Source organism: Medicago sativa, chromosome 3 (assembly GCF_051527215.1).
Source record: "Medicago sativa cultivar Bolivia chromosome 3, Bolivia_mono, whole genome shotgun sequence".
NCBI classification, from domain to species: domain Eukaryota; kingdom Viridiplantae; phylum Streptophyta; class Magnoliopsida; order Fabales; family Fabaceae; genus Medicago; species Medicago sativa.
In genome coordinates, this window is record NC_140751.1 from 14,262,044 (window position 1) to 14,324,817 (window position 62,774).

General features: G+C 35.3%; 4 protein-coding genes across 4 annotated transcripts; 1 reads left to right on the plus strand and 3 right to left on the minus strand.

Moving 5' to 3' along the window:
- Positions 1–39,592: 39,592 nt before the first annotated feature.
- LOC146935961 (protein trichome birefringence-like 39) lies at positions 39,593–41,987 on the plus strand. The gene is made up of 5 exons (XM_085750975.1): positions 39,593–39,755; positions 40,329–40,503; positions 40,607–40,782; positions 41,266–41,424; positions 41,532–41,987. The coding sequence occupies exons 2-5, from the start codon at positions 40,375–40,377 to the stop codon at positions 41,821–41,823; spliced, it is 756 nt and encodes a 251-aa protein (XP_085607101.1). The 5' UTR covers positions 39,593–39,755; positions 40,329–40,374; the 3' UTR covers positions 41,824–41,987.
- Positions 41,988–42,518: 531 nt separating this feature from the next.
- Positions 42,519–48,179, minus strand: LOC146935962 (putative disease resistance RPP13-like protein 1). The gene is made up of 3 exons (XM_085750974.1): positions 48,117–48,179; positions 44,125–47,644; positions 42,519–43,024 (listed from the first exon to the last, which is right to left on the minus strand). The coding sequence occupies exon 2, from the start codon at positions 47,556–47,558 to the stop codon at positions 44,157–44,159; it is 3,402 nt and encodes a 1,133-aa protein (XP_085607100.1). The 5' UTR covers positions 47,559–47,644; positions 48,117–48,179; the 3' UTR covers positions 42,519–43,024; positions 44,125–44,156.
- A 1,464-nt stretch (positions 48,180–49,643) lies between these two features.
- On the minus strand, positions 49,644–53,637 carry LOC146935963 (ASI1-immunoprecipitated protein 1-like). Its single transcript, XM_085750976.1, has 3 exons — positions 53,357–53,637; positions 51,332–51,798; positions 49,644–50,027 (listed from the first exon to the last, which is right to left on the minus strand). The coding sequence occupies exons 2-3, from the start codon at positions 51,773–51,775 to the stop codon at positions 49,875–49,877; spliced, it is 597 nt and encodes a 198-aa protein (XP_085607102.1). The 5' UTR covers positions 51,776–51,798; positions 53,357–53,637; the 3' UTR covers positions 49,644–49,874.
- Positions 53,638–55,996: 2,359 nt separating this feature from the next.
- Positions 55,997–60,205, minus strand: LOC146935964 (isoliquiritigenin 2'-O-methyltransferase-like). Its single transcript, XM_085750965.1, has 4 exons — positions 59,747–60,205; positions 58,124–58,437; positions 56,613–56,677; positions 55,997–56,492 (listed from the first exon to the last, which is right to left on the minus strand). The coding sequence occupies exons 1-4, from the start codon at positions 60,187–60,189 to the stop codon at positions 56,199–56,201; spliced, it is 1,116 nt and encodes a 371-aa protein (XP_085607091.1). The 5' UTR covers positions 60,190–60,205; the 3' UTR covers positions 55,997–56,198.
- Positions 60,206–62,774: the final 2,569 nt, after the last annotated feature.

Consider the following 62,774-nt stretch of genomic DNA (forward strand, 5'->3'; position numbering starts at 1 on the left):
CATGTCATTTGCTTTAACACAATTTTTTTTATTCAACATAAAGTTCCTTCACATTTGATCTTTGGTGGGACGTGACAATGAAAAATGCAGATGTCTTATGTTGAGTTGACAAAATACATGTTTATTATACATTTTAAAATGATGTGACATTTTTTAAATTTAGTCTAACTTTTTGGTAAAATAATTACCCAAAAATCTTTAAATCCTTCAACAAACTCATATCTCCTCACAAACAACACAAACAAATATTTTTCCCATGTCGTTTCTCTCAGTTTCAAATATCTTTTTCGTATTTTTTTTTCTTTTTAATTTTCTCTCTCTTATCATGAAAAAAATAAACATAAACCTCATTTCATTAAACCGCTTCTAACCCACCTTTTCGAATATGTTGTTCCTTCGTTACACTTCGTTTGCGTATGTCACATAATTACAGACACAGATGATCACACTTATTAAACGATGTTAATGTGTCAAGTGTGAGTTGACGTGCTACATTGGATGAAAGAGTAGATTGCAGTGATGCCTTAATTTTTTTTTTTGACGTTATGATGCCTTAATGTTTTGTGTAAAAATGTGATGTTAATCTAACTTGTATGGTTGATATTGTCTTAATATGATGATTCAGCCCGGTGTAGGCTCACCCGGAAGTCCCAAAATTATGATAAATTTTTTTTATTAGTTTTTTTATGTCATTTGTTTAAATTTTTCATCTCAAATTTCAGTTATTGGATGTCATTTTCTTTCATGCTATATGTTTTATTCAACCTCTATTATTTCAAATTTCTTCACTTTTGTGCTTTGGTGGCAATGGAAAATTGTTGTTGAATTGACAAAATACATGCCTATTAGAGTTTTTTTTTAAACAATCTGCTTTTTTTTAAGCCTAATTTTTTGGTAAAATATTTACCCAAATATCTCCAACTCCTTCAACAAACTCATAAATTACCAGCAGCACACTCTATTCTCTATACTCTCGCAGACAAAGCACATACTCCTTTTTTCTTTATCATTTCTATCATGTTCAAATTTCTTTTTTGTCTTCTTTCTTCTTCTAATTTACTTTATCTCTTCTCATGAAAGAAAGGAACAAAACCCTTCATCCATTAAATTACCACCAACCCACCTTTATTTAACCATGTTATGCCTTCTCTTTTATTTGGCTACGTTAGCTAATCACAAATGGAGAGAGTCTCACATTTAAGGGAAATATCTTAATATGTCATATGTGAGTTAAAGTTTCACATTAGATGCAAAAATAGATCGTGAGAAACATATAAATGAGATGACTCATATAAATAATGTCTCAAGGATTTAGAAAAAAGATGTGGTGTCGATCTCACTTTTGTAGTTCCTCTTAGCCTAATGTGATTATCCAACCCAGTTTAAGCACCCACGGGAGTCCCAACATTATGATGATATTTTTTTTTAATGTCATTTGCTTAATTCTTTTATCTTAAATTTTAGTTTTTATATGTCATTCACTTTGATGCTATTTTTTTTTATTTTTATGTCATTATTTCAAATTCCTTCATTTCGGGTCTTTGGTGAGATTTACAATTGTAAACTTTAGACGTGTTATGTCGAGTTAACAAAATACATGATTATTAGACATTATAAGTAAAAATATGGTATCAATCTCATTTGTGTTTTTTTTAGTGTGACTATTTTTAGTGTCGGCTCCTCGCAAAGTCTCAACATTTTGATGAACTATTTTGTTAGTGATTGAATGTCATTAGTTTAATTTTTTATCTTAAAATTTAGTCTTTGTATGTCATTCGCTTTCATGCTATGTCACTTAGTGTTTGTATGTCATGCTATGTTGACATTATAAAACAATGAAAACAATTCATTATTTTGATGAACTTTTGAGCAACCACACAAGTGAGATTGATACCACATATTCAACCAAAACCTTAAGATTTAGGTATATAGGTCATATCATTTATATGTTGCTCAACATCTAATTTTGCATTCAGTGTATAACTTTAACTCGCACTTGACACAATAACATATCTCCCCTAAGTGTCGGAGTCTATGTGTCTATGATATCGAGTTATAGCCAAATAAGGCCAGATGAAGGAACAACATGCTAGAAATGGTGGGTTTGTGGTGGTTTCATGCAACGATATTTTTGTTTATTTCTTTCGTGAAAAGAGAAAAATGAAATTAGAAAAAGAAAAAGATGAAAAAGGTATTTGAACTTGATATAAATAATAAGGGTAAAAATTAAATTATGTGTGGTTTGTTCGTAAGAGTATAGTGAATAGAGTGAGTTGCTGTAATTTTTATGGATTTGTTGAAGGAGTTAGAGATTTTGGGTAATTATTTTACCAAAAATTAAACTCAATTAAAAACGTCACATCATTTTAAAATGTCTAAATTACACTCAATTAAAAACGTCACATCATTTTAAAATGTCTAATAAACATATTTTTTTCGTAAGCTCGTCATAACACATGCATTTTTCAATTGTCACATTCAACCAATTGAAATCAAGGATTGGAGCTTGATTAAAATACGATCTATTAAATTCCATTCCTAAAACTTTTTTCCGGTCTTTTATCGGCACCGTGATGTTTACGGACGTTTTTAAGTTTAAAATAGCTCCGGCGTTTTGTTTCATCCCCCATTAATTAAAATGCTATCAAGTCAAAAAAGGAAAATAATTCACTGCACACTGTTTCTATTAAATTTATATGTTTGAACGTTGAGACCATTGAATTAATTAGATTAAACGGTTCAGATTTGGTGTAAGTCTTACATCTGATGTCAACGGATCTTGACTATATTATATCATTAACTACTATAAACAGACAAAAAAAAAAGAATTGAATATGTTTTTCTACCCTATAAAATTAACAACTTTTCACCAACAATGCATTGGTCAAAGTGGCAAGGGATATGGACCCTTTAAGCAGGGTTTCGATTCATGACTCATACATATTGAAAAATGTTGGAATGAGAGAACCCACCTTATGTGCCCCAAAAATTTCCCAACGAAGATCAATCACTTCTAAGTGGTGGTGGAAATTTCATACAAAAAATTCGCTTTTTCCCAATTAAAAAGTTTAATCCCTGTTTTTTAAGAAACTCAATATTTGCTCGATATTTCTTATCTTTTTTATGATACGTATGTTAGAGCATCTGCAATAAAGCACCTCTACTTGGATTAGGCATGGCAATGGGGCGGGGTGGGGACGGGTTTTACCTTCCCCGTCCCCATACCCGATTCTCATATACTTACCCGTTACCCTACCCATACCCAACGGGGATGAGAAATTGAATCCCATCCCCGTCCTCGACGGGTTCGGGTATCCCCGCCCCATCCCCATCCCCGCATTGAATAACTTTTTTTATTAAAAAATAGAAGTTTTTTGGCATCCCCAAGAGCAATGTTGTAATACATTATCCAACAATGCGCTCACTTTAACATTTATTAGACGGGATGATTTAGTTGATCTTTAAATATCAATGGTAGTTTTTATTAACATGACAATTATCAAACAAAATAACATGACATATCAACATAAAGTAATTTTTTACATTTGGGACGGGTTTGGGTATGGGTTCGGGGTGGGTACCTATATACCCGTTACCCATCCCATACCCGTGTTTTGAAATCGGGGAAAACCCATACCCATACCCAAACCCAGTCAAAACGGGGAAAACCCGTCAAATTGGGTTTGGTTCGGGCGGGTAATCGCGGGTATGGGTTTTGTTGCCATGCCTAATTTGGATGAATAAATGAGTCTCACATGTCAACACCTAATAATCACTCACTTCATTCAACGTAGCACTTCAAAAAAAAATTATTGATTAGGTCTCACAAAGAACTATATATCATTATATTTCAAAAACATTTATTTATTTTAAAACAATTTATTAAGCATGATCCACGAAAAAATAAAGAGAGAGGATTTATCAACAGACACTCATCTCTATAAGCACCCAACAATTGTACTATACAATAGGGGGTGCCTATTTAGCTCAGTGTTAAATAGGTAAAACATCCACCATTGTAAAAGGTCTTAGAAACCTGTGATTTCAAAATTAAGTTCATGATTGCTAGTTAATATTGGCGATAGATGTGCTAGGATATTGTGATTTCGAAATTAAGATTGTGATTTCGAATCAATATTGTGTATTTTGAATATTAGTACTTCCTCCGTTTCAAAATACATGTCCAATTTTTTCAATGTGCACTATTCACTTGACTTACTTTGACCATACTTTTTAACTAATGTACAAATACAAATATTAGCATGTAAGATGTTGTTTGATTTGTCTCGACAAATATTTTTAAAATATTAATTTTTATAATTTTTTACTTTAGATAATTAAAGATATTAACGATCAAAATTGTGTATTGGCATATGTGAAGTGGTTGACTTGGACATGTATTTTGAAACGGAGGGAGTATATGTGATCCCATATGGGGGTTGCCTAACTGATATTTGCCCACGGAACAATTTAATTTAAAACGTATAAGTTGACTCAATATTAAAATGGAATGGGGTTTATGGTACATAAATGTTATTAACTTGCACTTCCTCTTTTAAATTAGAATATTTTTGTGGTACAAAAAAAAATTATGCCCTATTATGGTGTACTTTTTTTTTTTGGTAGAATCTATTAATGTGTACTTAATATAAGAAAAAAATAATATGATTTACAAATTTTGGTAGAATAAGGTAATAACTACCACATTAAAATTGCTCTTAAAATAATTACTACTTTACAATTGTCAAACAAAAAAATTAAATATTGAACTTTTTTTTGATGTAAATAACTGTTGAAAATTATTTTCATAAAAAGATAGTATAATAACTATAAAAAAAAGTACCTCTTTTTATTTCATTATGGAAGGAAAAAAAAAGGTGGTCGGTGTTGAAAATGTTTTTAATTAAATGTAATCTGTAATTCGTTTTATTTTACATACATATACATCAAAAAATAAATAAAAGTATTGGAGCGATTAATATAGACGTGGTCCAAAGGTCGACCTCCCTGTAATCTGTAATCTGTAATTAAATGTAATCTGTAATTCGTTTTATCTTAAATTTTTTTTATAAAAAAATGGCAATGGTCTACCTTAGACCTCTGGTTAGGATAGAAGAATTTTTATTCATATCATCTATGTGTTCCTCGGCAGAACAAAATGGATATGCCATAAAAGGAATAAACTATTTTTATTTTTAATTATGATTCCATTTTAACCAAAACGGAAAAATGTCTACAATTAATGTGTTTGATTCTACCCATTTTGAAGGCCATATTCATATCTTTCTTGCCCAAGAACATAATGGTGCACTAATCTTACTTGTTTAACGTATAAAGGATATATTTATTTACTGGGATTAGTCTTTCCACGTATCAATTTGCTAAGTAATACTCCATCAACATAAAGTATCAGTTAGAAAACTTTGTCTTGACTCTGAATTATATTGATCAAGTTGAAAGCCTTGGAAGTCATATAATGCAGACTCATGCTCTCCAATAAAACCCTAAAAAAGTAGCATTAACAATAAGACACAATATGCATTATTTATTGATGGAAGAGGCAGGTGAAAATAATTAAAAAAGAGTTGTGTTTGTGTGTGTGTGTAAAATCATGTATTAATTTACAATTGGATAATGATTCATTTTGATTGGTTAGTGAAAAAAAAAATAAGTGACATTCCATCTTTTTATTGACTAAAATCTTTAAATGAGTCATTACCCATTTTTATTGATGATAAAATGATAAAATTAGAATTTTGAATGATAAAAAGATAAATTTAGAATTTTGATTGGATGTACATTTGATTTGCAAGCCAAATGTTTATTATAAAGATAAAATTTGAATTTTGCATGAAAATCCCACGAAAAAATGATATGCACAATATTGTATATTATTAACCCTTTTAACTGAAGTATTCTTCATCTAAAGAAATATAGACAAATCAAACCCTAATTCACTTTCTATTTCGTAAATTCAGAATAAGTATCTCGGCAAAAAAAATCAAAAGAAATTTTCATCCAAATGAAGATAGGCCAAGAAAAAGGGTGAGACCAAATTAACTTTATAACCTTAAATTTTATCGATCGAAATTCAAAAAACAAAAAAAATAGGTTAAAATAGATAAGTTCAATTAAAGAAACAAAAATAAGGAACGAATAAATTTGTAGAAGAAAGTTTGATATAGTGTAACAAATGTTGACAATGGAAGCAACATTTATAGCAAAAAACTTAAATGCAGATGAAATCAAATAACTGAAATTGTGTAATTTGTTTGAATTATGCAACAAAAAGTTGAAACCGAACAAATTAAGTTTGTAAGAAAAAATTATAAAAAAATAAAATAAAATACGGAGTATTTTTGTAGCAGTTTTTTTTAAAGTACATATTTTTGAAACAGTTATATTTTTGATTTGTTGATGAATATGAAATTATTATTAACAGATAAGAAATAATAATTTCCTCCAAAAAAATAAGATACGAAATAATAATTTTCAAATAAATATTAGATGCTATGTAAACATATAAGACCAAAATATTTGAAGACTATGGACAATCCTTAGTAGCAATGAAAATAGACCAATCAAATATATGTAGCACAACAATAATTGTTAGGTTGAATATCTAATATCGCGATCCGAGAATGAATTTAGGATCTCTTATTTTGTGTGTCTTAATAGTGGAGTTTATCCCTTCGTCTATAGACCCAAAAAATCAAAATAAGTATCACATCAAACAAATCAAAAGAAATTGTCATCCAAATAATGACCAAAGCCAAGAAAAAGGGTAAAAAAAAACAAAATTAACTCAATAACCTTTAGATTTTATCAAAATTCAAAACACAAAAAAATTAAGTTAAAATCAAAAAAGTTAAACAAAGAAACAAAAAATAAGAAACAAATGAATTTGTAGAAGAAAGATTGATATGTTGTAACAAAGTTTGACAGGTTAAAATCAAAAAAGTTAATCAAAGAAACAAAAAATAAGAAAGAAATGAATTTGTAGAAGAAAGATCGATATGTTGTAACAAATTTTCACAATGAAAGCAATATTTATAGCAAAAAAAAAACTTAAAATGCAAAGGAAATCAAATAACTGAAATTGTGTGAATTGTTTTAATTACATTAAATACATTAAACACAACAAAAAGTTGAAACCGAACCAATTAAGTTTGCATGCAAAAAAAAAATGTAGTATTTTTTTAGCAGTTATACATTTTTTGGCAAAATTTAGAAGTTATACATATATTTTTGATTAGTTGATGAATATGGAATTATTATTGAGCATATACAAAGTAATAATTTGCAAATAAAAAACACCTAAACCAAAAATTGGGTGAATTTGGCATGAAATTATATGTTATGTCAAAAAACAAAATTAACTCAATAACCTTTCAATTTTATCTAAATTCAAAAAACAAAAAAATCAGGTTAAAATAAAAAAAAGTTGCAACATGATTGGTTTAAAAGAATGACATTGACACATGTCAATGTAATATTGGACGAATATTTACAAATGACACAAATGACATGAATTAATTTTAATAATTTTTGTGTAACATTTACAAATGACACGAATGATATGTAAAATTAGGAAATAAGCACTATATGCATAACATACTCCTATAAAATTATGTTAAGGAAATAACAATAATCCTCTTTTTTCATTATTTTCGTAAAATTCTGATCGCTTTTGATTGAAATCAAGTGCATTAAATACTCTTATAAAATAGAGATAACATTTTAGGATAATTCATCAAATTATGATTGTTGTTTCTATTATAACTTTTTTCATATTTATTGTGTAGATAAAAGAAAACATTGGTGCATTAAACAACAATTTCAAATTCTGACTTTTTGCACAACATTTTCGGTTACCTAATTTGGATTCCAATTTTGTTTGTTTTTTTCCTATTATAAACTCCATCATATCTTGTGTGTAGATGAGAAAAACATTAAATGAGCCTTTAACTTATAGGTTGCCACGTGTACTTTAAAAAAAAAATAGTGCAAATATATATAATAGAGATAAAGATTTGTACCAAAAAAAAAAAAAACTTCTTTATTAATTGCATTTTGTTCATGTAAATGTGCATATGATTAAAAATGTTTACAGTTTATTATTAATTTTTTTCATCACGAATGCATACACACAATATGGAAAATGCATATACAACATGGAAAACGTCCATATATATGTATAGAAGCCATGATTAATGCACTTTTTTTTTTACCAAGAAAAAACATTACTTAAATTTGGAGTGTTTTTTCTTCTTAAAGAAACTTTTTTTTATATAGAGTAAAAGCAATTAAAAATAGAAAATTAATAGCATTCAATACGAATAAGCTTTAGAGTAAAAATAAAAAGGGTCCTGCTAACCGGTGCCTCCCGGGACACTGGTTAAGCATATACCATAAAAGGGAATTATTACCATAAAAGAAAACTGTTTTTGACTTTATTATAATTTCCTTTTTCATATCCTTAACCAGTGCCATGGGGGCAACGGTTAGCATTTCCCCAACAAAAATTATGAGTTCATTCATATGTCACGCATACAATTGTAATTGTTGCTAATCAAATGTAAATGGTTGAAAACATTTAATGCATAATATGTGTGTCACGTGTACTTTGCAACTTTTGTAAGCCAAATGTTTATAATAGAGATAGTGATTATCCTTATAGATTTTATTTAAGGTGCGTTTGTTTTCACTTCAGAAAAAATGATTTAGATTTTTCTAAGATATTCAAAAAAGAAAAATTTAATTTCATAAAGAAAAAAATAAGCTTTTACATTTAAGTTGCTTGTTTTTAGAAAAATAAAATAAAATTTTAAAAAAGTTACGAGGAATAACTTTTTATTTGAAGGTAAAAAATAATTTTTTTAACAAAATAATTAAAAAAAAAAAAGAAGTGTACCCTATTAAAATAAAAAAAAAGTTATTTTTTTAGTCAAAAAAATCATAAACAAACAAGCCCTTTTTTTTTTTTAAGCAAACAGAAGTAATATATAAAATAAAAAAGGCGTTACAGAGATTGGGGGGACATTAAACCTGACCCAAATACGTGGTAAAACAAACCAAGGCGAACCCACCCTAATCAAACCTAATCAAACCAACACTCCTCACAAGCGTAACCCAGCGAACCCGCGTACGGGCGCGGAACCAAATTACAAAAAAAAAACATGAAGAGTGTACATTTGTAGAGACCGATAAGGGTTTGAATTGGCGAATGGGTCGACCGTCAACACGGTGAAACGATCCACGTACCAGCAACCTCCTGAGCAGAGCAGCAGGCTTAAAGCTGTTTCCAGCATAACGTTACCAGATTAGCGGTAGACCTGACACATTAATACCTGCAGATCTCAACAAACCTGGAATCATCAGAGAATCATGCACAGGAAAACCAATTAAACTAGTTTCAGCGCATTAACCCAGATCGAGGGATGAATCAATGCGTAAGTAACCACAAACCCTTTCGGGTTAATAAAACCATACCCTTTCTGGTTTACAAAACCAAACCAACGTAAAAAGGTCGCGACTGTAACCACCCAATCCCTAAACAAAAACAGAAAGAAAAGCAAAACAACAAACAGTACAAAAAAAATACAGAGACAAAAACGCCACAAAGACTGGTCCAAGCATCGACAAAGCAACCCAAAGGAGCAGCAACGGCGAGCAACCAAGGAGACAGCACAAGAACGGCGGATCTGGTCACAAAAAGAAAGAGAACATCCACCAAAACAAGAGGAGGTTCAAAACCAGACAAACCCCAAACTCCGGCGAGCCTAAGACTACGAACCCAAGCTGAGGAGAAATTGTCAACGACGAGATCTGACGCTCGACGACGAACCACCCAAAGCCCATGGCTCCAAAGCCAACCACTCAACAGGATCAGGAGAAAGGAGGTGCAGAAAACCAACGTTCCCGTCGCACCTCCGCAACCGGGATCTACATCTTGGAAGAGAGGAGATTGGATTTTGGGGAAAGAAGGCGGTGGGGTGTTTGCTGCTAGAGAGAGGGCAGAGAGGAAGAAGTTAGAAAGAGAAAGTGTCGGTCACCAAATCAAATTGATTAAGCTTCTATTCAAACAAGCCCTTTTAATGGTGTAATAAAGGGATAAATCCAATTATTTCATATCAATTCTGATCAGCTATGACAAGATATATACTTCTCCAAACATATCAACATTCATTCACACACATAAAAATCTCAAAGAAAAAAAGAGAGTAAGATGGGTGTTGAAATGAGGGTATATGGTTGGATTGCAATTGTAATTTCTATGGCAATTTGTCTCAGTTTGGGAGAAACTAATGGACGGAGTTGCTACAAGATGGACTCTCCTTTCTCTCTCTAACCTTTGCTCTCACTTCTCTCTAAGAACACCTTTTTTCTTCTGCTTAGCTTTTCTCCTTTCTAATCCAAAGCTGTTCCTACAAGATGTAGATCTAACGCCGGTGATGGTGTGCTCAGCCTTACGGCGGCATCACCATCAATCTCCAGCTCGTGGTTGTCGTCGTCGCTGTTTTTAGCACTGTTTGTTGGAACAAAATGTGTTTAACAATGAACCTTAAAGAGTTTTGATGATAACAAGATATTAAAAATTGTAAATTGGACTAGCTAATATTTGTTCAAGTGTACAGGACCATAATTAAAAGTTACATCATTTATTGGTTCTGAATGAGCAAATAAAGAGAAAAAGGAATCAACAAAATTGAAGCTTAGACGCTCCTGAAGGCAACTCGCTCCTGAAGAGAAAAAGCACTCCTGAAGTAAAGCCGCTCCTGAAGAAAGTAAAGTGCTCCTGAAGAATAGTGCTCCTGAAGACAATAGGTCCAGAAGCCACATCATCAGAAGTTGAGTTATCAGAAGCTGCATCATCAGAAGCTGCGTTATCAGAAGCTGCCTCATCAGAAGCCATTTCACCAGAAGCTGAAGATCAACCGAATTTGAGAAATTCAAGGATTCAAGAGTTGTGTCATGGATTGAAATTCATCAAAGGACAACAAAAGATCAGTGGAATTTTGCAACGGTCATTTCAAAGGTGTTTGAAGGCATGTGCTTGCAATTTTGGATGAAAAGCGTTGACATTGTACTTTGTACGAACTATACAACCACCTTCTCCACTACTCTGTTTTGTGTCCACGCTACAAGACAAGAAAACAGCTCCAGAATACGGCTTCGCCTGCATAGATGTTCCTTTAGATAAGGAATGGATTTCAAATTGGTTCTTCATAGGACAACAACCAAATCAGACAAAAGATCATTGGTGAAAGATCAAGCTTCAACAACGACTCTTTTGATGTGCTGGCAATTTCACAACGTCTCTTTCACACCTCTATATAAAAGAGTGAAGACTCAGAGTTTGATATACGACTCAAATACATTTTACAAGCGCCAAACCTCTGCTGAAATTGTTCTGCTTTCAAAGATACTTAGAATTTCTATTTTCACGTTCATATCTTAGAAATTCTTAAGTCATTGAGTATGTATCTGATTTGTATTGTGAGCACCTCTGATTATATATCAAGTGTTCAACCTTAAACAATTTTCTGTGTAATTTTGTTTAGAAGTCTCTTGCTTGTGTGCTTTGTTTTATCTTGGTTTTCGGGTGTCAAACATTGATTACGTTTGAACCTTTTAAACCGGTGATATCTTATTTTTTCTTGGGAAGGGAAAAAGTAAGCAAAACCCTTGAGAATCGAGGTCCGGGAGTTGTTTTCGCTACGGGAAGGTGTTAGGCACCCATAACGACTATAGTAACCTATAGGAACCGTCTTTAATTTCTACGCGCGCGCTTTATTTTTAAATGCTATTTTGAAAATGTTATTTACACCTAAGAGTTGCTAAATGAAGAATTGGAGGGAGAAGAATGTTTTTGGATTTTTATTTTATTTGAATTGAAGGAATTTTGTTCCTTGCCTACGTACCCGTTTAAGGGATCAAATCCACCGTAGTTCTCTCTCAAAAATGTTTTTTTGTTTTTGTTGGTTGATTTTAAGTTTGAAAATTGGAGTTTGAAGAATAGAAAGAGGCCTCAAGGGCATGGGATTAGAAAATAGTGAGGTTGAATTAGTGAATTGCAAAAGAAGTCAAAGTTTGATTATTTTCATTGAAATTTGATTAGGAAAATGGAAAAGAAAATACAATGGGATATTGGATCCCAAGGTTTGTTTGGAAAAGCTTTGAGTGAAGTTGTTCACATTTGGTTGGAAAATTGGTTTTTTCTAAGTTTAAAGCCCTAGGCATTCATCTAAACATACAATCCTAAACATACATCTAAACATGCATATTCTAGCTATATAGTGGTGTGTGTGCGTGTGTCGGTGCTTGTGTCGGTGTACATCATTAGAGTCCATTGTCCTTTACATCATACCCTAGATACATTCTATGGCCTCTTTGCCAAGAAATTAAAAACATGAAAGAATATTACAAAATTTCCTAAGTATTTACATTCTAACTTTTGGTACAAATCAAGTTGCAAGAAAGAAAATAGAAATGAAAATGGGATGTAATGATGATGCTTATGGTGAATATGAAATATGAAAGGAAAATAGTTAGTAGCATAAGGCAATATCAAAGAAAATAGCAAGAGAAACATTAGAATATAGAGGATAGAAAATAAAGGCAAAAAAATGGGTGCAAATATGTCTAAAATTTATTCATAGAATACAAGAACCACATGACCAATAATTCTCACATTCCAATGCATTTTAAAAAATTAGGGAACAAGTCTTGGAATGGGAATTAAGGCGACGTGAGTTACTTGGCATTTTAGAGCAAATTTTAGATATATTTACATTATTTAACTATTCAATGACTTGTAAGCTAAGCAATTAGCTAAATTTCACACTCAAATACCAAAATCATGCTCAAACAGTGGTTAAGGAGTTATAGGAACACATATCATGCATCACAAGTGTATATCAAGAATTAGAAACAAAAATTGAAACAATTTTCACCACTTTTTAACATGAAATTCAAGAAATGACACTAAGATTGCCTATATATATTTTTTTATCAAAATTTCCAGTGTAAAAACATCAAAGAAACACCAAAAAATATCAAGAAATCAAGGAAAATATTTTGGAATTTTTTGTAAAAAAAAATGATGCACAGGAGGTGCCAGAAGCAGAGTCCAGGGGTGTACATAGCAAGAAAATCAAGGTACAACGAAAAACTGCAAGGAACCAAGGTCCAGGCCCATACCCTAACAGACTTGGATCACAGGGAGAGACCGCAGCCGTTGGATTGATCCAATTGGATCAAGCCTTAGATCTAACGGCTAAGATGCAAATCAAACGAACCAGGACTGAACCAGACCGGTTCAGTGGTTTATAAAAAGGATTGGGGACCGGTTCGCTTCATTTGCTTCTTCGTTTCTCTCTCTAATCTACGAGCTCTCTCCCTTCTCTCTAGGTTCCGTCGTCTTCTCCGGCGGGCTTCACCGCCGCCGGAGACCTAACCACCACTCAAACTCACCAAAATCCTTCGATCTAAGGCTTTTCACCGTTTATTTTCTATCCTAAGCACGAATCAAGCATCACAAATGGCAAATAAGACTTGGATCTATGTAGATCGAAACTCAAACTTTACGTTTTTTCAGATTTTTCAAAACTCTTCACACTTTTTGAAACGAGGCTTTAATCTACGTTGTTTTCTCTGCTGATGATGAATTTGGACTTGATTTTGTAAAAACGAACGGTGAATTTCGCAGATCTGTGTTTTAGGGTTTCATTTCGAATCTTTTTTAAAATTTTTTGAATATGATGAGACGAAACCCTAAACTGAAGTATTTTATTTACTTATGATGATTTCAAGCCTCGTTTCAAGGAATAAACGGTGAATCCTTGAAGATTCACATCTTTTAGGGTTTTACTTCAAAATCCTTCGAATTTTTCGAAGCTTTTCTTCAATTCACCGTTTATTCGTGTTCGTTGAGCTTCGTTGAGCTTCTAGCAATGAAAAACGAAGGAGTTTGGGGAGTTACCTGAGTTTGTTTCGGAGATTCGAACAAGAAAGATCCACGTAGTAGTTGATGCTGCTGGTAAGCTTCGAAACCGAAAATAAATCGGTGTTTTGATCTCCTTCTTCTTCGAGCTGTGATCTTGCTTCAATTCTTCTTCTTCTTGCTTCTCTCAAATCCTCTGTGATCGTACCAAAAGATTTGGTGCTGGAATTGCAGAGGTCGTGGTTCAATGATGAAGATTCGTCCTCGAATCTCTGAGAACTACGAAGCAATTGCTTCAATTTTGACTTGATTCTGATTCTGGAAAACTAGGGTTCTTCATTGTGTTCTTTGTGTTCTTGAGTTTTGAGATTTTGATCGTAACAGAATAGAGAGAGAAAATGATGAATTGTTTCTGTGATTTTCTGATGAGTTGGCGTTGAATGATTGATCCTTTTACTGTATTGGGTGATGTGGCCTATTTATAGGCTGCCGAGTGTGATGTTGGACCAATAAATTGTTGACATGTGGACTTTTGGCTTAGCTGGCCTCGGCCTTGCTGTATTTTTGACAAAGGACCTTTCTGCAAAAATTGAAAATTCATGGACTATTCTTGTAATTTGAAAAAAAGGACTGGACTGCAAAAAAGGACTTAGTTGCAATTGACCAAAAGAATTAAGAAGTTTGACCTAAAAAAATTCGAATCAAAAAAAGGACTTAAAAGAAAATAAAGTGACTCAAGGGACTAAAATGCAATTTTAGGAATTTTAGGACTAAAAAATAAAAATAAAATTGGTAATTGGAAAATAACGTAAAGTGAAACAAATAAAATTGACAAAACGGACTAAAACGAACCAATGGCTTAAATGAGGTACTTTAAAGTACCTCTCTGCCGAAATTTCGTGTGAAATGACCAAAATGCCTCTGGGGCTGAAAACGACTAAAAAATGACTCAGATACGAATTTTAAAATGGATTTTTAACAAGGAATTGAATCAAAGACTCATACAAGCAACATTAAAAGACTCAGAGACAATTTTCAGGATTTAAACAGTGACTTGACACTTGAAATGACCAAAATGCCCCTAGGGCAAAACTGACTCAAAATGGCTTCAAATGCAAATTTTGAAATGGATTTTGACATAGAATGAAACAGGGACTTATCCTAACCCAATGGAAAGACTTACACAAATTTTTACAAGACTGAAAGACACTTGACATAGGAAATGACTAAAATGCCCCTGCATGTGAATTTTGCAAATAAAATTGAAATAAAATGCAGAGAAAGATGCAACTGATCAGAGATAGTTCAAATAGCTTGTAATGCAAGAAAAGGAGAAATTGATTAGTATTTTTAGGTCCAAAATTAGGGTATAACAGCTGCCCCTATTTAAGTTTCTTTGTCCGGAGAGTCAAGAGACGAAGTCTTAGAGTTGACGGGACGAAGATACTTAAATATTAACATTTGCACTGCTTTTGGACATAAAAATACGTTTTCAGACTTTCAAAAACATGAATGTTATGCAATACTTGATTATGAATGCAAGACGAACGGCTGGAGTCTATGGAACCTGTGATGTCACTGGGGATTCAGGCGGACATTGACAGGGTAGACAAACCAGGGAGTAGAAAATAAGGTGCAAGTTGTTCTTTGGGTCGAACTAGTCACTTGACCAAGGAATACAAAACAAGAGATAGGTGCAAGCTGTTCTTGGGATTGAACTTGGCACTTGACCGGAAACATAGACATATAGGCAGATACAAGTGGTTCTTTGGATCGAACTTGACACTTGGTTGAAGATACAAACAGATAGGCAGACACAAACTGTTCTTTTGGATTGAACTGGCTGTTTGGCTGGGGACATAGACAAAAGGGTTGATACAAGCTGTTTCTTTGGATCGAACTTGCTTGTTGGATTATCACCACGTCATGTGGGAGAGTGCAGACTGTTCTCTTAGATCGAACTTGTCGTTTGACCGATAACAAAGCATAAGCTGGGTACAAACTGTTCTTCAGATTGAACTTGCCGTCCGACTGATAACAAAGCATAAGCTGGGTACAAACTGTTCTATCGAACTTGCCGTTTGACCGGTAACAAAGCATAAGCTGGGTACAAACTGTTCTATCGAACTTGCCGTTTGACCGGTAACAAAGCATAAGCTGGGTACAAACTGTTCTATCGAACTTGCCGTTTGTCCGGAGGCATAGGTATATAAGCAGGTACAAGTGGTTCTTTTTTGGATCGAACCTGGCACTTGACCAGTAACAAGATACCAATTGAAAGTCTGGTTTAACAAGATACCAGTTGAGGGTAAATTGTCATTGACTTGATCTGAGAATAGACATGACCATTTTTGTTGGCCCAAGAGTAAATTGAGAGTAAATTGACATTGATTTGAATTGAAAATTGACATTGAAAGTTGAAATTGACATTGACATTGACATTGACATTGACATTGGCTTGGAAATTGAAATTGACATTGAAATTGGATTTGAAATTGGAAATTGACATTGGAAGTTGGATTTGAAATTGGAAATTGACATTGGAATTGGATTGAAAATTGACATTGGAATTGGATTGAAAATTGACATTGACATTGGAATTTGACATTTGACATTGATATTTGACATTTGACATTGAATTGAAATTGGAAATTGACATTGAAATTGACATTGGAATTGGGATTGGAGATTGACATTGACATTGTCATTGGATGTCAACATTGGAATTGGAGATTGACATTGACATTGTCATTGGATGTCAATATTGGAATTGTTATTGAAGTTGAGATTGCTTCGAATTTGACAGTTTGACATTGAATTGGATTTGACAGTTGGAATTGAAATTGGAATTGACATTGAGTTTGACAGTTGAAATTTGGATTGGATTTTGACAGTTGAGAGTTGGATATGCAACATGTATGCATGATATAGCAAGATCATTGGATGTATGAGCACATAAAATGCATGATTATGCATGTATGAATGCTTGAAATGCATGATTGATTGACAGTTTGGCAGAGAAGTTTCACAAAGGCAGACGAAATATTGGAAGATTGGGCACGTAGTGGCTCGTGCTGCAACATATTCACAGGGGAAAAACCTCTTTGGAGAGACCGTCGTTGAAAGACGTATCAAAACCATGGCTGAGGGCAATAAAACTTGTAAAGGAGGACCCTTGGAAGGTTCTTGGATACAGGTCGCCGTTGCTAGGCGTGTCAGTGCTGGGTGAACATTGGATGTTCGCATCTGTGGTCAATGCTTTTCAATATTCTTTTCATTTTTCATTTTCAAACCCCATTTTTGCCTGAACCGCCCTTTCGGGTTTTCGATTCACCGGGGAGTAAAGATTCTTTTCATTGCCCCATTTTTGCCTGAATTGCCTTCATAGGTTGTCAATCAGCGGGGTGCTCATTTTTGCCTAAGCCGCCCTTTCGGGTTTTCAACTTAGCGAGCTTTTCATTTTCATCATCATCATTTTTTTTTTATTTTTTCCATTTCATTCTGTTTTTTCATTCTTGCCATTGACCACAGATCATCCTGGGGAGTAACCTGCTTGTAACTTGTATTGAAATAGACATTGACATTCATTCATTCATGCATGTTTCATTGAAATGTACCTTATTGCTCAGGTTTGCTTTCAAAATAGACAGAAAAAGATTTTTTTTCAATTTTCAAAAGATGTTTGTTTCAGACATTGACATTATCAGATAGAACAGAAATATTTTGTATATAGCATTGAAAGTAGAAAGGAAAATGGAGTTTCAAACAGTAGAAAGGCTCAAATTGATGTATAAGAGTGAAAGTCAGCCAAGGGCATGACTTCACGGATTTACAAAGCTTGGAAAATGGTAATTTTATTGGTTGGTGATACATTGAACACGATGACCGCTACATTTCATAGAAATTTTGAATTCACAAGTACAGAAGCCTCGGATGAAGACGATCATTGACAGTTGCAGATGCCCCAAGGGGTGATGGTGATTTGCCAGATATAGTTACTTGTCTTTTATTGTCAACCTCATTTTTGCATGAACCGCCCTTTCGGGTTTTCGGCTCATCGAGGCGCTCATTCTTGCCTGAGTTGCGTACAATCTCAGCGAGCTTTTTCATATTCATTTTTTTTGTCCCTAACTTTTGCCTGGATCGCCCTTTCGGGTTTTCGATCCACCGGGAAGCGCATTTTTGCCTAGGCCGCCCTTTCGGGTTTTCGACCTACCACGCTGTTCTTTTCTTTCTAGACAAAGTATTTCTTGACTATATCGGCATTAACAGGATTTGGAAGCTCAACACCATCCATGTGTGTAAGAATCAAAGCACCACCAGAGAAAGCCTTCTTGACAACATAAGGACCTTCATAGTTAGGTGTCCACTTGCCCCTTGGGTCGGGTTGCTGACTTATTCTTCTTTTCAATACAAGTTCGCCTTCCTTGAATTCTCGAGGTCGGACTTTCTTGTCAAAAGCATTTTTCATCCGCACTTGATACAACTGTCCATGAGTCATAGCATCCATACGTTTCTCTTCAATCAGATTCAATTGATCATACCGACTTTGACACCATTCAGCCTCAGTTAACTTTGCTTCCATGATTACTCGAAGAGATGGAATCTCCACTTCCAAAGGGAGAACTGCTTCCATACCATATACCAGAGAGAAGGGAGTTGCCCCGGTTGAACTGCGCACCGTAGTACGGTAACCGTGCAAGGCAAAAGGTAGCATCTCATGCCAGTCTTTGTAAGTAGTGACCATCTTCTGAACAATCTTCTTGATGTTCTTGTTAGAGGCCTCAACTGCACCATTCATCTGAGGTCTATAAGGAGAAGAGTTGTGATGTTCAATTTTGAATTCTTCACATAAAGCTTGCATCATGCTATTGTTCAGATTGGAACCATTGTCAGTGATGATTTTGTTGGGAACACCATATCGACAGATGATGTTATTCTTGATGAACTTGACAACCACTTGCTTGGTCACATTTGCATAGGAAGCAGCTTCAACCCACTTGGTGAAATAGTCAATTGCCACTAGAATGAAACGATGTCCATTGGAAGCTTTTGGTTCAATTCTTCCGATCATGTCAATGCCCCACATAGAGAAAGGCCATGGGGAAGATATAACATTGAGAGCATGTGGAGGCACATGAATCTTATCAGCATAAATTTGACATTTGTGGCATCTTTTAGCATGTTTGTGGCAATCACGCTCCATAGTTATCCAGTAATAGCCGGCTCTTAACAATTTCCTTGACATAGTGTGGCCCGAAGCATGGGTCCCAAAGGTACCGTCATGTACATCATGCATCAACTTCTCAGCTTCTTGCTTATCAACACACCTTAACAAGACCATGTCATAATTCCTTTTGTATAGGATTTCTCCGTCCAGAAGGAATCTGCTAGCCCATCGTCTCAAGGTCTTTTTATCCCTATTGGAAGCACCAGGTGGATATTCACGATTCTGCAAGAATTGTTTGATGTTGTAATACCAAGGCTTTTTATCATTCACATCTTCATCAGCCTTATCTGGCACATTTTCAATAGTAAACACATGAGCGGGTCTGTCAAGACGTTGTACTTTGATTACAGGCACGTCATTCCAGTGATTGACACGAAACATGGAAGACAGAGTAGCAAGAGCGTCAGCCATTTGATTTTCATCCCGAGGGATGTGGTGCAGCTCAACCTTGGTAAAGTATGTCAATAGACGTCTTGCATAGTCACGGTATGGGATCAGCTTCTCATGATGAGTCTCCCATTCACCCTTTATCTGATTAATAACAAGTGCAGAGTCTCCATAGATGTCAAGGTGCTTAATCCTCAGGTCAAGGGCTTCTTCAATGCCCAAGATGCATGCTTCATATTCAGCTATGTTGTTTGTGCATTCAAAAGTTATTCGAGAAGTGAAAGGAATGTGATGCCCCCGCGGAGTTACAATGATGGCTCCAATTCCTTTACCATAAGCATTAACAGCACCATCAAACACCAATCCCCACTTGCTATTGGGATCCGGCCCTTCATTGATCAGCGGCTCTTCACAGTCTTTTGCTTTCAAATACATGATCTCTTCATCAGGGAAATCAAACTTAATTGGCTGGTAATCATCAAGAGGTTGACAAGCAAGATGCTCAGCAAGGATGCTTCCTTTGATTGCTTTCTGAGCTTTGTACACAATATCATATTCAGACAACAACATTTGCCAACGTGCAATCTTTCCAGTAACAGCAGGTTTTTCAAAGATGTACTTGATTGGATCCATTCGGGATATCAACCAAGTTGTATGATTCACCATATAATGACGCAGGCGTTTGGCAGCCCAGGCTAAAGCATAACATGTCTTTTCAAGCATTGTATACCGAGTCTCGCAGTCGGTGAACTTCTTGCTCAAATAGTAGATAGCGTGCTCTTTCTTACCAGTCTCATCTTGTTGACCGAGAACGCAGCCCACAGAATCACCTAACACTGACAGATACATAATCAAGGGCCTTCCTTCCACTGGCGGGACAAGGATAGGTGGCTCTAACAGGTATTCTTTAATGCTATCAAAAGCTTCCTGACATTCGTCATTCCATACAACAGGGTGATTCTTTCTGAGCAATTTGACAATTGGTCCACAGGTAGTAGTCATGTGAGATATGAATCTTGAAATATAGTTTAGACGTCCGAGGAAACCTCTGACTTGCTTCTCAGTTTGAGGGGCCGGCATCTCTCTGATGGCTCGGACTTTGTCAGGATCAACTTCAATGCCTTTTTGGCTGACAATGAAGCCTAGCAATTTTCCAGATCGTACACCAAATGTGCACTTGTTAGGATTCAACCGCAGCTTGTACTTTCTCAGTCTTTCAAACATCTTTTTCAAATACACAACATGCTGCTCTTCATCACTTGACTTCACAATCATATCATCAACATATACTTCAATCTCTTTGTGAATCATATCATGAAACAGAGTTGTCATACCTCTTTGATAGGTAGCACCAGCATTTATCAAGCCAAACGGCATCACTTTATAACAGAATGTTCCCCATGGAGTGATGAAGGACGTCTTTTCTCTATCTTCAGGTGACATCCGGATCTGGTTGTAACCAGAGAAACCATCCATAAAGGAGAACACTTTGGATTGAGCAGTACTGTCAACAAGCACATCAATATGAGGCAATGGGAAGTTATCTTTTGGACTGGCTTTATTCAAATCTCTGTAATCAACACACATTCGAACTTTCCCATCTTTCTTTGGTACTGGTACAATGTTGGCAATCCACTCAGGGTATTCAGCTGTCATGAGGAAACCCGCATCAATTTGCTTTTGTACTTCAGCCTTGATCTTAAGTGACATGTCTGGACGAGACCTTCTCAATTTCTGTTTGGCAGGAGGACATTCAGGTCTTGTCGGTATCCGGTGTTCCACAATCTTGGGATCTAGACCCGGCATATCTTCATAGGACCATGCAAAGACATCTGGATAATCATGGAGAAGCTGAATGATCTTCTTTTTCACTTCTGGCTCAAGTGCAGCACCGATCTTGATCTCTCGCTTATTCTCTTCAGTACCCAGGTTGATAAGCTCAATTTCTTCCTGGTGAGGCTGAATGGCTCTTCTTTCTTGCTCAAGCAGTCGAGTGATCTCATACGGTATCTCTTCATAATCATCATCCTCATCTTCAGCTTCATATACAGGGAATTCAAAATTTGGAGGAACCATAGGGTCACTGTGTTCAACGGGTTTATTATGGTTCAATCTGCATAATATGATTGGGATGATTTTTAGAAAAAGTTTTTCTATGCAGATTTTTGAAATTAATAAGAAAATAACAAATGTTTTGGTTTTTTCTGGCATTACCATTATTTCCAAGAAAAAGGCACTAAAAAGTAAAAAACAAAGAGTCGTGAGAAAGACGACAACTTTTTATTGATTAACGGCAATGCCGAAACAAACACGCCCTTACAAAGATATCACTTTCGCCTTGGGCAGAGCGAAAGGATTGTTATTTTGAAAACAAGAAACATGAGCAACAAAACACATTACATGGAAGCATGCATGACTAAAGGAACCTCAATGGCCTCCCAATTTCTCACAATGCCTCCTGGTATAACAAATGTAGGCACGTGACTACTTTCAGCAGCATCTTCAGCAATAACATTGATGAACCCAGCACTGTAAAAGGTTCCCTTTGAAACAGCGGATGCCGGGGAGAATCCAAGGCCTTCTTTACGCTTGTTTTCCAGAATCTGAATCACTTTGCCCCAGCCAGCAGCTTGCCCTGCCTGGACAGCCTTCTGGGCATCCTTTAGTGAGGCCATGCTAGCACCAGCCCTCCGGGGCTCTGCACCCTCGACATTCAAGCCTTGAAACGACGTTCCTTCAGCGGACCCTGCTTCAACACAAGAGAATGATGATACCTGGCTAACTAGATATGCTTCCTCACCATGCACAGTGACAATCTTACCATTCCTCATGAACTTGAGCTTCTGATGCAAAGTGGAAGTTACCGCTCCAGCGTCATGGATCCATGGTCTTCCGAGGAGACAACTGTAAGAGGCATTGATATCCATGACTTGGAAAGTTATTTGAAATGTCTCGGGACCGACGGTGATTGGCAAGTCCACTTCCCCGAGAACATCCTTGCGGGATCCATCAAAAGCTTTAACCAGATAACTGCTACCTCTCAGAGAAATTCCGTGATGACTCAACAGCCTTAGTGTAGATTCAGGCATTACATTCAAGGATGACCCAGTGTCCACCATCACGTTGGATATCATGTCAGACTTGCAGTGCACTGAGATATGCAGGGCCAAGTTGTGGTGTTTCCCTGCTTCGGGGAGCTCATCATCACCAAACCCCAAGTTATTGCAAGCAGTAATGTTACCCACTATTCCATTGAACTGATCCACAGAGGCTTCATGATCCACATAGGCCTGCTCAAGTATCTTCATCAACACTTTCCTGTGAGCTTCTGAGCTCAAGAGCAGAGACAAGATGGATATTTTTGACGGAGTTTGCAGCAGTTGGTCAACAATCTCATAATCACTACTTTTGATAAGCCTCAGAATTTCGTCCATATTAGACTCGTCAATGGGCTGGCCCGAGGGGCTGGCATTCTCTTCCTCGAGGTTAGCCATGTTTCTTCTCTTGTACAATCTTGTCTGATGAATTCTAGCCGGTTGGTAAACCTTGCGAGCACGAGCCACTTTTCAGACTGCGGCAGAAGAACCAGGAGACCATGAGCACGGGAAGCCATTTGTGACCGATGAATGATGCATATGATGCATGATATGCAAATGCAAAAAGACTCTTTTTTTTGTCAGAGGACTTGTCAAAGTGGTTGTGAACATCACGGAGAAACACGGTTTTATTTGAAGATCTTGAGCAAAACTAGAAGTTTAGTTGAGATGGTATCACTTGGTGTTCACACCCGTGATGTTCAAAAGATGACTTGTCTAAGTCCTCCGATAAATGCATGGAAAAAAGTTTATGCATGTATGCATGAATGCATGATTATGTTCAAGTACGGAGAAAACATGGTGGGTTTGAAGTTCAAAGTCAAGGAGTCATGGGTGGACACGGTGTCCGGTGAAACTATGGTTTTAGGATAATAGTAACCGGGTTCTAAAAAGGTTCCCAAGTTGCAACCTCTCCGACGTATCTCATGGTGCCACGAGACAACACCCGCGCCATGATTATACATGGAAGGTCTAGCTTGAGTGTAGTATCGCGTGACGACTAAAACTCGAGACGACACTCGGTTTAGCCTCCGCACTACGTCCTAAAAAATGGCCATGGATGGGTTTGGTTATCTACGGTTCATAGCGTCATAGAACAATTAGAAGTAAAGTGCCTAAACGCGACAACCCGCGCCGACAACATCACCTCCAAAATGCCTCAGCTATGTGGGATTGATCGCATAATCCAAAACACGAGGCAACCCCCGGAATGAATTGTCGATTATATCCCTCCTAAATCCTAAGTTCACTCAGCCCGGGTGCAGGACTTTTGATATTCTCACCCCACACGTTTGCAAGAATTTAAACATTTATTCACATAGGAAAGCAAGTAAAAGAAGCAAGTAAAAATACAAGCGCAAGCGTGGAAATAAAGACTAGGCGTAACTCTCGAATCTCCCCAGTGAAGTCGCCAGCTGTTTTATCTTGGTTTTCGGGTGTCAAACATTGATTACGTTTGAACCTTTTAAACCGGTGATATCTTATTTTTTCTTGGGAAGGGAAAAAGTAAGCAAAACCCTTGAGAATCGAGGTCCGGGAGTTGTTTTCGCTACGGGAAGGTGTTAGGCACCCATAACGACTATAGTAACCTATAGGAACCGTCTTTAATTTCTACGCGCGCGCTTTATTTTTAAATGCTATTTTGAAAATGTTATTTACACCTAAGAGTTGCTAAATGAAGAATTGGAGGGAGAAGAATGTTTTTGGATTTTTATTTTATTTGAATTGAAGGAATTTTGTTCCTTGCCTACGTACCCGTTTAAGGGATCAAATCCACCGTAGTTCTCTCTCAAAAATGTTTTTTTGTTTTTGTTGGTTGATTTTAAGTTTGAAAATTGGAGTTTGAAGAATAGAAAGAGGCCTCAAGGGCATGGGATTAGAAAATAGTGAGGTTGAATTAGTGAATTGCAAAAGAAGTCAAAGTTTGATTATTTTCATTGAAATTTGATTAGGAAAATGGAAAAGAAAATACAATGGGATATTGGATCCCAAGGTTTGTTTGGAAAAGCTTTGAGTGAAGTTGTTCACATTTGTTTGGAAAATTGGTTTTTTCTAAGTTTAAAGCCCTAGGCATTCATCTAAACATACAATCCTAAACATACATCTAAACATGCATATTCTAGCTATATAGTGGTGTGTGTGCGTGTGTCGGTGCTTGTGTCGGTGTACATCATTAGAGTCCATTGTCCTTTACATCATACCCTAGATACATTCTATGGCCTCTTTGCCAAGAAATTAAAAACATGAAAGAATATTACAAAATTTCCTAAGTATTTACATTCTAACTTTTGGTACAAATCAAGTTGCAAGAAAGAAAATAGAAATGAAAATGGGATGTAATGATGATGCTTATGGTGAATATGAAATATGAAAGGAAAATAGTTAGTAGCATAAGGCAATATCAAAGAAAATAGCAAGAGAAACATTAGAATATAGAGGATAGAAAATAAAGGCAAAAAAATGGGTGCAAATATGTCTAAAATTTATTCATAGAATACAAGAACCACATGACCAATAATTCTCACATTCCAATGCATTTTAAAAAATTAGGGAACAAGTCTTGGAATGGGAATTAAGGCGACGTGAGTTACTTGGCATTTTAGAGCAAATTTTAGATATATTTACATTATTTAACTATTCAATGACTTGTAAGCTAAGCAATTAGCTAAATTTCACACTCAAATACCAAAATCATGCTCAAACAGTGGTTAAGGAGTTATAGGAACACATATCATGCATCACAAGTGTATATCAAGAATTAGAAACAAAAATTGAAACAATTTTCACCACTTTTTAACATGAAATTCAAGAAATGACACTAAGATTGCCTATATATATTTTTTTATCAAAATTTCCAGTGTAAAAACATCAAAGAAACACCAAAAAATATCAAGAAATCAAGGAAAATATTTTGGAATTTTTTGTAAAAAAAAATGATGCACAGGAGGTGCCAGAAGCAGAGTCCAGGGGTGTACATAGCAAGAAAATCAAGGTACAACGAAAAACTGCAAGGAACCAAGGTCCAGGCCCATACCCTAACAGACTTGGATCACAGGGAGAGACCGCAGCCGTTGGATTGATCCAATTGGATCAAGCCTTAGATCTAACGGCTAAGATGCAAATCAAACGAACCAGGACTGAACCAGACCGGTTCAGTGGTTTATAAAAAGGATTGGGGACCGGTTCGCTTCATTTGCTTCTTCGTTTCTCTCTCTAATCTACGAGCTCTCTCCCTTCTCTCTAGGTTCCGTCGTCTTCTCCGGCGGGCTTCACCGCCGCCGGAGACCTAACCACCACTCAAACTCACCAAAATCCTTCGATCTAAGGCTTTTCACCGTTTATTTTCTATCCTAAGCACGAATCAAGCATCACAAATGGCAAATAAGACTTGGATCTATGTAGATCGAAACTCAAACTTTACGTTTTTTCAGATTTTTCAAAACTCTTCACACTTTTTGAAACGAGGCTTTAATCTACGTTGTTTTCTCTGCTGATGATGAATTTGGACTTGATTTTGTAAAAACGAACGGTGAATTTCGCAGATCTGTGTTTTAGGGTTTCATTTCGAATCTTTTTTAAAAATTTTTGAATATGATGAGACGAAACCCTAAACTGAAGTATTTTATTTACTTATGATGATTTCAAGCCTCGTTTCAAGGAATAAACAGTGAATCCTTGAAGATTCACATCTTTTAGGGTTTTACTTCAAAATCCTTCGAATTTTTCGAAGCTTTTCTTCAATTCACCGTTTATTCGTGTTCGTTGAGCTTCGTTGAGCTTCTAGCAATGAAAAACGAAGGAGTTTGGGGAGTTACCTGAGTTTGTTTCGGAGATTCGAACAAGAAAGATCCACGTAGTAGTTGATGCTGCTGGTAAGCTTCGAAACCGAAAACAAATCGGTGTTTTGATCTCCTTCTTCTTCGAGCTGTGATCTTGCTTCAATTCTTCTTCTTCTTGCTTCTCTCAAATCCTCTGTGATCGTACCAAAAGATTTGGTGCTGGAATTGCAGAGGTCGTGGTTCAATGATGAAGATTCGTCCTCGAATCTCTGAGAACTACGAAGCAATTGCTTCAATTTTGACTTGATTCTGATTCTGGAAAACTAGGGTTCTTCATTGTGTTCTTTGTGTTCTTGAGTTTTGAGATTTTGATCGTAACAGAATAGAGAGAGAAAATGATGAATTGTTTCTGTGATTTTCTGATGAGTTGGCGTTGAATGATTGATCCTTTTACTGTATTGGGTGATGTGGCCTATTTATAGGCTGCCGAGTGTGATGTTGGACCAATAAATTGTTGACATGTGGACTTTTGGCTTAGCTGGCCTCGGCCTTGCTGTATTTTTGACAAAGGACCTTTCTGCAAAAATTGAAAATTCATGGACTATTCTTGTAATTTGAAAAAAAGGACTGGACTGCAAAAAAGGACTTAGTTGCAATTGACCAAAAGAATTAAGAAGTTTGACCTAAAAAAATTCGAATCAAAAAAAGGACTTAAAAGAAAATAAAGTGACTCAAGGGACTAAAATGCAATTTTAGGAATTTTAGGACTAAAAAATAAAAATAAAATTGGTAATTGGAAAATAACGTAAAGTGAAACAAATAAAATTGACAAAACGGACTAAAACGAACCAATGGCTTAAATGAGGTACTTTAAAGTACCTCTCTGCCGAAATTTCGTGTGAAATGACCAAAATGCCCCTGGGGCTGAAAACGACTAAAAAATGACTCAGATACGAATTTTAAAATGGATTTTTAACAAGGAATTGAATCAAAGACTCATACAAGCAACATTAAAAGACTCAGAGACAATTTTCAGGATTTAAACAGTGACTTGACACTTGAAATGACCAAAATGCCCCTAGGGCAAAACTGACTCAAAATGGCTTCAAATGCAAATTTTGAAATGGATTTTGACATAGAATGAAACAGGGACTTATCGTAACCCAATGGAAAGACTTACACAAATTTTTACAAGACTGAAAGACACTTGACATAGGAAATGACTAAAATGCCCCTGCATGTGAATTTTGCAAATAAAATTGAAATAAAATGCAGAGAAAGATGCAACTGATCAGAGATAGTTCAAATAGCTTGTAATGCAAGAAAAGGAGAAATTGATTAGTATTTTTAGGTCCAAAATTAGGGTATAACATGCTTGAGCATAGAAGTCTCATGCAGTTGTGCTTAAGCAAAGGAAGTCTCTTGATTGTGTTCTTGAGCATAGGAAGACTCTTGCAAAGTGTGCTTGAGCAAAGGAAGTCTCTTGCTTGTGTGCTTGAGCAATTGTAATCAGATATTACATTCTAGTGAAATCTCCTTGGAAGTGCAAGGGGACTGGACTACTTCCGGATTGTGGAAGGAACCAGTATAATTGCTTTGTGTCGTTCTTCTTCTCTCTCTGTTTTATTTCGTTGTGTTCAGATTCTGATTATCACTTCAGAAGCTGTTTCACTTAGCTTCTGATCAGTGTGTTCAGTTTTAGGAGAAACGAAGAATTTTTCAAAACACAATTCAACCCCCCTTCTTGTGTTTTTCTCACCTTCAATTGGTATCTAGAGCCTTGGTGTGTTGTTTAACACTTAACCGTGCAACAGTAAAAGATCTGAGAAAAACATGTCTGGCCTTATTCCTACTCCTATTCCTAGTGAAACTAGCTATAATAATGTCTCACATGAATATAGTGATAGTAAGAGATCCAGTGTTGGAAAAGTTCCAAAGTTCAATGGAGATGCTGAAGAATTTTCTTGGTGGAAAACCAACTTTTATAGTTATATCATGAGCTTAGATGAAGAACTATGGGATATACTAGAAGATGGTGTTGGTGACTTGGTTCTTGATGAAGAAGGAGCTGCTGTGGATAGAAAGAAACATACTCCTGAGCTGAAGAAACTCTACAAAAAGCATCATATTATCAGAGGAGCTCTTGTCACTGCTATTCCTAAAGCAGAGTACATGAAGATGAGTGACAAATCCACTGCTAAAGCTATGTTTGCTTCTCTCTGTTCAAACTACGAAGGCAGCAAGAAGGTCAAAGAAGCAAAGGCTCTCATGCTTGTATATCAGTATGAGTTATTAAAGATGAAGGATGATGAAACTATTGAGGAGATGTACTCAAGGTTTCAAACCTTAGTCTCTGGGCTACAAATCCTGAAGAAGAGTTATGTCGCTTATGACCATGTGAGCAAGATACTCAGAAGCTTGCCTGCCAGATGGAGACCAAAGGTGACTGCCATTGAGGAAGCTAAAGATTTAAACACTTTAAGTGTCGAAGATCTTGTTAGTTCGCTCAAAATTCATGAGTTAAGTTTTAATGAACATGAGTCTACTAAGAAGAGTAAATCAATAGCTCTTCCATCCAAAGGCAAGTCATCCAAAGCTCTCAAAGTGGTTGAATCTGAAGAAGAAGAACAATCAAGTTCAGATTCTGAATCAGATGCTACTGAGATGGCTATGCTCTCCAACAGACTTCAGTATCTGGCCAAGAAGAACAGGAAGTTTCTAGCTAGAAGAGGTAACTCCAGAAGCTCAAGGAAAGAAGATCAGAAGGGATGCTTCAACTGTAAGAAGCCTGGACACTTCATTGCTGAATGCCCTGATCTTCAGAAGGAGAAATCAAAGGACAAGTCAAAGAAGTCAACATTCAAACCAAGCAAATACAAGAAGCAGATTAAGCAGAGTTTAATGGCAACCTGGGATGATTTAGGAAGTGAATCTGGATCTGATAAAGAGGAAGCTGATGAAGACGCAAAGGTAGCTGTTGGGTTAGTGGCTACAACAACTTCAGAAGCAGGATCAGATTCAGACTCAGAAGATGAAAATGAGGTATATTCTAAGATTCCCAGAGATGAACTTGTTGAGTCACTTAAAGAACTTCTTACACATTTTGAAGTAAGAACCAATGAGTTGAAGGATTTAAAAGAAAAATATGCTGATTTGGTAAAACAGCAAAAATCAACTCTGTTGGATCTGAAAGCTTCTGAACAAGGACTTAGGGGCTTTGACTTCATGTATAAAACATATGAAGATCAGCTAAGGTTCTTATGTCAGAAGCTACAAGAAAAGTGTAATGAATAACCTTTAAGTAACCATGAAATTGCTCTTGAAGATTTTATCATATCTGGCATTGACAGAAGCAGAGTGACTTCTATGATTTATAGCATTTACAAGAACAATGGCAGAGGAATTGGTTTTCCAGAAGTGAAACTTGAGAAAACCAATCTAAAATCTTGTTGTGAATGCATCAAGGAAGGTCTGAAAATCTTCTTTGTACCTGAAGGTGCTGAGTTGGAAACTGTCGTTCAATCAGAACCTGAAGCTTCTAGTTCTAAGGCTAAGATGACTTCAAAGCCAAAGAACTCTAAGTCAAAGGCTATGATCAAATCTGATTCCAAGACTTCAAAGGTTAGGATTCTGAAAAGATCAGAACCTATTCCTCATGGTCTGGTGAAACCAAAATCTGAGGTTCTGAAGTCTAAGTTTCAAAAGAAGACAGTTACTGCTTCTGAAGTACCAAAACCTAAGGTAATGGTTAATCAGAAGCAACCCAACTCACAACACAAGGTACAGGAAGTGAAGAGGAAAGCCTTAAGTACTAATCTTCCAGGACTCATAGGACAATGGGTACCTAAATCCAAAAAATGTCAATAATGCAGGTATGTCTAAGAGCAATGCCAAAGCAAAGATCATGGTACCTAGACAGTGGTTGCTCAAGACACATGACAGAAGAGAAGTCCATGTTCCTCAGCCTAACAATGAAAGAGGGAGGAAATGTGAAATTTGGAGGCAACCAGTCAGGCAAGATCATAGGTACAGGAACTATTGGTAATTCCTCTACCTCAATTAATAATGTATGGTTGGTAGATGGTCTTGAACATAACCTTTTGAGCATTAGTCAATTTTGTGATAATGGTTATGATGTGCTTTTTGAGAAAACCAATTGTACTGTAATCAACAAGGAAGACAAATCCATTGTGTTCAAGGGAAAGAGAGTTGACAATGTCTACAAAATCAATTTTTCTGAACTGGCAGAACAGAAGGTGATTTGCCTTCTATCAGTGAATGATAAGAAATGGATGTGGCACAGAAGGTTGGGACATGCTAACTGGAGATTAATCTCTAAGCTTAGTAACTTACAACTTGTCAAAGGCCTACCAGACATTAACTATCACTCAGATGCACTCTATGGTGCATGTCAGAGAGGGAAAATTGTGAAATCATCTTTTAAAACCAAAGACATTGTATCAACCTCCAGACCCTTAGAACTACTCCATATTGATTTATTTGGACCAGTAAGCACTGCATCCTTATATGGAAGTAAATATGGATTAGTCATTGTTGATGATTATAGCAGATGGACTTGGGTGAAATTCCTGAAAAGTAAAGATCACGCATATGATGTATTCAGTAACATCTGCACACTGATTCAAACTGAAAAAGAGTCAAAAATTTTGAAAATCAGAAGTGATCATGGTGGAGAATTTGAAAACGAGCCATTTGAAGCTTTTTGTGAAAAACATGGAATTATCCATGAATTCTCTTCTCCTAGAACTCCACAACAAAATGGGGTTGTAGAGAGAAAGAATAGAACTTTACAAGAAATGGCCAGAACCATGATTCATCAAAACAATTTGGCTAAACATTTTTGGACAGAAGCAGTGAATACAACATGTTATGTCCAGAACAGGATCTATATTAGACCTATTTTGGAGAAAACAGCATATGAACTCTTTAAAGGAAGAAAACCCAATATCTCTTACTTTCATCAATTTGGATGTATATGTTACATTCTAAACAACAAGCTCTACCTAAAGAAATTTGATGTCAAGGCCCAAAGAGGAATCTTCTTAGGTTACTCTGAGAGGTCAAAGGCATATAGAGTGTATAATTCAGAGACACTCTGTGTTGAAGAATCTATGCACGTTAAATTTGATGACAAAGAGCTTGAAGATAAAACTTCAAAGCAAGGTGAAAGTTTTGCAGAGATACAGGTTCCTGAAGTTACTCTAGAACCTGATCAGATAGCTGAATCTGAAGATAGTCCAGAAGCTGAACCCACATCAGAAGCGCAAGATAAAGCAGCTTCTGATGAAGCACAAGATGGCTCACATCAAGCAGATCCTCCCAGAAACACTTTCAAGCACAAGTCTTCACATCCGGAGGAGCTAATCATTGGAAAAAAAGATAGTCCAAGAAGAACAAGATCATACTTTAGACAAGAAGAATTAATTATTGGACTAATCTCAATGATTGAACCTACAACAGTTGATGAAACATTTTTAGATGATGGATGGATCTTAGCTATGCAAGAAGAGTTGAATCAATTTCAAAGAAATGATGTGTTGGATCTGGTACCCAAACCTCAGCACAAGAACATTATTGGAACAAAATGGGTATTCAGAAACAAGTTGAATGAGCAAAAAGAAGTAACAAGAAACAAGGCAAGACTTGTTGCACAAGGGTATAGTCAACAAGAAGGCATTGATTATACTGAAACATTTGCTCCAGTTGCAAGACTGGAAGCAATCAGGTTACTTCTGTCCTATGCAGTTAATCATGGCATAATATTATATCAGATGGATGTAAAGAGTGCCTTTCTTAATGGAGTCATTGAAGAAGAAGTGTATGTGAAACAACCACCTGGATTTGAGGATATTAAATATCCTGACCATGTTTTTAAACTGAATAAATCACTATATGGCTTGAAACAAGCTCCCAGAGCTTGGTATGATAGACTAAGTAATTTCTTAATCAAAAATGATTTTAAAAGAGGACAGGTTGATACAACACTCTTCAGAAGGACTCTTGGGAAAGTTATTCTTATTGTGCAAATATATGTTGATGATATAATATTTGGTTCTACTAATGCATCTCTTTGCAAGGAATTTTCTAAGTTAATGCAGGATGAATTTGAAATGAGCATGATGGGAGAGCTGAAGTTCTTCCTGGGCATTCAAATTAATCAATGCAAAGATGGAGTCTATGTTCATCAATCAAAGTATACAAAGGAGCTTCTGAAGAAGTTCAAGCTTGAAGATTGTAAAGTGATGAACACTCCAATGCACCCTACGTGCACCTTAAGCAAAGAAGATGAAAGAGCTAAAGTAGATCAGAAGCTGTACAGAGGTATGATTGGTTCTTTGTTATACCTCACTGCATCTAGGCCAGATATTTTATTCAGTGTATGCTTGTGTGCAAGATTTCAATCAGATCCTAGAGAATCTCATATGACTGCTGTCAAGAGAATCTTCAGGTATTTGAAATGAACAACTAATCTTGGACTCCTTTATAGAAAATCCTTAGATTATAAGCTAATTGGATTCTGTGATGCCGACTATGCTGGTGATAGGATTGAAAGAAAGTCAACCAGTGGCAATTGTCAATTTCTGGGTGATAATCTTATATCCTGGGCTAGCAAAAGACAAACAACTATTGCTATATCTACAGCAGAAGCATAATACATTTCAGCTGCAAGTTGTTGTACACAACTACTTTGGATGAAACATCAGTTGGAAGACTATCAGATAATTGCTAACAGTATTCCCATTTATTGTGATAATACTGCTGCTATTTGTTTGTCTAAAAATCCAATTTTGCATTCAAGAGCTAAGCACATTGAAATCAAACACCATTTTATCAGAGACTATGTTCAAAAAGGAATTTTAGGTATACAATTCATTGATACTGAAAATCAATGGGCTGATATATTTACTAAGCCTTTAACTGTTGAAAGGTTTGATTTTATAAAGAAAAACCTGAACATGCACTTTGTGTCTGATTAAATGTTTGCTTGCTCCTGAATAGGATTTTAGGTTCTGAAGTTAGTTCAGAAGCAGTAGTCCATCAGAAACTCTTTATTGAGGTTCTGAGGAAAACTCGCTTCTGATGATGACGTCAACATCTGAAGTCCAGAAGCTGGATTTTATGCTTCTGAATAGTAGAGTTAGTGGAAACGTTGGGAGTTACTTTTTATGGTAACTTCTGGCCCACTAACTTGGTAGTTACTCTTAAAGTTTCTGACGAGGCTTATATGTATTGGTGTATAACTAAAAAGGGCAATGATAATTCAATAGCTTTGAAAGTACTTTCACGCGCCCCCAATTTGTCATTAATGTTATGTTTGTTTGTCTCTTTTGAATTGCAATCATTTTTACTCTTAACACTTTGTCAATTCACACACTACTCACTTCACAAACAAACACTTTGCTTTCAAACTTGTACTTGCGAAGTAAGCGCATTCTCTCAACCCTAGAACCCTAAAATCATCATCTTCTTCAATCATCAAATGGCATCATCAAACTCAAAAGTTTCAGAATCTACTTCAAGCATGCAAGGCGCATCATAATCTGGGTCAATTTACAAAGAAAAGGCTATGACTATTCCAATCAACTCTCTGATTGTCCAAATTGAATCACCAGTGGAATTTGCTTCACTTAAGAAGTACGATGTGGACATGAAAGGTTTGGTAGATACTCAGAAGCTGTCTGAGTACTTCAAGATGCTGAATGGGCCAACTTATGTGAACTTGGTCAAAGACTTCTGGTTAAGAGCTGAGGTCTTCAATGGAAAGCCTGCGAAGGTCGTAGGGAAACAAGCTGGGTCGAAGAAAGGAAAGATGACGGTGGAAATGAATCCCACCACTTTCAGTAGCTTAGAAATAAGGTCTGAAGTGATGGGCATTCCTATAAGCATCACTGAGGATGTTATAGCTAAAGCATGTAGAGTGGATGCAGAAGGAAGATTCCAAGAAATAGTAAAGAAGGAAGATGTCCTGCTGAAAAGCTACTACAACACGCTTCTGGGTGGAAACTCAGAGGCCAAGCCTTCAGAAATGGAAATTTACAACAGGATGTTGGTGAAATTCTGCACTGATTGCTTCTTTCAAAGAGCAGGAGCGTCTGATCAACCCAATCATCAACAGAAGCTGGCAATCTACTTCATGGCCATGTTTAAGAAGATTAATTTCCTAAGATATGTCATGGATTATCTCTGTTGGGCAATTAATGAAGGCATTGTCAAAGGAAGGAAGCAAGTGCCCTATGGAAGATTGTTGTTTGAGATCTTTCATCAAGGAAGAGTGCTGGATATTTTGAAAAAGACAAGGGATGCATCTGATAAATGCTTTGAAGTCTCTACTGCTGAGAAGACTATCAGTAGCAAGACCTTGCATTCCATGCATCTGTTCAAGAAAGCATCTCAAGATGAAAAGTGGTTGGAGATGACGACAGAAGAAACTGATATTATCAAGGACTTTCCTTCCATCTTTAAGGAAAGTAATCCTGAAATCTTAGCTAAATCAGTAGCTGAGTATGTCTTAGAGTCAGATGGAAACCCTCAGGAGGAAGCTGCTCCTGCTAAAGGGAAAGGCAAGAAGGCCAAGGCAGTTACTGTGTCAGAAGCTGTTTCTGATGCATCTAAAGGGAAGAGATCCAGAACCAGTTCAGAATCTGATGCTGCAAAGGATAAAGGAAAGAGGCAGAAAGTTGGTGCTGTTTCTATTCCCATAAAAAGAAGTAAAGGCAGATCAGAATCTATCATCACCAAAGAGCATCTGGATAAAGCTCTTGATGGGATAAAAGCAAAAGAGCACAAGCCCAAGAAGAAGGCATCTGAACTAATCTTCACTCCAATGATGGAAGTGACTTCAGACATGAAAAAGAAGGCTGATGAAGAAGCTGCTCAGATGTTAGCTGAACAGAAGGAAAGGGAAGCTAAGAAGAGAAGGGATAGGGATGAAAGGCTTAAAGCATCAGGGCTTGAAAATTGCGATGAATTCTACAAAGAGAAATTTATAGAAGTTAAGGAAGTGGCTAATAAAGCTTCGAAGAAAGTTGGAACTTCAGAAGCTGTTCTAAAAGCACCAGATGCTACCACTTCAGTAGCTGGCTCTACAGTCAAGGTATGTCAGATTCCAGTTACCTCCACCCCCATCTCACCCTCTTCACCACCAGCACTTGAGCAAGAAGAAGACATTTCTGTCTTAGAAAATCTTGCTCTCCATTACTCATGTGAGTTACCCAAAGACAAGCCCAACTCAGAGAAAGCCTCTGAGACAACTCCAGAAGCAGCTGCTACTGAAAAAGTTGTTTCAGAAAGCCCCCATCAACAAACACCTGAACCACACAAACCTATATCACCCCCACAACAACAATCACCATTAGATGACATTGACCCCCAACTCAACATTCAAACACCAACTTCACCGCAACAACCACCAACCGATACTGAAACTGACTCCCAACTAAACCAACAACCAGAGCAAACTTTACCCAAACCCACTCCCATGGCTATTGACAATCCTCAAGTCAATCTCCAAGCCTCAACCTCAACCTTACACATTGCTCCTGATCAACCATCATCCTCAACCACATCTCAACAAATCACCATTCCAGTATCCAACCATGTTCAAGACCTTGTCCCTAGTGATTCTGACCAATCCCCAGACCTTGAAAGCCTTGAACAACCACCCCTGGACATCCTGGAATCTGATTATATTGATAATGAGCTGCTCAAGATTTCTTCAGATATGCATCATCTGGTTGATCACAGAAGGATAATTGATCTAACCAATGCATATGAGGAAGAATGGGCATCAGTTCAGAAGAGAGCCATTAAGATGATAGAGGCGGTAAGGAACAGATGTATCAGAATCAAGGAAGCCACTGTCTGAAGGTTTATGAAGAATCTGAAGCAAAGCCTTAGAGCTGGAGGTCCCAGACTGCTCCTGGCAAACAAGCCATTCTTCTCAGAAGCTGACTACTTGACCAGAGAGGCAAGGATGTTCAAGCTGCTTAGGCAGAGGATGGCACAGCAACAGCAGGAAGCTAAAGAAAGGGAACAGGAACTTCTTCAGAGGCAACAAGCTCTTGAAGAACTGGTGAAGAAGCAAGCAGAAGAATTGGAGAAGATGAAGAAACAACAACAAACCAACCCTTAGTTGCACACCTTAGTGTTTATCTTTTGTTTGTTGTTTGTTTTAGCTACTTTAGTTCTTGCTTCTGAATCTTTCTTGTTTTATCTTTTTACTGCTTCTGAATGCTTAGTTGGTTCTGATTCATGAATGCCTGGATATCTCTTTTTTTCATATACATATTCATTGCTTTGATTTACTTAGTTATTTATGCTCTGTTTATATTCTTTTGATGAGATTATAGGTTCTAATTTTAATTATGCTCTCTTCTTGTTTGAGTTTTTCTCAAATCTTTTTGTCTTTATTGCTTATTTGCTTTTTGCTAATGACAAAAGGGGGAGTATATGTGATAGTATTTAAAGGCTCTGAGCCCCATTAATGATATTTGAAAATTTTGAAAAAATTCTGTCTTTTTGTTTTACCTAAAGATGGGTGTATCAAAAAGGGGGAGTATCAAATTTCAAATAAAAATTAATTGAACCACTCTTCTCATTTATAATTCATGTCATTTAAAACTCTATTGTTATTATTGCGCGCTAAATGAATTTAATTAACCTGGATAGAACTTAGGGAGAGCTTACAAACCTCACCTTAAAGACTATCAGACTCAGGGGGAGTTTGAGCTTACAAACCTCAAATTCTGAGCTTACAAACCTCAGAACCCCAAAGTCAACTTGTTAATTAGATTAACAACAATTGATCAATTTTAAATACTATTGTTTGTCATCATAAAAAAGAGGGAGAATGTTGGAACAAAATGTGTTTAACAATGAACCTTAAAGAGTTTTGATGATAACAAGGTATTAAAAATTGTAAATTGGACTAGCTAATATTTGTTCAAGTGTACATGACCATAATTAAAAAGTTACATCATTTATTGGTTCTGAAAGAGCAAATAAAGAGAAAAAGGAATCAACAAAATTGAAGCTTAGACGCTCATGAAGGCAACTCGCTCCTGAAGAGAAAAAGCGCTCCTGAAGTAAAGCCGCTCCAGAAGAAAGTAAAGTGCTCCTGAAGAATAGTGCTCTTAAAGACAAGAGGTCCAGAAGCTACATCATCAGAAGTTGAGTTATCAGAAGCTGCATCATCAGAAGCTGCGTTATCAGAAGCTGCCTCATCAGAAGCCATTTCACCAGAAGCTGAAGATCAACCGAATTTGAGAAATTCAAGGATTCAAGAGTTGTGTCATGGATTGAAATTCATCAAAGGACAACAAAAGATCAGTGGAATTTTGCAACGGTCATTTCAAAGGTGTTTGAAGGCATGTGCTTGCAATTTTGGACGAAAAGCGTTGACATTGTACTTTGTACGAACTGTACAACCACCTTCTCCACTACTCTGTTTTGTGTCCACGCTACAAGACAGGAAAACAACTCCAGAATACGGCTTCGCCTGCATAGATGTTCCTTTAGATAAGGAATGGATTTCAAATTGGTTCTTCATAGGACAACAACCAAATCAGGCAAAAGATCATTGGTGAAAGATCAAGCTTCAACAACGACTCTTTTGATGTGCTGGCAATTTCACAACGTCTCTTTCACACCTCTATATAAAGAAGTGAATACTTAGAGTTTGATATACGACTCAAATACAATTTACAAGCGCCAAACCTCTGCTGAAATTGTTCTGCTTTCAAAGATACTTAGAATTTCTGTTTTCACGTTCATATCTTAGAAATTCTTAAGTCATTGAGTCTGTATCTGATTTGTATTGTGAGCACCTCTGATTGTATATCAAGTGTTCAACCTTAAACAATTTTCTGTGTAATTTTGTTTAGAAGTCTCTTGCTTGTGTGCTTGAGCATAGAAGTCTCTTGCAGTTGTGCTTGAGCAAAGGAAGTCTCTTGATTGTGTTCTTGAGCATAGGAAAACTCTTGCAAAGTGTGCTTGAGCAAAGGAAGTCTCTTTCTTGTGTGCTTGAGCAATTGTAATCAGATATTACATTCTAGTGAAATCTCCTTGGAAGTGCAAGGGGGACTGGATTACTTCCGGATTGTGGAAGGAACCAGTATAATTGCTTTGTGTCGTTCTTCTTCTCTCTCTCTGTTTTATTCCGCTGCGTTCAGATTCTGATTATCACTACAGAAGCTGTTTCACTTAGCTTCTGATCAGTGTGTTCAGTTTTAGGAGAAACGAAGAATTTTTCAAAACACAATTCAACCCCCCTTCTTGTGTTTTTCTCACCTTCACTGTTTTCATCAGCCGTTTCGGTTCTGGTTCGAGCGGTATAAGGAGGTTGCGATGGTCAACACAGCTGGAGGTATCTGGTCAGTTTGGGGTTTGGTTTCACCGTTGTGCATGTTTTACTCTCTCGCCGCCTTCGTGGTGTTTGTTCGTGGTGGCAGACTCCTTTGTGGCCTGTTTGTTTTGCTTGCTTGTTTTATGTTGCTGCTGTGTTTTGTTTGGTTCAGAGCTTGATGGTTGCAGATCTGGCCGTTTTGCACTGGTTTGGTTTTGTGAACCCATACAGGTCTGGCTTTATTATGCCGAAATGGTTGTTTGGTTAACAACACTTTGACTCATCCCTCGATCTGGGTTCAAAAGTGTACAAACTGGTTGGTTGTTGTTCTTGAGATCTGCAGTCTTCTTGCATCGGGGCAGCCTCCACTCCGGTACCGTCGTCTTATCTGTTTCAGTTCTTGTGACTGCTCTCGGACTGTTATGCTCGAAAGAGCTTTACGCCTGCTACTTGGTTCAGGAGGTTGCTGGTACGTGGATCTTGTTACCGTGTTGGCGGTAGATCCATTCGCCAAATTAAAACCCTCTTTTATCCTACGGTCACTCACTCTTCATATTTTTTTTGTAGTCTGGTTTCGCGCCCGTACGCGATTTCGCTGGGTTGCGCTCGTGTAGAGTGTTTGTATTGTTAGAATTGATTAGGGTTGTTTCACCTAGATGTTTTATCACGATGTATTCCCAATTGGGTTGTTCTGGGTCAGGTTTAATGTCCCCCCAGCTCTGTATCACTTTATTTTTATTTAATATATTTTTATTTTGTCTAAAAAAATAAAAAAATAAAATGGAGGGAGTTGCAATTTATATGAAGGTAAATGGGTGTATGATGAATCATATCCTCTTTATGATTCTTCAACATGCCCTAATATTCATGCGGAGGTGGATTGCTTGAAATATGGTCGTCTTGATAAGCAATACCTCAAATATAGATGGCAACCAAGCAATTGTAACTTACCAAGGTACAATTTAATTAAACCACATGTTCTTTTATTTTCTCATGATTTTTTTTTATTTTTTTATCTTTACAACTTAATGTGTGTTTATGGGGAAGATAATTTGGTGTTGTTACAACAGGACTCTATAACAGATCTTGATCATTCGATCTCTAATCGACAATTGAAATCATTTTACCTTGTAAAATTGATATTAAAATATGAATCGTTTGATCTCAAATTAATTGTTGAGATTGGCTACAATGTGAAACTGTGTACCTTTTTTTACAACAGAGAATCTGACTTTCTGCTTACAGACACGTGACCTTATCATAATGAGTGTCGTGTTTGATAAATATAATTTAATAATCGCTTAAATATGTCATTGGTCTCTACACTTTCACCATATATATTTTGAGATTAGTCCTTGCACTTTTTTTTTGTTTGGTCATATAATTAATTTTTGTTACATTTTGGTCCATTTTGATCATATAATCAATTTTTGTTACATTTTGGTCCATTAATTCATCTCTGTTAACCAAGTAAATCCATTCCGTTAAATTTTATGATAAAAACGTTAACATTCATCATCCTTTGCAGATTTGACGGAAGAAGTTTCTTGACAAAATTCAAGGGGAAACAAATCATGTTTATTGGAGATTCTATAAGTCGAAACCAAAGGCAATCACTTATATGTTTGCTTCATTCTGCTGTACCACAAGCTAGAGTAGTAATACAACAGGGTGTTGATCCCATCGTCAACTACACATACCTGGTTAGTGACCTATTTCATCACAAACCATCTTACAAAATTAAATAAATAGATTTAATGTATTTTTTTTCTTTTATTTTTTATTACAATTTCAATACTTTTCCAGGACTATGGAGTTTCAATTATTGTCCACCATACTACATATTTGGTTGACATTGAAGTGGAAAAAATTGGTCGAGTATTGAAACTTGATTCCCTTAAAAGTGGAAACTTATGGAAACAAATGGATGTTTTGGTTTTCAACACTTGGCTTTGGTGGTACCGTACAGGACCCATGCAACCGTAAGAATTCTTAAAAAAATACTCATTTAATTAATTAGTATTGTTTCGCAGGATTAATTAGTATATCTTAGGGCTTGTTTGTTAGGAATTATAATAATTGATATTAATTTAGAGATTAATTTTAAATATAACATAAGCTATTTTTTTCGTTTTGTTTACCAAGGCAAAGTAATAGATTTAGGAAGCAAGTGTATCAGTATATATTAATTTGTGAGTACCGTAAAAGCTTCTTAAATATTGTCTTGATGAGATTTATTTGATAATGTTTTTTTCGATTTTAAAGACTAATTTAAAATTTCGTTAATTCAGTTGACCAATTTTTGTTTAACCCTCTTATTTCCATGATGATTTTGGCGGTTTATTAAAAAGGTTATTCTCACAATAGCTAACAAGTAATGTGACCATTTATAATAGCTAACAAGTAATGTGACCATTTTCCTTAAAAAAAAAAAAAGTAATGTGATTTATATTTTTCTATTGCAGATGGGATTATATTCAAATAGGTAACAAAATAGTGAAAGACATGGACCGTATGGAAGCTTTTAGAACTGGTTTGACAACATGGGCTAACTGGGTTAATAAAGAGGTTGATACAAGCAAAACCAAAGTTCTTTTCCAAGGAATTTCTCCTATGCACTACAAGTGAGTTTGACAAATCATCTCACTTTTAATTAAAATTGTGCCTTTGTTCATATAATGTTATTACTGTTAATGTCTCTAATTATTTTTATTTGTGCATTTAAAAATAGTGGAGCACAATGGAATAAGCCAGGAGTGAGAAACTGTGCAAAAGAGACAACACCAATAAATGGATCATCATCCTCACAAGGATTGCCACCAGCATCATATGTATTGCAAAATGTGTTGCAAAAAATAACCAAACCTGTTCATCTTTTCAACATTACAGCTCTCTCAGAATTGAGAAAAGATGGACATCCTAGTTCTCATAATGGCGTCCATGGAATGGATTGTACTCATTGGTGTATAGCTGGGGTTCCAGATACTTGGAATGAGATTCTCTATGCATCAATCATGAAATAGAATTAAGTGATTTATCAATTAAGTGGGTTTTAGGACCCTTGATGAATATCAAACAAATTGTAAAAATAATTTAAATAATGAATGAAACCACCCTTGATGTTTGGATCTATAATCACGTATCATGTCATCATTAATATAATGTATCTTATTTTCTTACCATTGAAGCTAAATGGGTATGACCATCAGGGCCGGTCTTTTAAATTTGGATGCCTTAGGCGAATCATGAGACTATGTTTCTATAACAAAAATTAACTAAAAATACACAAAGATAAAATAAATGAACTAGAAGATCATTGCAAATTTTCATTAGACATTGTGCAAAAGGAACACGCGTATGTATATTTGAAATGTCAACCAAATGACTCTAAATTGGAATTCATGCTCGAAAGTATACACTCGACACTTGGTAATTTAGTAACTAAAGAGAGCATGTTTTACACAATAACACACATCATAATTCAATATTTATATTCATAAAAAAATTGTTTAGATTTTAACCCTGTAATTTGAAGATTTTTTTGATTTTGGACTTTCATGACATCAAATTACAAAATTTAAGGTACTTTCGCCCCTTGTAATTTAAGAAAATTTATTTTTATTTTTCTTCGTCAATAGTGATGGCTCCATCTTCGTCAATTGAAATTAGTGATGGATCCCTTTCGTCAATAGTGTTACTTAGCTATCACTGAACCTCATTTCCCCTAGTATCATTCTCTCCATAAATGTCATCATTCAACTTCTAACAGAAAATTACATATTAATTATGTTGTAATCATTACCATATAAAAAAACTTGTGAAAGAAATAAACAAACATGAGAAATAGAAGTCTAAGGGTATATAAATTACACAGTTATATCCAAATATTCGTGAATGGGCAAGACCATCTATAACTTATTCTACCTGGACCAAATTTGATTGAATCAATGGAATGTGACAAGGTGGTTCACATTATTGATCTCCATTTTTCCCATATCAAACTATAAATTTGAAAATTAAAGGAACTAGTGAGCGGTGAGAATGCATTTTTCCTTTACAGATTGATTAATCCAAAGTTAGCAAACTCAAAGATGTCAATTTCAAAAACTTGTCTGTGAAGACAGAAGATGCTGTTGCAATTCTGTTCTTCAGCTGCATTCTCTCCTCACCACTGATGATGAAACGGCTGGGAGAATCTCACCAGCAGGACCAGCATTTATCAATCTGCAGAGAGCAGCACACATAAGTCAGGGATTTCGTAAAGTGGCTCAAGAGAGATATGATCAATGCATATATCTTGAGCTGTTTCATTATTGGGCCATAGATTTCAAGATTTGTGAAGTGAAATAATCAACAAGACAGGAAGATGGATGAGGTTTTTACTTTCATATTTCTTTCTTTTCCAAGTTTTAATTTTTTCTGTGTAGATTTTATGTTTTTGTTCTCTGGATTTGCGAAGTGTTACAAAGAAGCAAAACAGCATATCCATCTAGTATTATTGTTGATGTTAATATTCATTCATTTCTGTCCAACCATTTTTAGCTTTCACCTTGTTGAAATATGAAAATAAATCTTTAACCTGCTCTCAAGAGTCATAAGTAGATGGCATTATTGAATATATTGTCAATACTGTTTTCTGTTCAAAAAAAATTATCTAATTGTAGCAGACTATTTTGTTTACACATGCATATCAGATGTAGCAGCTGATACCATATTGAAATTCTAAATGTATAACTTTTCTGTATTCATTTCATTGATTGTTACAGGATTCAACAATGAATGAATATATAGAGTTCTCTAGTTCTAACTAACTCAACATAGTTGTAACTGACGGAACAGTAGGATAATCACTAAGAAGCTAAGCCTTCTACATTACTCTAGCAAAGTTTAAACTTGCAAAACATAGTGTTCTGTTAGCTGTAATATGACATTGTTAGTATTCTCTGCTTGCTTTAAAAAACTTATGTTGCCCGCCTCTTTACTGTCCTACCTTTAAACATAAAGCTCTCAATTTTGCAAAAACGTCACTATTTTCAAAAGAGCGACATTCAGATATACTTATATGAATTATGTCTCTTCTTGAAGGTTCATATAAGCAATTAAAGGAACTCAGCAATTAAAAGACTTTTATATCAATAGGTAGAATAAGTAAAAATTGAAAACGAAGAATCCCATGAGATGGTTTTCAACATCATTGAAACATATATCACAAACACCGTGCCCTGTTCAACATAAAACAGAGTACAGTGTGCATTAATTTTACTATTTAAAAGAAAATTTACTAATGTTTGACAACTATAAACAGATGGGTGAATGTGGTGCACCTGAAAAAATAACATCTCATCTCAGCCGTCAATCAGGAAATTGTGACAGAAGGGATGTGAGATATTGTATGCCAACGCTCGCCTTGCTCCTTTTGGTACAACTGCTTAATTAATGGACAATCATGAATGGACAAAGTAGAAAGGGAGATGGGTAGACCCTCCTCTGGCAAGCTCTCAAGACAAGGACAGTCTTCAATATATAGATATTCAAGTGAAGTGAGGTGGAGAAGACCCTTGTAGTTTATTTTTCTTAGGTTGGAACAATTTGTCAACTCAAGAGAGTTAATAGTTGATGGCAGCATACTCTCTTCTGGAAAGGATTCCAAGATTTCAAAATCATTACCAAGACTGAATTGTTTCAGAGATTTGAGTTGGAACAAACCCCACTCCTCTATTGAAGCCATCAAATTAGGGCATCTTTCTATTCGGAGGCTGCCTAGGTTGGAAGGCAACTGCCTCCCAAAAAACGATTCCAGCCATGGACAATCGTACAGCACGAGAGAATTTAGATTGGTGAACAAGTGTAGTGCAAAAGGCAAGGAAGAAGAGTGCCAACCTGTTATAGTTAATGTGCGAAGGGAATTACAGCTACACATATCCAAAGAGGACCACTCTAGATTTTGACCAAAGAAGTCTTCAACTTCCAATTCTTCAAGAAAGGCACTGCTAGCGAGAATTTTCTCTAGGGTGGTTGTAATGACCTGAGTTCCGCAAAGGATGGCCCTTTTCAAGCTGGATGGCAATTCATTTATCAAAATGCCATCACATCTCTTTAATTCTAGCTCACTGATATTAGCAGCCTTGGGAATTGAAGCCTCCAACTCTTCGCAATCAATAATCTCCAACTTTTGCAAACAAGGAAGGTGTTGAGGCAGGGCACTTTTCAACTTGGGACAATGATTTAGACAAAGCTCTTTAAGCAAAGGGAAACCATCAAGACATAACCATTCCTTCCATTCAGACATGTTCTTAAAACACAAAGTTTCAAGGGATCTAAATGGAACATTTGCTGAATTATAGCTGCAAAACTCTGAACCAATGATCTCTACTCCATGACAGCCTGAAATGGAAAGCTTCTTCAGAGAAGAGAACTGCGCAAGTGCTGGCAACTGGGAACAAAATTCACATCCCAACAATTCAAGAGATACTAAATTGGGTAAATGATGATACCCAAGCCAATTTGGGAAGCTACTACCTATGTAGTCATTGATGGTGAGCCTCATGAGGTTTATATTTGGCTGAAGAGCCTCCAAGACTGAGACACGTGCTTCTGTTACTGAGCCATCCATTTCTCTCCATTCATCATACGACAAACTTAATTCTTCTAAATGTTTCTTATCTTTCAAATTTGCTGCCATAGCATCTGATGGATCAGCCACATTTTTCAACCCTGATATTCGAAGCCTTCCTTTAAGGTGGTTGAGTTCTGCCAACTGCTTAATATCAAATCCATGTTGCTCTCCCACAACAAAATCAGTCAGCATCTCAAGGTTTATTAACCCTCTCATCTCCTTTGGCATCTTCTTAATATGTGTGCCTTTCAAATTAAGATGACGTAAATTGATGAGTTTGCAAAAATTTGATGGAAGCTCAGTCAATTTAAAACATTCTTCCAGTAAGAGCGTATGCAAATTATACAACATACAAATGGAAGTAGGTAACCTTGTAATCTCGGTGTAAGAAAGGTCTAGATAGCGCAGAAGCTTTAAGTTTCTTATCTCATCAGCTAGCTCTAAGAGATTGCAACCAGAGAAAAACAACATCCGCAAATATTTTAGTCTTGAAAACAAACTCTGCTGCACAATGGTGGATATCTTAAAGCGTTTCTCACCGTAGCCTTGTTCTTCTACCATCAGACTCTGTAGCCCTTTAATCTTATGAATCTGCTTTAGTTTTCTACCACCATCTTCCAAATCAAGGCAGCACCAGATGTGACGTGTCCTTTGAGGGATATCTTGCACTTTCACACCCTCTATTCGTAAGCAGAATTCTCCTGACATTGATGTCGCTAAATCATGGACAAGATCATGCATGATGAAATAGTACTTACCAGCCCAGAATGGCATAATTGCTGATTGTTGGAAAAACGACATTGACACTAGATCATTGAAGAATTCATTACCCAACTCTTCTTCGGTTTTGTCTCTTCCCCAACACTTTAGCAAACCTTCTGCTATCCAAAGCTTGATTAATCCATCCTTTTCAAACTCATAACCCTTGGGAAATATAGAACAATAAGAAAAACAATGCTTCAGATTGGAAGGGAGGCTAAGGTAACTCATTCTCAAAGCGGAATAAATGTTGCTGCTCTCACCCTTGGCTAAACGCCACAAATCAGTCTCCAATATCTTAACCCATTCATTTTTGGAGAATTTTCTTTGCAAGAGAATCCCTAATGTTTTCAGAGCTAAAGGCAACCCCCCACATTTTTCCACTATTTTCTTGCCGATCGATTCAAGATTTGGATATTCAAACATATTTCTGCCTTCAAAAGCATATCTCACAAGTAAACTCCAAGAGTCACTCTCCTCCAATTGCCTTAAATGAATTATCTGGGTGGATCTCATGACTGATGCTACTTCTTTATCATTTGTAGTCACTATTATCTTGGCTCGAAAAGATCCCTGGTTAAAAAGAAGTAGTAAATGCTCCGACATATTCCTATTAGCATCATCTAGAACAAGTAAATATTTATTCCCTGCCGCCCAGTGTTGCAGTTGAAGATCAAGTATTTTTTCCATGAGATGAACACAATCAAAAGATTCTGAAACATTGACCCAAGCTCTAAATTGAAACTGCTCCTGTATCCTGTGATCATTGTAAACAAGTTGGGCAAGGGATGTTTTACCCATCCCAATCAGACCCACTATACTGATTATGGATGCCCGGTTGTAACGCTCTGAAAGTAAAAATTCGATTATTTCCTCTTTCTCATGATCTCTACCATATATCACAGATTCATCCACCAAAGATGCAGTTGGTAATACCCCGTCAGTGGCTACTTCATGTTCATAATAGCCACTAGTTGATTGTTCAAGTCCCAATCTACCTTGTTGATATTCATGAAACTCTAGCCTCTTCAACATTACTTTAACCTTATATTGAAATCGTCGATTAATAAAAGCAGAAAGAAAGCGTTGTATCTTTCCCTTTTGTTGTGCGGCGTCAGTAGCAATGACATCCAATAGTTGTTCTAATTTGTATACCTCATTACTCACATCATCAAGCCAATACTTCACGTCTAGGTTCTCGTACTGCTTTGTCTCTGCATCATCTAGTACTAGATTGATAAAATTCAGTGTGGTTTCAAGTTTATTCACAAGCCCTTTGTCGAAGTAGTCTGTGAAGTTTGTTGAAGCTAAACTCTCACAAATCAATCGAATGACAGGGGAAAGAAATGCCCCACCACGAACAACCTCTTCCATGATATTCATTAATTGAACACAAACAAAACAAAATGATCTCAGATCTCAGCGAGTGTGGTTCACAGCTTTGGGAGGCTGGCTATATGCAAGAAGACCTAATTTAAAAAAAAAAAAAAAAAAACAAGTTTATTCTCCATCCATCTTCAAGTCTAAACCTATATTCACAAATAAACAAAACCAAGTTCGATCTTAAATATGAAAGAGTACTTAAATTTAGGTTGAGAAAAATTAAAGGATCGATAAAGAAGTGCGAAAACAACTTACAATTTAAAATTCTTCACTTTTTTTAGTAGGAATCAAACTATAATTATAAAAATATTATTTTAATCTTAACTAAAAAAGCACAGGGGAAGCCATTAATTAAAGATATGAAGGCTTGAATATATTAGAAGATGGGATCAAGAATTCAGCAGCTACGACATGAGCATAAGTAATCATAAGAAAACATTCTACAAATAACAGGTGGATATATAATAAAAATCTTATATCAAACTTTGATATAAAAAATAAAATCTAAATGTTCAATGTACAGTAAAAAATGAAGAAACATTTAGAAAAAAATATTACCTCTAAAATTAATGGTTGTTGCGGAGAGTTCAGCAATGACTGAACACAAGAGCATGCAATATTAGGTTGGATTCCAATTATTCCCTCAAAAGAAAAAGGTTGGATTCCATTTATAGTGCGTTGATGACCTTTTATATCAAAAAGAAAAAAAAGTTAAAACAAAGTGGTAGGAAGGTTCCACTTTGTCAACATGACTCAACAACAGGAAGGGTGTTACGAAGCAACTTGCATATAGCTGGACCCATCTGATAGCTGAAACAGTGTTAGCTAGTTTCATCCAGTCTGGGGAGAGAATCTCCTCCCGGAGAGGGTACATATCCTCTCCCGTGAGTTTTACTGCCCACATCATTGGTTTGTAGCAGGGGTCTCAGATACTTGGAATGAGATTCTGTATGTGTTGGGTATTTGGTGTGTTGGCTTCATTATTGCTAAAACAAATACTCTTGTTTGATGTTGGAAATGTTGTTCCAACATCCTGTCATCTTGTACGATGTTCGATACGATGTTCCAATATTTTGGTTTTGTGGCTTGGTTTTCACGCGCTTTATCTTTTTAAGGATACCACGCCTTATCACTTGTTCACCAAGTAACGTATTTTTGTCCAGAATATTCTGGGTAATTTGTTTCTAAAATATAGAATATATTTTAGGATTCTTTGGTGTTGTTTGTTGCGGTTCCCAAAGATTGTGGCAGTTCCTAAAGATGTTCCTACTTCTTAGGAATTGCTATATTTGTTACGTGGATCAGCTGAAGGATCTGCAATTGTTCTGAAGTCCAACAAGCTTATCAAACCCGTGCTGCTTCAGTATATATACAAGACTAGAAGACCTAATTAATTATTCAAGCCGTCATTCTAAAGAATAGAGTTTTTTGGGTTTTGAGTCTTTGTTATTTGTGAGCCTTTCTTGTATCACTTTGATGCAAGTATAAGACTGTTTATTGAGTTGTAAGTTGTTACTATCCCTAAGCTTTGAAGCACGGAGATAGTTTGTTTTTGAAGGTAACTTCACCAAATTGAGTTATAATTTGATAATCACAGGGGTTGTGCTTGATTGAGGGAAGTGAGATGGGATCTCAGATCTAGGAGTTCCTAGGTTGAAGTCAAGACGGGTAGGTCCTAGGTCTAGAGTTTTAAACGAGGAGTTTGCTGAGAACTTAGAATAAGGAATACACTAGTGGATTTCCTTTCTGACTTGGTAGCCCCTAGAGTAGGTGTGTTTGTCACCGAACTGAGTTAACAATTCTCCTGTCCTTTTATTTTTCTTGTCTTACTTTTACATATTATTGTGTTAGTCTTTACGATGTTTAAACATTAAGTTCAACATTCGCTTTTGTACGTCTGGTGTTGGAACATCACATATAACATCTTAAACTAACGGGCTAGAATTTCAGTATGCGTCAATCATGAGTTGGAATTAATTGATCACCATTCAACAATCGTTTACGTGGATGTTACATGCTGCATAGTCCATGAGAAAATTTTATTACCAATAAATCATACATAAAAATTAGTTTCATCAAAACATATGACTACCAAAATAAAATTCTGCTTCGATTTTTAGGTTTGTATATTTTGTGTATATTTCAATTTACACAAAACACTAACAATGAATCTGATCACAAGAAAACAATATTAGAATCAATCACTAGTCAAGGATCAAATTGCATGTTATATACCTATCATGTATCTATGGAATTAGTTTATCCTAATAAAAAAGTAAAGGCTATTTACACAAATAGTTAGTCCAAATGAACCTTTCACTCATCTGCAACAGCCAGATTGTACTTTCTTGCCAAAGTATGGGCAGTTTTGTCACCCATAATGCCATCTATCATCCTAAACTTTTTGTAATGCACTTTAAGAGTTTCTGCCTGCTGGGTTGCCAACTTCTCTTCTTCTTTTAGCAGCACCTAAAAAAATGCATGCAAATAAACTCACTTAGAATAACTTAACACAGAATCTCTCATAGAATTCATCAACAAACATAATTTTAATCAGTGGCGGTACATGAGTTACTACAAAGTGTTGTTAAATAGTGGCTATAGCTACAATATAGCACTATAGGGCAGTGGAATTTGAATAAACCGTTATTTTCTGCAATCTGGATTGACAACAATGCTTTTAATGATTAACAAGTCAGTTTGGTGTTATTTTGGCACCACATAGGGTACTAGATGATCTTCCATACAACTGAAAATAAGAGTGCGTGTAATCTACTAGGAATAAACTAGAAGCAATGGTGTTTAGAGTTCAAACATATATACTATCAACTGTTAAAAAATATGAAAAAAGTGAGTTCTTCAGCCAGAAGAAGTAAAAGGATGCATTTTGATTTCAGTTTTTGCATCAGCAACATACGACTTTCAGAAAATCTTGGACTTCTCGTATGTGAGATTGTCTCTATTCTATAGTTAGCAATTACAGATGTACTGACCGCTGATTTATTTTGAAGTGCATCAGAAAAATAACTCCTAAAATTCAAAGTGAATAAAATTTACTTTAAAGACATAGGTCACTTTAGGGGGAGGGTTTTTTTTTTTACTTCAACTCTCCCACAACAAACACATTTTAAACATGAGTGTTTCCTTCCAGTAATTTCCTCTCACAGAACAATGTCAGGGTATGGATTATACAGAGCAAACTGGCTTCACATCACACATGGTAGTGATAAAACAAATCAACAGATGTAACAACCAGTTTCTTGAAAATAAATCAAATAAATTATCACAATCCTGTATACATGTTAACAAATAAACCGATGATCCAAACAGTTTTTTGAGTTCCACCTCCTCGTAGAATTTGAAATCCATAGTTTCTGATATTTTTGATATGAAAAGACCAGTTTTTTCATCTCGACATTTTGCCTATTTAAAATTTTGCACCTAATGTTTTCTGTTATGTCGATTTCACCCTAAGCTCTGTTATCACCAGTATAAGTGATAAAGACTATGTGCTAATGGTCTAAAAGAAATCCAGCATCACTAGGTAACCATTTTCCACTAGCTGCTCCCACAAACTCACTAGTAAGTTTCATACTTGCAATAAACATGTTTAAGGTTACTACTAACTGCTATTCCGTTAAAAAAAAATGTAGTTTTGGAAATTCATATGTTCATCATCTACTTCTAGAGGCTTACTCTGCAGATCGAATAAGTTATTGGAATAGTAATAGCAATAAGAGAAAGAAAAATATGATTATTAGGAATGAACTTACTCTGTGCATGAGTGCTATTTCTGCAGAATGTTTACGTGTAAGATTCTTCAGCTCCACTGCCACCTCAAAGTCAGGGTCACTTTGCTCCAACCAACAACACTTCATCTTTCTCTTAGGCTTCATTGGCCGATCATCAAACATTTCCATTACAGCAGGACGAGCTCTTACAGGCCGTGGCATCCCTGACATCATGAAAGGATACTGCTTAATCATTGCTATCACTTCCTTGACCTTCTTGGCAGAATCCAATTCCACCAATGCACATTGTGGCACGCTGCTTGGTCCTAGGTAGTTGGGGATAAACTTGACACTTTTCACAGATGCAAACTGGTCAAGCGCAGTTCTAATCACAGATTCCGTAACTTGCGGAGACATGTTGTCAAAGTACACTGTCCTTTGAACTTTCTCTTCAAATGCAGCATAATCTTCAGCTGACGATTCCATGTATCAAGTGAAGCGAATGAAACCTGAGAATAAAAAATCTCTTATGTTAGGGCTAAAGTTAATGAAACTAAACATTATGTGTGACGAGTCCAAAAAGGAAAATAAACTTAATGTCGCAAGGGATGAGAATGATACGATGGATCAGTGATTGCGTAAGACAATATAGGATTAGAAATTATAAAGAAAAAATTGAGATAACACTCATAGTAGAGAACATGTTAGAATCTCGTCTTAGATGATTTGGTGCTTGGACATATATGGAGAAAACCTATAGAAGCACCAGTAGGGAGAATAGACCAGATAAACTATATTCAGAGAAATTTAAAGGTAAATAGTCTATCTTGATCCTAATCGATAACAGGATAAAAGAAACAAGTTCAGATATCAGAATCATTTCCCCGTTATCCCAGAAACAAGTCATTAGCATGCACAAAAGTTTAAGGTCTTAAACAGATAATTAGCTGAATTCACAACTCGTAGGCCATTTTATAACGAGTAAAACAACATAATGTCTCTGAAATTCATAACTTCTGAGCTAATGTAGAAATGACTGAATCATACCAAATGCAGAGAAATGAACTTAGTTTGAACAAAATCCCATGTTCATTGCTAAGAGTTTCAGAGAAATATTTATCCATTATAATCTTATTAGTTTTCCAACAAAAGAAAAAGGCACAAAATCTGATGTTCATTGTTAAGAGTTCCAGAGAAAAATGTATACGTGCTTTGTAACAGTAAAAAAAACGCAGAATCAAAGCTCCAGTTTACATGAAACTTCGAACCAATCACAAGACACAATAGAACTTGCTAAGAATATATCAATTTATATCAATGTAGCAGAAACACGAGGCACGACACTGACACGCTGACACCAGTTAAACTTGAAAAATGAATTAATCGTATGTATCACATATGGCTGTGTCCTGCCGGTTCCATCTGAAGTGTCGGTGTTATAGTGGTTTCTATTCAACATTCAAGCAATGGTTCTAAATTGCAATCAGTAACAGCAATATAAAATTTTAAGATATCTACTCAACAGCATTGCGACTACCATCTCATCGGCCACAATTTGCCACAATATCATGATTCAAAGAGTAACAGTGACCGCAATATCATGATTCACAGAGTAACCGTGACCGCAATTTAGACCCATAACATGTCAAGAATACAAACAGTGCATTATGAACAATCCTCAATAAAATGAATCCAAATGCACTAACAACAAGCTGAAGAACTTATACAACATTTAATTCGAAAAATCAATCAATAAAATTACAACTAAGTAAACCATTCATAGAAAATCCAAAATTCAATTTAAGAGATAAAAATCCTAAACTTTCAAAATTCAATTTAAGAGACAAAATTCAATTAAATTAAAATACACATATAGTTATATGTAAAACCGTAATTTTCAAAATTTGCAATGCAATGTGCGAAGCTAGAATCCTCAATCGCATCAGTTTAGCGCGATACGGAGAATGAAGCTCTCCGGCAAGACGCCGCCGGAAATTGCGGAGGAATCGTATCCGCGGGTGATACAGGAGAAGAAAAGGAAATTACGAAAAATGGAGAAAGATGAACCTGGACGAGTTTGTTGAATTATCCGGTGGCCGGCGACCTACTCCGGTGGTTTTCCGATGTGTTTAGAATTATTTTCTTATTAAGTTTTTTGAAAGATGAAATTAAGTTTTTTCAAAAGTGTAAATTAATCTTCGAAAATTCTTGTGTTAAATCATTTAATGACTATACTCACTCATACACTGTGTGAAAAGTGTGCAACTACCAACTCAAATTGTACTTCATCACAAGAACTTAATTGGTTGGTAGACACTTACATATGTCAAACATTGTTGTACTTAGACAATGAAAATATTGATAGACTACTTCAAATATTGTTTTTGGTAAAGATTATTTACACTTAAAGATAGTTATTTTGTTAGTTGATGTGAGAAAATTGACAATTAGACTATTTGGCGAATAAGTCTTTCATTTGAGCAAAGATTAGAAGATGTCAGAATAGTCAAGTGAGGGAGATGATTCTTTCTTGATGCCACTAAATTAGAACGTGGGTCTTTAGAAACTAAAAAATGAGGCAAAACCTGGAAGGATTGGATAGAAACGCAATTATTCCACGTTTTCTGATCCAAGCGCCAATAATCACTTTTTGGAGTGAAGGGAAAGACATAATCTCTAGGGAAGTTGCACACCAAGGAACTTGATAGTGGATCGTGTTGAGGAGAGGAGATTGAAATCGAATGTGGGGTGCCACAATCCCACTAACAAGGGAGTTATCACGCACCACTAACAAAATTAGGCGAAAGGAAGTTTAAGCACTTAAGTACATGTCATTTCGCTGGTATAAAATAGTAACAATATATATATACTTTGTCTATGCATTGTAATTAACACATCCAATCAATCCAACAAGCTTATTTTCACTTTTCATTCCTTTACTTTCATCACTTTTCATCACTTTACTGCAGCTTAAACCAAAAATTAATTGTACACAGCGTTTTACTGGGAAAGTTATAGAACTCATAGTTGAGGGAAATATTTCCTCCCTCAGTGTCAATCTCTTGAAGCAAAAGGAATAATGGTTTAAGAAAGTCAATCGATTTTAAAATAAATTTTTTCTCTTTCAACCCACAAAGAGTCGGGAAAAAAAACCAACCATATTAATTTTAACTAGCACACATGCATAATGGGCAAATGCATTATTTTTAGTGTTCTTATCATCTGTTATAGGCATACCAGTGGCCCTATCAATCTCAAATAAAGTTATAGGTTGCCAATATTCCAGATGGAGATAACGAAAACACACCCATAGTTGACCATTTGAGCAAACACTTATATAATCTTCTACATAAGAGAAGCGAAATTCAAAAAAGCCTCGACGTAGAGGAATCATCTTCAACTGATCGATAGGTTTCCATACGCGCAAGAGTTTCTCACGCAAATCTTTAGAGGAAAATGGTTTATCACCACGAGACAACACTAATCTTCCATGAAGATAATTGTTGCAATTAGCAAGACCTGATTGATAAACATCTTCTGAAATTTTGATTGAAAGAGAATCACCTTTCAAATAGAAGTTGAACAACCTCAACACTTAGCCTTTGATCTTTACGTTCAGAGTCTCTAAAAACAATTGAGTTTTTTCTTATAGAAAATTGAATTTTAAATTATGTGAATCGAGAAAATGAATTGAACCTTACAAGCTGAACCAAACTATTCGCGAACTTCAACCGAGTCGAGTTCGAACTAAAATAAAAGTTCGTAACGAACTCGAGTCGAGTTTCGAGCTGGACCAAATCTAACCAAGTCGAGTTGAGCTCGGGCTAGTTCGGTTAGACTCGAGTCATTTCCAACCCTAGCTGCAACACAACAATAACACCAGAATACTTGAACGCTGCAATTACCAGATATCCAGACACAACAACATAATCTATTGAAACCAGTGAACAAGTAACACCCAGAAAGTGAAAATAGCAAAAGATCACAATCCAGAACCAGAACAAACGGCTCAACAGAACATAAAACCAAATCGAATCAAATACTTGTTTCATGTTTATTGTTCATCAAGCGAATCTCCGGATTGCATTAATGTTCCTCAAGGGACAAGAATCACAATCGAAAGCTAAGGTTTGTTGAAACACAATCGAAGCTACAACAAGATAGCTGCTTCAATTTACATAACAGAGGGATATTCAAGCAAATCTCTAGTTTAAGTTATTGTTCATGGTGGAACTTTCATCATCACTCCTCCTCTTTTTAATAAATAAGTATGCTTTTTAAAAAGACTGACCCGTTTAACTCAGAGTCTGTATACTACCGGGTTCATGTAGTTTTTTTAGAATTCATATTTTAACATAGGTTTTTTCAAGTGTTCGTAATTGGTTGAAAAATCATGTATTTCTTTTTTTTGAAGGGAAAATCATGTATTTGAAATTTATTCAAAATTCAATCCTTTTTATTTTTTGACGAAAAATCCAAATTCAATCCTGATTCCCGCAAAATCAAAACACATGCATGCATGGAAAAATCAAGGCAAAGTAGTTGAAAAATATCATGCAAATTGTCATCATTATACTAGAAGCGTCAAAACAACCTAAAATATCAGTCTTTCTATTTTATAATTGACAAAGATAAAATGGTACAAAATAATTAAAGGTAAAATTAAAAGACATAATGGTCACATTAAAACACAATGCTTCACTTGTAACAAAATATAAGCAATAATTAGGCAAAGAAAATTATTTGCTAAGTGCATTGTGACCATTGTTTATTTGGATAGTCCATACATTTGACCAAGATCCTCATATCTGGATCAATTTTTCTGGGTATAATGGATTGCTTATTTATTTATTTATTTATTTTATTATGCCATATATAGATTATTGTACTAAATGTATACTACTATTTTTCATTTAAGAAATTCCATCACTCCCAAAGAAGAAAAAGCACAACAAACAATTTCAAACTTTGAAAATCCAGAACTTTTGCACAAACTCTCAAATTCTTTCTTTGTTCTTTCACTGCCACCACCCATAAACATAAGATTGTCATAGCCAGTAACCAATTTATCTTTTTCTGTTGTTTGAATTTCTTCAGGCATTATAAGCTCCACAACAATTACCTTCCCATTTTGTGGTAAAGCTTTGTAGCAATTACGTAAAGCTTTTAAACAATCTTTGTCTGACCAATTGTGTAATACTGCCTACAATTATCAATCAATCACATGCAAATATTATTCAATTTAAAGAAAATGACTTTATATCATTAGGAAAAATATAATCACAAATATTAATAAGTAGGTATGGTAGAGTTTAGACCTAACCTTCAATATTATGGCGTCACCATTTGGCACACTTTCAAACACGTCGCCTCCAACATGCTCTATCCCTTCACATTATTTGAAAAAAATCACTTATTAGTATTTTTTATTTATTTTGTTTTGACAATAGCATTGGCAGAGACTTCAAATATATGGATAAGATATTCACACAACTAGATTTTTTTCCTTCAAATTAGCTTGTAAAATTTAAAGGAAAAAAGTGGTATTCATCTATAATAATAGTTTTTTTTTCAACAAAAAAAAATCTATAAATATGTTATCAATTTTTTATTTTGATAAAAAATTTAAATTTAGTGACAAGAAAATTAGAAAGTATCTTCATTTGTTTCTGTCACTATTTTATACTCCTAATTTTTTTTTTTGGGTTAAGCATAGGAAGAAGTGAATGTGTGGAACAGATCAATTCCTCCCCCACCTGATAACAAAATTTTCAATTTATATATCTCTCTTGGATGAACTTTTTAGGTTTTGTTTGAGTATTTGAAGAGGAGGAGAATGTTTGGGGTGGAAAACGAGCAAAGATTTTTTTCAATTCTCAAAAGAAATGAAGGTGTTTTTGAAAAATAAAGAAATCTTTACATTTTTTTTTTGAAAGATTATTTTTGTAGAGAGTAATAAATTTTTTATTCCCTTAAATCAGAAGAAATTTTTATTACGAAGAAAAATGAATTCTCTAGAACCATTCTCTCTCAAAGTTCTCAACTTCTTCCCTTTTTTTTAAGGCTTCCCTCCCTTTTTCTTCAAACTTGCAAATAAGTCTTATGATATTGAGATGTTATCGATCAATTAATTTCAAAGTCTTAAGGAATGCTTAAAAAAATGTTTCTTAAAAATGTAAGTCAAATACTTTTCAAAATCATAATTACATCATTATTTATACAAAAATGACTTTTTATTAGTTCCTTAAACAATGTTCCAAGAAAACTTATTAGTAGTTTCCCTAACTTTATTGTACTCAATTGTTAGGAGATAAACAAATAAAGTTACTCATACTCTTGTTGGGCATGTTGAAAGGTAGTCTTTTATTGTACTCAATTGTTAGGAGATAAACAAATAAAGTTACTCATACTCTTGCTGGGCATGTTGAAAGGTAGTCTTTCATATATGTTTTGTTTTTTTTTTACCATAACTTTATTGTACTCAATTGTTAGGAGATAAACAAATAAAGTTACTCATACTCTTGCTGGGCATGTTGAAAGGTAGTCTTTCATATATGTTTTGTTTTTTTTTTGGTGGTGGTCGGGATTTGAACCCCGGACCTTGCATATTTTATGCATTGTTCATACCAACTGAGCTAAGCTCACGAGGACATCATATATGTTTTGTTTTGTTAGTATATATTATGTTAGTAATTGAATTTCTGTTAAAAAATCTGTAGTACATCTATAAACAATAAAAAAAAATTAAATTATTTTTCCATATAATTTCAATTTCAATAGTTGTTTATTTTATTTTTGGCTCAGTCAATAGGTGACCTAATGTAAAAGATATACCTGGATAATCTGGAGCGTTTTCTATCACTGGTGGCAGATCAAAATTAATACCCTTTATGGAAGGATATTTGGAGATTATCATATTCAAATTTTGGCCAAAGCCACCACCCACATCAACCAACAATGATATGTCTTCAAATCCATTATATATTTCAAGTATCTTGTTCATCTCCAATGTGCACATAGTTGACATTGTTTTGTTAAAAATGTCGTTCATTGCTGGGTCTGATTGTATAACTTGATAAATTGGCGTTCCATGAACTTTTTCGAATAAGGCAGAGTCACAGTCTAGAAGCACTTCTTTAAAATTGAAACTAGCAAAAAATTTAACACATTAAACTACAATAAGTTTATGTGTATGAGTAAAGTTTTACATAATTTATATTTGAAAAGATGATGTTCACACTTCACCCAGTAATTTACTTATATAACCTCATCGGCAGTTACCTGCTGATGAATTTTTAACCGGCATAATTGCCGATGGGCATTTACGTCTTTTACTTGTATTTTTCTGTCAAACCTAAAGTGTAAACAACAATCTTCTTATATTTGTTGCAAAGTTTTTTTTTTTAAGAAAGTAAATTGATCCATTTAAATTGGCATATGAGAGAATTCAACTTCAGATTTTGAGAAGAGTCCAAAACAAACATCACCGGACTATTCCAAGTGAGTTTATATTGGTTGCAAAATTGATTTTAATTGAAAGCTAATTTATATATCAGCTCAGCCCAACAACTACTATTTTGATTCAATATTAGTAAAATGTGGAGATTTAGAAAAATTATATTGATGTATGGTTAAAAAACAACCATTTGTATCCCGACGTAGCTCATGAAATGAAACTACTAGAAAGTTAGAGAACTTAATTCCTAAAATTAATAAAATTCTAAAATGAAATTAAAAGTCTTTGATTAGATTAGTCTCTTTGAAATTTCAATTTTAGAGACTAAATTTACCGACCCAAAAAGGACCAATGTGATCCAACAAGTTTCAATTTTAGAGATATTTAAATTTTCAATAATTTTGTTGTCCAAATTATCCAACATCAAACACTAAATTGGTAATATGCACTCAAATTTACCCAAATGAAAGGGTTGAAAGTACCTTTAATTTCATAATTTGATATCACCAAGGTTAAAAGAAAATAATTTTTAAATTATAAGGTTAAACTTTCAAAAGTCTTTTTCACATAATAAACTAAAACTCAATTGTGGATTTAACTTTAATTTTAAATTGTGGCCATAATACAATAATGTAAAAGTTTCTGCAGCATCACAAGATTCAGAACCTCAATTGTAGCTACATAACCGAGGCCGGATCAGGGTAAGGATAATAAACCCATCACTTTAGACCTTCGAATAAAAATTTATTTTTCATTAGATTTTACGAGTAAAAAGGCTTCATATTATAAAAAAGCTTCATATTCTAACAAAAAAGTCTTATATATTCAAACTTGCTTTACGATTCACTTACTATTATCCCTCAAAAAAAAAAAATCACTTATTATTAAAAATTATTGGAATCACATGCCACAATTTATAACTATGATTCAAGCTATCAGAGATATATGCAAGAATTTGCAAAAAAAAATAAAAAAATATATGCAAGAAGATTGTTACTTACAAAGCTTCAATAGTGGATCTATGATTCAGAAATGTTGTATGTAAAGAGACAGAACCCTTACTGTTATCACTGACAAAATATTTACCAGCCAGTGATAGTTCATATAGTCTTTCACTCCCACCTTCTTCATTTGTGTGTGTGGAACAAACAAGAAGAGAGTGACTTGCAAGAAGACAAAGCATGCGATCAAGCCTTCGAGGCAATTGAGGATGTTGTGTTGTTGGTAGTTGAGAAGCAACATAGGATGCTGAAACACCACGTGTACTTGCTTTAGATATGATCTCAAACAAGTTTAGTTCAATTACAGCTTTCAATACTGAATTAAAAATTAATGGTTCAAATGAAAGTTGTAAAGCTAAAAGGCATGCATTATTATCATCTTCATGATGAAGTGAACCATTTGGATTTGGAAGATTATTTTGTTCAGTGTTAGTGGAATTCATTGTTGCTTTTCTTTGTATGTTGGTTTCTTGAGTTTTTAACCTTTTATAGATGAAAGTATTCTACGCTACTCCCTCCGGTCACTATTATAAGCAAAAGTTGACTTTTTAGGTTTAATCAATAAATAATGTATGTGGTCTATATATAGATTATATACATCATTTATTGAATGAATTTAAAAAGTGAACTTTTACTTATAATAGTCACCGGAGGGAGCATATGGTTTTGGTATTTGTTTTTAAATTATTGGTGCTTTGAAGTTTATGAGATGAAATTTCTAGTCAAATTTTATGAGTATGTTCAATTAATCACTTGAACACGGCAATGGTATATTATATATTAAATAGTTAGATTTTTTGGACACTTGAACACCTCATATCAATGTATACATTTGAATTTATTGGACATCATTAGCAGTTTGATTGTTTTATGTCGTAAATTGACGATGTGATGGAAAGAGATAGAGATAAAATGAGATGTTGAAGTCTCCATGAGCTTAGCTCATTTGATAAGGGATAATGCACAATTTATGCAGGGGTCGGGGTTCGAACCTCGGGAACCCCACTTATTCATCTTAAAGGTGAATTTCTCTAGCCACTAGACTACTTAACAAAAAAAAAAATGAGATGTTGAATAAATGATGCAAAATATAGGATATTCAAATAACATTTTTGTGTTCTTATAATTATTGTATTAATAATGAATGTTTGACTCAAAATTCATTAAGGGTTACCACTAGAAAATTAATTTAAATTGGGGCAGTCAACCCCATTCTTTTTTTTAACAAATCAAAATGAAATAAGATTAAAACCACGGTGATTCAACCTACACATAGCGTACGAAAGGAGAACCACCGGAAAATTTACACAGTCACGTTGCTACAAAAGAAACAGTAACAACAAAAACAGAAAATAAATTACACCTGTACACCCATACACAGAAGCGGGTTTTGTCAACCCCGTTCTAACACTACCCTCCGCATATGTAAGCTAATGTACGCCTATTTTTTTTTTTATTAACAATCATATATAATTTTTTACAAGCAGATTTATTAATCAATAAGAGTATAAGGGTATTCTTTCCTGGTATCTTTTTTTTGGTTATAGTATAAGGGTATTCAAAAACACGTTATAATAGAATAAAGTTAAGTATATTGACAACATCACGAGCATTTGTTAATAGTCATTAGACTAATTTATAGTCACAACATCACGAGCATTTGACTAATAGTCATTTTGCGGAATTTCACAGGCGTGCATGTAATGGTTTGATTAAGAAATAAACGCTCAAAAACAAAACGGATGACGTCATCAAGTTTCAGATTTTCCTGTGGAAATCATGCTGGTAGTGGTGCCAAGCAGCCAATTAAATTATTTCGGGATGAATTCGGGAGATATTCTCTCGCTATATGTAGCATTTTCCTTTCCAATAATGATCATATCAAACAGCTAAAGGCTATTGGAGAAAACTTCGTGATTTTTCAGTCGCGATGAATAACATGGCTCTTTGTTTTTACATTGGTTAATAATAATGAATCACTACCATGCGATTCTTTTTATCTTGTCTATCATATCTTCAATATAAACTTTTCTTTAAAATAGAATTTTCTCCAAACAATTGTTCGAAGGTGGTAGTCAACCAAATTAGATGAGACGTCTCAAAGGAAGTGAAAAGTTTAAGAAATTCTCCACTTTCTCATTCCCCCACATAGTTGGATGCAGGGGCGGACTTGGACTAGGCCCACTGTGGCAAGTGCCGCACTAGTCCAGGCCCAATTATATTTTTTTATTTTTAATTTTTAGCTAAATATTATAATATATAACTCAAATTTTGTAATTTTATCACCTGTATGTGGTGTTATGTAGTGGCAAAGGCGTGCCCCTTTCATTGAGGGAACATGGGTTTGACTCCTACAAATGCCCATTTTAGCTTTTTAGCGCCCATTTTAACTAATAATACCATTAAAAAATGCAAAAAGCAAGTGTTGAACCGGAGTACCCCTAAAATAAAATCCATTCATATTTACCACTAATAATCTATACAATTGCTTTATGAATAATATCATGAGAAATAATATATAAGACGACCTTCAAAAAATTGTGACACACTGGTTTTGTGAGGCCAGGTCCACCCCTGATTGGATGGCAGTTAAGCCATGAAAAGACCACCTTCCAAATTTCCTTGAGTTTATAACAAGTGAAAAACAAATGATTGTGCATTTCAATTTAATTGAAGCCTAACATACACAGTAGTTGGTGTACATCTTTAATGAAACCTCTTTGCCAAAGATCAACTCTTGTTGGAAGTCTCCCTTGTAACTATTTTATACCGAATGCATAGAAGCTTATGGGAGGAAGGCGATAAAATGGTAACTTGATGTCAAATCAATGTTACTTAACATATATGTTATTCTCAATTGGTTCATTAATATCATCTAACCTAAACAAAATATACTTGTTCTTAATTATCACTATTAATTTGACGTTAATCAACACACAACCTTATAGAAAAAAATTTATTTTTAACCAACAATTAACATAAGTCCCCCAAGTGAAATGCTTGGTCTAATGAAATACTTTTCTAAACG

Coding starts and splice junctions, on each gene's coding strand:
- LOC146935964 (XM_085750965.1), bottom strand. CDS start 60,189: ATGAATTCCACTAACACTGAACAAAATAATCTTCCAAATCCAAATGGT. Junction 58,438..59,746: donor AGATCCACTATTGAAGCTTT/GTAAGTAACAAT, acceptor ATTTTTTGCTAG/TTTCAATTTTAAAGAAGTGC. Junction 56,678..58,123: donor AAACGCTCCAGATTATCCAG/GTATATCTTTTA, acceptor AATAATGTGAAG/GGATAGAGCATGTTGGAGGC.
- LOC146935961 (XM_085750975.1), top strand. CDS start 40,375: ATGTTTATTGGAGATTCTATAAGTCGAAACCAAAGGCAATCACTTATA. Junction 40,504..40,606: donor TCGTCAACTACACATACCTG/GTTAGTGACCTA, acceptor ATACTTTTCCAG/GACTATGGAGTTTCAATTAT. Junction 40,783..41,265: donor CGTACAGGACCCATGCAACC/GTAAGAATTCTT, acceptor TTTCTATTGCAG/ATGGGATTATATTCAAATAG.
- LOC146935963 (XM_085750976.1), bottom strand. CDS start 51,775: ATGGAATCGTCAGCTGAAGATTATGCTGCATTTGAAGAGAAAGTTCAA. Junction 50,028..51,331: donor AAATAGCACTCATGCACAGA/GTAAGTTCATTC, acceptor GCATTTTTTTAG/GTGCTGCTAAAAGAAGAAGA.
- LOC146935962 (XM_085750974.1), bottom strand. CDS start 47,558: ATGAATATCATGGAAGAGGTTGTTCGTGGTGGGGCATTTCTTTCCCCT.